Source organism: Lactuca saligna, chromosome 1 (genome assembly GCF_052625555.1).
Source record: "Lactuca saligna cultivar CGN05327 chromosome 1, ASM5262555v1, whole genome shotgun sequence".
Taxonomy (NCBI): domain Eukaryota; kingdom Viridiplantae; phylum Streptophyta; class Magnoliopsida; order Asterales; family Asteraceae; genus Lactuca; species Lactuca saligna.
In genome coordinates, this window is record NC_136417.1 from 32,085,506 (window position 1) to 32,156,567 (window position 71,062).

General features: G+C 35.3%; 7 protein-coding genes across 12 annotated transcripts; 5 read left to right on the plus strand and 2 right to left on the minus strand.

Annotated features, from left to right (window-relative positions):
• Positions 1–6,498: 6,498 nt before the first annotated feature.
• LOC145004532 (uncharacterized) lies at positions 6,499–25,803 on the plus strand. Its single transcript, XM_078963469.1, has 20 exons — positions 6,499–6,510; positions 6,600–6,672; positions 6,741–6,866; positions 6,990–7,083; positions 7,162–7,289; positions 7,373–7,464; positions 7,770–7,966; positions 8,057–8,177; positions 8,251–8,430; positions 8,516–8,584; positions 8,663–8,744; positions 16,188–16,349; positions 16,439–16,684; positions 16,793–17,228; positions 17,380–18,308; positions 18,425–19,232; positions 19,422–19,642; positions 19,770–20,258; positions 20,409–21,101; positions 25,796–25,803. The coding sequence occupies exons 1-20, from the start codon at positions 6,499–6,501 to the stop codon at positions 25,801–25,803; spliced, it is 5,166 nt and encodes a 1,721-aa protein (XP_078819595.1).
• A 464-nt stretch (positions 25,804–26,267) lies between these two features.
• LOC145031610 (squamosa promoter-binding-like protein 1) lies at positions 26,268–30,508 on the plus strand. 3 transcript variants are annotated; one of them, XM_078980206.1, is made up of 10 exons: positions 26,268–26,391; positions 26,473–27,489; positions 27,563–27,711; positions 27,790–28,116; positions 28,226–28,300; positions 28,386–28,493; positions 28,644–28,761; positions 28,895–29,184; positions 29,264–29,821; positions 29,899–30,508. In XM_078980206.1, exons 2-10 carry the CDS (start codon positions 26,727–26,729, stop codon positions 30,346–30,348), a joined length of 2,838 nt encoding a protein of 945 aa, XP_078836332.1. In that variant the 5' UTR covers positions 26,268–26,391; positions 26,473–26,726; the 3' UTR covers positions 30,349–30,508. The 3 variants fall into 3 exon arrangements, with proteins under 3 accessions (XP_078836332.1, XP_078836339.1, XP_078836347.1); XM_078980213.1 differs by having other exon boundaries at positions 26,544–27,489; XM_078980221.1 differs by having other exon boundaries at positions 26,268–27,489; positions 27,793–28,116.
• A 1,095-nt stretch (positions 30,509–31,603) lies between these two features.
• Positions 31,604–33,298, plus strand: LOC145031635 (pentatricopeptide repeat-containing protein At3g06430, chloroplastic-like). The gene is made up of 2 exons (XM_078980233.1): positions 31,604–31,997; positions 32,079–33,298. Exons 1-2 carry the CDS (start codon positions 31,665–31,667, stop codon positions 33,171–33,173), a joined length of 1,428 nt encoding a protein of 475 aa, XP_078836359.1. The 5' UTR covers positions 31,604–31,664; the 3' UTR covers positions 33,174–33,298.
• Positions 33,299–41,435: 8,137 nt separating this feature from the next.
• LOC145031643 (calmodulin-binding transcription activator 2-like) lies at positions 41,436–45,865 on the plus strand. 2 transcript variants are annotated; one of them, XM_078980253.1, is made up of 11 exons: positions 41,436–41,581; positions 41,682–41,760; positions 42,292–42,411; positions 42,503–42,618; positions 42,693–42,781; positions 42,866–42,911; positions 42,990–43,298; positions 43,362–44,356; positions 44,449–45,001; positions 45,084–45,368; positions 45,473–45,865. In XM_078980253.1, the coding sequence occupies exons 2-11, from the start codon at positions 41,721–41,723 to the stop codon at positions 45,503–45,505; spliced, it is 2,586 nt and encodes an 861-aa protein (XP_078836379.1). In that variant the 5' UTR covers positions 41,436–41,581; positions 41,682–41,720; the 3' UTR covers positions 45,506–45,865. The 2 variants fall into 2 exon arrangements, with proteins under 2 accessions (XP_078836379.1, XP_078836371.1); XM_078980245.1 differs by having other exon boundaries at positions 41,436–41,760.
• Positions 45,621–47,274, minus strand: LOC145031659 (wall-associated receptor kinase carboxy-terminal protein). Its single transcript, XM_078980263.1, has 2 exons — positions 46,443–47,274; positions 45,621–45,799 (listed from the first exon to the last, which is right to left on the minus strand). The coding sequence occupies exons 1-2, from the start codon at positions 47,224–47,226 to the stop codon at positions 45,687–45,689; spliced, it is 897 nt and encodes a 298-aa protein (XP_078836389.1). The 5' UTR covers positions 47,227–47,274; the 3' UTR covers positions 45,621–45,686.
• Positions 47,275–48,854: 1,580 nt separating this feature from the next.
• On the minus strand, positions 48,855–50,709 carry LOC145031669 (ADP-ribosylation factor). Of its 2 annotated transcripts, none has more exons than XM_078980271.1 (7): positions 50,576–50,709; positions 49,913–50,068; positions 49,733–49,803; positions 49,538–49,657; positions 49,324–49,442; positions 49,154–49,235; positions 48,855–49,059 (listed from the first exon to the last, which is right to left on the minus strand). In XM_078980271.1, exons 2-7 carry the CDS (start codon positions 50,058–50,060, stop codon positions 49,054–49,056), a joined length of 546 nt encoding a protein of 181 aa, XP_078836397.1. In that variant the 5' UTR covers positions 50,061–50,068; positions 50,576–50,709; the 3' UTR covers positions 48,855–49,053. The 2 variants fall into 2 exon arrangements, with proteins under 2 accessions (XP_078836397.1, XP_078836404.1); XM_078980278.1 differs by having other exon boundaries at positions 50,595–50,704.
• Positions 50,710–63,262: 12,553 nt separating this feature from the next.
• Positions 63,263–67,075, plus strand: DRM3 (S-adenosyl-L-methionine-dependent methyltransferases superfamily protein). Of its 2 annotated transcripts, none has more exons than XM_078980295.1 (12): positions 63,263–63,380; positions 63,838–63,918; positions 64,002–64,127; positions 64,216–64,312; positions 64,406–64,452; positions 64,522–64,617; positions 64,741–64,851; positions 64,932–65,031; positions 65,112–65,209; positions 65,285–65,387; positions 65,482–65,561; positions 65,673–67,075. In XM_078980295.1, exons 2-12 carry the CDS (start codon positions 63,916–63,918, stop codon positions 67,062–67,064), a joined length of 2,253 nt encoding a protein of 750 aa, XP_078836421.1. In that variant the 5' UTR covers positions 63,263–63,380; positions 63,838–63,915; the 3' UTR covers positions 67,065–67,075. The 2 variants fall into 2 exon arrangements, with proteins under 2 accessions (XP_078836421.1, XP_078836414.1); XM_078980288.1 differs by having other exon boundaries at positions 63,853–63,918.
• The last annotated feature ends 3,987 nt before the right edge of the window (positions 67,076–71,062 follow it).

A 71,062-nucleotide genomic window follows, 5' to 3' on the forward strand; every position in this document is an offset into this window, starting at 1 on the left:
ACAAAAGTGAAGACAAGTCTTCGGTACGCTCCGTCTTCTCCAAAAGGGATTGCTGGGTACTTGTCTAACGCGGACCTGAGAATACAAGCAGTTTGAAAATCAACATAAAACTAGTGAGTTCATAAGATGTTTTTTTTTTTTTTTTGAAAATGTTTAAGTTTTCCTTTGGTTTTCCAAAAAAGTTACGAATCCAAGAAAATCTCATATTTTCTTATATGTAAAGTTTAGTTAACTGATTTGTTACACGATTCTGGTTATGTACAATTGTTATCCCAGGAAAATCCTATATTTTCCTAAAAGTAAAGTTTTAGTTAAGAATCACATTGTATAGTTTTGTATATAGAGTTATTTACTGAAAGTCATGGGATTACTATCCCGCACTAGATATACGATAGCCTTAATACATGAAAATTAAAGATAGATATAGATTGAAAGCCATGGGACTATCATCCCGTACTAGATATAAGATAATTTGTTATACGCAAAACTATAGATAGATATAGATTGAAAACCATGGGATTATCATCCCGTACTAGATATAGATTGAAAACCATGGGATTATTATCCCGTACTAGATATAGATTGAAAACCATGGGACTATCATCTCGTACTATATATATAAGACACAAAACCATGGGATTACCATCCCGTACTAGATATAGATTGAAAACCATGGGATTATCATCCCGTACTAGATATAGATTAAAAACCATGGGACTATCATCCCGTACTAGATATATAAGACACAAAACCATGGGATTACCATCCCGTACTAGATATAGATTGAAAACCATGGGATTATCATCTCGTACTAGATATAGATTGAAAACCATGGGATTATCATCCCGTACTAGATATAGATTCAAAACCATGGGATTATTATCCCATACTAGATATAGATTGAAAACCATGGGATTATTATCCCGTACTAGATATAGATTGAAAACCATGGGATTATCATCCCGTACTAGATATATGATACTATAGATAGAAAGTAGATATGAAATTTAATCCGTGAATAAACTTATATCAATACGTATTGTGAGTCAGGTAACCATGATGATACAACAACGAGACCTCCTTGACGTTTGTCAGATGTCGAAACGATATCCAGAATTTGTCACCCCAGGCGTGCCCGCCTAACTGTAGCTAGCAGTTAAGGTGTGAGATTGTCAGTCCCGAATAGATCTATCCACAAATTCCACGCTCTCCCTCCAGGAGACTCTGGTTACACTTCCGTGGAGGATTTACTAATAATGATGATGAACCTCACAAGCTAGTATTATACTATTCACGGTGTTCTTGAACGTTATCAAACATACTAATTGTTTAGAAACATAATACAATACAAACAGTTTAATACAATGAAATGATCTGGCAATATAATCTAAATTAAACAGAGATAAACTGAATTATACATAGTTTATCTATTAACTTTATGTAAGTATATATTCGTAAAACAAGAACTAAAGATCCCAAATTATTCCCATAATAATTTAATTGGTTTGATTGTTTCCTTTACTGAATTTCACGTAGTTATAGTTGAGAAAACATCCCCTATGCTCAACATAATACATAAGGGATAAAGATATCTAAATGTTAGCCAGATATTTATAGAAATATATCAGTTTTAGGTTTTTGAAAACATTTGTAGTTTTGATTGTATTCCCCCCTGAAAACATTGAAAAACACGGAAAAAGGGTAGGGGTATGAACTCACCAATCACGGAATGTGTCGGTTTGGATGCTAAACGTCAGTTCAAGGCTTGAAAACGCACGTGGTTCCTATGTAATGTGAAATGATACACATTTATATCTAATTAGACTTTAATTCACTAATTAGATATGATTATTTACTCCAAGACACGAAAACACTTCAAATCAAGTGTTTGGAGTGACCCGGGTGGCATCTATGGTCATGTATGATTTAGGAATGGAGTTTACTCTTCAAGAGTAAACTCCTTAGAGAGTTTACGGCCCTAAGACTATAACCACATGATTTCACGGTTGTGAACTCATGGTTGGTAGGTTTTATGGTGTCAAATGGTCAAATAATGCTTGGGAAGAGTTGGTATGATTTTATCTAAGGCATGGGAATTAATTAAATCACCAAAAACACCATCTTAAGGATTTTACGACCCTAAACTAGGAGTTTACGGCCGTAAGCTCCAATATCCTTCTTTTTTTTTATTTAATTACCTTAGACCAATCACATGTGATTCAAACAATTTTTACAAGCCTTAGAATGAATTTAGGGTACCATTTGACTAGTTTGTGTGAGTTTACGGCCCTAAAACCCATCCTTGGGGGGTTATGGCCGTGAACTCTCAAATGGAGGGTTTTCATCATGTTTAAGGTCTCCAAATCAATAGTGGTTGGTTCTAGGATTTATTCCAAGGCTAATGGTGTGTTTAAATGGCTTTTAAACACTTGTTTTTGAGTTTACTCTTCATGAATGATGAGTTTACGGACCAAGCATGTTCTTGGGAAATAAACTCATGTTTACTCCTCAAAAATCATGTTTAGGGTGTTCTAAGTCCGAATTGGTAAGCCATAAAGTCATATCTAGGTCCCAAAGTTGGTTTGGAGGGGTTTTAAGGCTCAAAAACCCACTTTTTATGCGTTTACGGCCCAAGCATGCTCCAGGGCCGTAAACTCATGAATGAGGTCCTTTTTCATAGCTTAAACTCGGATTTGAAGGCTAATGATGCTATACTATGAGTTAAGGAAGTTACCTTAATGATTTGAAGCCTTAAATTGATGTTTTTGGACTTAGATCTTTGGTTTGAGGAGAGAGGTTAGAGAGAGAGAGTAGTGAGAGAGAGAAAAAGCTTCAAATGGAAGCTTAATCTCCTTTAAATAGTGTCTATGATTTGGACACAGTGTAATTCTACCCGATACCGACGTTAGACAGAGCTTTTGGTCACACCCGATCAAGTTGTTGTAACCCGACGAGGACGTTTCTAAAAAATTTCAAATAAGCATTTTGGGCCAATTTCATGAGTTCCTAAGGGGTTTGGACACTCATGAGATTAAAATAAACATATAAATTTAAAAAACTTAGCCCAAAAACGGAATCGGAACGAACCGCTATAAACGGGTTTTACGGACGAATTGGGTTTCGGCGATAAACAACTTCGGGTTGTTACGGGGGGGACGTGTTCCAAGTAGTCAACGCCATTGTGAGGCTAAGAAAGAAGAAAAAAATAGAGGAAGGAGGTTGCTCTCTGTGACATCCTTATTTTTACAGTCAGAAAAGACCAATTTGTTTATGCTTATTAAATCAGAGTATTCTTTTAAAAAGATTAACTATGCGGAATTTGTCTAAAAAACATGATAATAACATTATCAAAGCATTTTTGAAGAAACGTGTTTTGCTTATAAAAATCGGGATGTCATCGTCAATACGATAACATAAGCATAAACGGAGACTTAAAATGTCTTAATATACTAACGATTTACATCTCTTTGAATCTCTCATACATCATTATATGGGTATCTTTATTTAATAACATATGATTCAAATAAACTGAGAGGGTCAGGTTGGGAAACCCGGTGAGTAGATAGAGTTTTCAACCCACAATAATGTAGTTAATATGTTTAATTATCAAATAATTAACCTAATTATCCATCCCCATTATCTTCATTATTCTTAAGGATCTACCCTGAGGATCATCTATGCTGACAATATTAGTTCAGAGATTCCTTCGTGATACTTGTCAGTAGGTTTTCTTCTATATTCTTTCCTAAGGGTTTATCCTATGGGTCATCTTCTTTATGGATAATATTCTTTTAGGGAATCCAACCACATTACATATCAATAGGTTTTAGAGTACATTTGGTGAATACATAATTCAAAATCACCTACAGGTTGCGAGTATGCTAGTGTTCCACTGGACTGCCTATAATAATATGTGGTTGTCATCTATACTCTGATAGATTACTACATCGTCTAGTACTGAAGTACTAGTAAGTTAAGGCCTATTATTGTTTTCAACTTTCATCACCTATCTCCATCTCTATTCTATTCAACCCCCATTACCTATTTCTACCCAATACATTATAGGTAAGAAAATACACATATGGTAAATCATATAAAAATCATCTTATAATATTTCATCTAACACATAACATTTTTTTCACATAATTACATATAACGTTTTATTTATTTAGATACTTCATATCTATGTGTAAGATGAAAGTAACTATGCACTCACTTGGAAAAATATCTCGTAATTGGTGAATCGGGCGGAGCTTCGCTTTACACCTTTTTCCAAAAGACCTATATGTACATAACACCAAGTATTAGTCTAATTTCAAATTTCATGGAACTTATTATTCTAAGGACTTAGATTCCTTAACAACCCCAAAGTCTACATCAAGATCTATCAAGCAATGATCAACTAGGTAGGATAGGCGGGAGGCATGACCATTTCGGCGTAAAGCTTTTCAAAAATCTAAGAACCAAGTTGACGTGACCATTCTAGTCACCTCTCTCATAATTAGATCAATCAGTATAATGACTTGGAATCATTGATAAATCTTAATTATAAGTTCCTAGTAACGAATTATAACTATACTCATAGATTATACTGGAGAATAGTAAGTGTAGCTTACTTATAGAGTACTATTGATGAGAAATGGGATCTAAGCGGACAAAATACAGACTCAGGAACTCCTAATTGAAGGCTACTACTCTGATGAGTGCTCAGGGGTGTCGCAGGGCTTCATCGGAGGCTAAAAATGAAGAAAAAGGGTCTATATGAAGGAATATCGAGAAATAGATGCTCTAGGGACTGAATGTGAGAAGCTTATATGGCATGGACTACTATAGGTGATTTTTCCAAGTGTGCATCGTGCATTTGGGGTGCGTGTCGTGCGCTTCAGCGACGTCGTTCCTTCCAAATCATGCCATGTGTCACAATATCAGTGGTCCACATACGCCTCTTCTAGAAGGTGTCATGTGTCACGTTCCTATGGTGACACACGTCACGACCTCATGGAGCCATGTTAACATATATCTCGGAGGAAGATAATTACAAATCTTTAAATCCCCTAAAATTCGAAATTATGGGATGGGATAATTAAAAATCTTTAATTCCCAAATTTAAACACTTAAAAGATAATTACAAGATATGACATTATCCAAATCCCTAGAATTTAGGATCTAATCTTGGGGAAGGAGGCAATTTCGAAATTCAAGGGTTGGATAACCTTAGAATTCAAAATCTTGGAGGCTAAGGAAAAAGGGTTTGGGAAACCCTAACCAAATTTCGAAATTTAAGGCTTATGAACCCTAAATTCGAAAATCATGCCTTCAGGGTTTATTGGCTATAAACCCTAATATGTCAAATTCATACTTTTGTATAGAAACTAATTGAAAACAAAAACCAATGGCTCAGATACCACTGTTAGATTTTATACAAACAATCCTATGTGTGCATGCAACCCTATAGTTGGATCTATGTTATCACTATTAGTTATACAAAATTATGAACGTGTGAAGAACCCTAACAAGCTTCTAAGGATTTTGAAATTCACAAAGAAAGATGAAATACATACCTATTGTTGTTATCCTAATTCTAATAAATAAGTAGAACTCTGCCACGTGTCAATCTATAAGACCTCCAAAATAGAGTTTTCCCGCTCATTTTATTCATCTATATTTATGTAAATGCCATACAATCCAAATTCAATAATTCCGGAAAAATCTGCAAACAAATATGTTAATCAATCTTCAGATTCGAAAAACACGCATTAATTTTGAAAGTTTGTTTATTTTGATTGCAAATTAAATCCCTAAAAATCTGCAATATTATTCTTTTTCAAACGTAATCTTCTTAATTCTTATTCTTATTTATTCAAACGTAAATAGCATTCATACGGTTATTTTCTTTTTACCATTCTGCTCCAGACGAATTCTGCTCCATAGTAATATTTGCAAACGTATTCTTCTTCATTCTTCTTGATTCTGCAACGCTTCAAAAATTATAATATCAGGTTAGTGTATTAAAATATCAGCATTACTAATATTTCTAACCTCTTAATTGTCTGATTTACCAGTTTCTATCATTTTTCATTTTATTAGTGATGTTCTTCTTCTTCCTTTTGCTAATTCTTCTTAATCATGTTCTTCTTCTACCTTTTCAGTTTAAAAAACGTAAATGTTAATGAAAATGATTACAAAATACGAAATTAGTAATAAAAATGAGAACTTTATTTTCTTTAAAAAAAACTGTTCTTCAAAGCTTTAACTATTACAATATGTTTTTTTTGTTTTGCTGTTTCATTTACTTTGATTTGCTGTTAATTTAAAAGGTTGCTAATTTTCCTTACAATTCTTTAATGATTAAATTTATTGCAGAAAATGGAAATAGGAAATAAGGTTTACCTAAATAACATTGATCAGATAGATGAAAAATCGCATATCAAGGTTCGGGTGCTTAAAATTTGAAACTTTGTCAGAAATAATAAAGTTTGTTCCATTGAAATGATCATCATGGATGAGGAGGTTTGTTGTATTTGATATATTTTTTATTCATCATTCAATATTAGACATGTTTCATGAACATAATAATTTTTAATTTTTTTTTTAAACAGGGTACACAATACCAAGCTCGTGTCTTCAATCAGAATTTCTCCAGATTTCGTCATCTTTTAAAGGAAGATGAAAGTTATATAGTTATAAAACCCAATATGGCTGCTGTTACTAATGGTTTTAGTTATACAGGTCATAAACAGACCTTAACTTTGGATTGGAAAAGCATCCTAAAAAATGTGATGATTTCTCGGGTCCGATCAATGGATTTATGTTTGTTGACTTTAATTCTATCATAGAACAAACATGCCCAAAAGACACATTCTTTGGTTAGTCATAAAATATTAATAAAATCATTTTTTATCATTTGTTTTTTTGGTTATACATTTTATTATTTAAATATTACGAATTTAATCCTAAACTTTTATTTTTTTGTGGTATCTGTTGTGTAGATGTTATTGGACATATCGTGTCATTTATGCCTCTTGAAACTTCAAATCCAGTACCATCCAAGCATTATATAAAAGTCACTCTTAGCAACCTAGAGTGAGATTATATTGTATTATTTATTATCTTTAATTAATCACAAATTAATATTAATATACTATTTTATGGTTTATTTAGTTCTGTACATCTGAAGGTTACTATTTTTGGAAGTCAAGCATATCAAATTTCAGAATACCTAAAAAATAACCCGACTGTTAATTTTGTTGTTATCGTGATGCAGTTTTTGAAGCTAAACATTTGGAATGGTTTGTATTCAGTCTTTATATATAGATGTTTATAATTACTGTTTTTATATAAATTTTAATAATTGGATATACATTTTTTACAGGTCTTGGTGAAGCTAAAAGTCATTTTGAAGTAACGAAATTGTTCATAAATTCTGACATTTATGAAATAAATGAGTTTAAAAATAAGTTAGTTTCCAATTGTTTTTTATTTTTTTATAATGTATTTTAACTTAAAAAAAACACAAAACCTAATATTCATGAATCTAAATTAAACATTACAGGTTGAAATGTCATGACAATTTCGGTATAACTGAAAAAAGCATAACTACATTTCAAAGCTACTCTTCTTCATATACAGATGACTTTAAGGGCAATTTTCCATTAAAAACAATCTGTGAGATCACCGAACCAATTAAGGTATATTGCATTATTTTATATGTTTTACATTTTATTTTTGCATAATTTATTTTAATAATTTTTACATTTTATATGATACAGGAAATGAAGTTTTTATTAGTTGCTTCCATTGTTAATATAAGGCAGAATCTACCATGGTATTATGAAGCATGCAAAAAATGTGGAAAAAAAATTATCCCTGTTCCCAAAACCAATCATTCGTATACCAACCCTGAGGGAATTTCAGAAACTATGGTTGTCGAGTGTACAAATGCACAATGCAAAAAATCTGAATTTCAGTCAGTTATAAAGTATAGACATATTTATTTCTATTAATTTTGTCAATCTTAAAACAACACTAACAATGACATAATTATTTTTTGTTTTAGGTATATAATTCCAATTAACGTACAAGATTGTACCGGAACCATTGGATTGACTCTTTTTGATAGGGAAGCAATGAGGTTGTTAAATATAAGTGCCTACGAGTTGAAAAAGATACATGATGCGGTATATTATTCATACCTTTAAAATCAGAAAACATTTACTTAATTTTTTTAATTTATTAAAATATATCTTACAGGCCGGAGACAGTGATGCCCTATTTCCAATGCAACTTAATGTGTTGAAAAACCGCAAATTTGGTTTTGTTGTAGATATTACAGAATACAATGTCAACAACTATAATAACATCTACACAGTTCTCAGAGTTACAGAAGATATGTCCATTGTTTGTGAATTGGAAAGTAAAATAGAACTTATGGTATGTAATTTTTTATTGTTGAAAATTTACAATTCTTTAATGTTAAAGTACATAACGATTAACATATTTCCATTTTATTTTTTAGAGTAATCAATCTGTCTCCTTAAATCAAGTTGCTTTGGAATCCGATGATGTTGTACAGCCTGTTCAAAAGGTTTTTCATTTTATTTTATAAACTTTTAATTATATTAGTTATTTTTTTTAGGAATCAAACATTTTTTTTTTAAATTAGGATGTGATCTCACAAACAGACGAAAGTTTTACACCCTCAACAGTTGATAAGTCAACCGCAACAAGTCCTTGCAAAATATCAGGTGATTTGAAGCGCAACCTCCAAGAAATTTATGATGTTGATTCTGGATATGATTTAAGTTCAACTAAGGCTAAAAAAAAGTCAACCGAAGAGGAAACTCCACTCTTGATTCCAAAAATTGAAAAGTGAGTTTCTATCGGTTATAAGACACATTTAATATATTTTGATCATTTGTTTTGGTTATAAAGATATTTTAATTGCTTGGTATAATTTTTATTTTGGGGTATTTAGGATGTCAAATATTATTGGTTTTGAATATTTTTGGATACTTTTATTGTTTTGGTTATAAAGATATTTTAATTGGTTGGTATGATTTTCATTCACCCTCTTTCTTCGCATGTTCCAGTCATTTTTTTTTTAGTTCATTCGCATTTGAGTTGTTTGTCTCACCAAATACGAAATGAATATTAACCATAATTACCTTCGCATCTTTAACCCCAATCCATACAACCTCATATGCGAAACCCAATTTTGATTTGTATTACCAAATGCGAACATTTTTGCTTTTACACGTGAACAGCATTTGACTCCAATATTGAACAAATCACATTTCACAGTCCTTCTTGACTTCACATTTTTCTTCACGAATCGTCCCTCAATCAATAACCCAATTAACCCAATTGCGAATCCAAAATCAAAACTTATCTGTTTTCATATGCGAACCCAACTGATTGGCTTTTCAAAATCAAATTCGCAACTCCAAATCGTTCGATTATTCGCCCCAATTCCAAAATCAAATAACACATCCTTCGTATGATTCATTTAATAACCAAGGCTTCTTTTACTTCAAAATGACCATATTGCCCCTAACTTGATAAGTATTTCATATATCGCAATTAACAATTAAGACAAATCAATCAATCAATCAATTTGTATAATAAAAATGCGAAATTCTTAGCTTTCTTCCCCAATTCGCATTCTACTGTAAAATTCACATTCTTCATTCACCCTCTTTCTTCGCATGTTCCAGTGATTTTTTTTTTTTAGTTCATTCGCATTTGAGTTGTTTGTCTCACCAAATACGAAATGAATATTAACCATAATCACCTTCGCATCTTTAACCCCAATCCATACAACCTCATATGCGAAACCCAATTTTGATTTGTATTACCAAATGCGAACATTTTTGCTTTTACACGTGAACTGCATTTGACTCCAATATTGAACAAATCACATTTCACAGTCCTTCTTGACTTCGCATTTTTATTCACGAATCGTCCCTCAATCAATAACCCAATTAACCCAATTGCGAATCCAAAATCAAAACTTATCTGTTTTCATATGCGAACCCAACTGATTGGCTTTTCAAAATCAAATTCGCAACTCCAAATCGTTCGATTATTCGCCCCAATTCCAAAATCAAATAACACATCCTTCGTATGATTCATTTAATAACCAAGGCTTCTTTTACTTCAAAATGACCATATTGCCCCTAACTTGATAAGTATTTCATATATCGCAATTAACAATTAAGACAAATCAATCAATCAATCAATTTGTATAATAAAAATGCGAAATTCTTAGTTTTCTTCCCCAATTCGCATTCTACTGTAAAATTCACATTCTTCATTCACCCTCTTTCTTCGCATGTTCCAGTGATTTTTTTTTTAGTTTATTCGCATTTGAGTTGTTTGTCTCACCAAATACGAAATTAATATTAACCATAATCACCTTCGCATCTTTAACCCCAATCCATACAACCTCATATGCGAAACCCAATTTTGATTTGTATTACCAAATGCGAACATTTTTGCTTTTACACGTGAACTGCATTTGACTCCAATATTGAACAAATCACATTTCACAGTCCTTTTTGACTTCGCATTTTTCTTCACGAATCGTCCCTCAATCAATAACCCAATTAACCCAATTGCGAATCCAAAATCAAAACTTATCTGTTTTCATATGCGAACCCAACTGATTGGCTTTTCAAAATCAAATTCGCAACTCCAAATCGTTCGATTATTCGCCCCAATTCCAAAATCAAATAACACATCCTTCGTATGATTCATTTAATAACCAAGGCTTCTTTTACTTCAAAATGACCATATTGCCCCTAACTTGATAAGTATTTCATATATCGCAATTAACAATTAAGACAAATCAATCAATCAATCAATTTGTATAATAAAAATGCGAAATTCTTAGCTTTCTTCCCCAATTCGCATTCTACTGTAAAATTCACATTCTTCATTCACCCTCTTTCTTCGCATGTTCCAGTCATTTTTTTTTTAGTTCATTCGCATTTGAGTTGTTTGTCTCACCAAATACGAAATGAATATTAACCATAATCACCTTCGCATCTTTAACCCCAATCCATACAACCTCATATGCGAAACCCAATTTTGATTTGTATTACCAAATGCGAACATTTTTGCTTTTACACGTGAACTGCATTTGACTCCAATATTGAACAAATCACATTTCACAGTCCTTCTTGACTTCGCATTTTTATTCACGAATCGTCCCTCAATCAATAACCCAATTAACCCAACTGCTAATCCAAAATCAAAACTTATCTGTTTTCATATGCGAACCCAACTAATTGGCTTTTCAAAATCAAATTCGCAACTCCAAATCGTTCGATTATTCGCCCCAATTCCAAAATCAAATAACACATCCTTCGTATGATTCATTTAATAACCAAGGCTTCTTTTACTTCAAAATGACCATATTGCCCCTAACTTGATAAGTATTTCATATATCGCAATTAACAATTAAGACAAATCAATCAATCAATCAATTTGTATAATAAAAATGCGAAATTCTTAGTTTTCTTCCCCAATTCGCATTCTACTGTAAAATTCACATTCTTCATTCACCCTCTTTCTTCGCATGTTCCAGTCATTTTTTTTTTAGTTCATTCGCATTTGAGTTGTTTGTCTCACCAAATACGAAATGAATATTAACCATAATCACCTTCGCATCTTTAACCCCAATCCATACAACCTCATATGCGAAACCCAATTTTGATTTGTATTACCAAATGGGAACATTTTTGCTTTTACACGTGAACTGCATTTGACTCCAATATTGAATAAATCACATTTCACAGTCCTTCTTGACTTCGCATTTTTCTTCACGAATCGTCCCTCAATCAATAACCCAATTAACCCAATTGCGAATCCAAAATCAAAACTTATCTGTTTTCATATGCGAACCCAACTGATTGGCTTTTCAAAATCAAATTCGCAACTCCAAATCGTTCGATTATTCGCCCCAATTCCAAAATCAAATAACACATCCTTCATATGATTCATTTAATAACCAAGGCTTCTTTTACTTCAAAATAACCATATTGCCCCTAACTTGATAAGTATTTCATATATCGCAATTAACAATTAAGACAAATCAATCAATCAATCAATTTGTATAATAAAAATGCGAAATTCTTAGCTTTCTTCCCCAATTCACATTCTACTGTAAAATTCACATTCTTCATTCACCCTCTTTCTTCGCATGTTCCAGTGATTTTTTTTTTAGTTTATTCGCATTTGAGTTGTTTGTCTCACCAAATACGAAATTAATATTAACCATAATCACCTTCGCATCTTTAACCCCAATCCATACAACCTCATATGCGAAACCCAATTTTGATTTGTATTACCAAATGCGAACATTTTTGCTTTTACACGTGAACTGCATTTGACTCCAATATTGAACAAATCACATTTCACAGTCCTTTTTGACTTCGCATTTTTCTTCACGAATCGTCCCTCAATCAATAACCCAATTAACCCAATTGCGAATCCAAAATCAAAACTTATCTGTTTTCATATGCGAACCCAACTGATTGGCTTTTCAAAATCAAATTCGCAACTCCAAATCGTTCGATTATTCGCCCCAATTCCAAAATCAAATAACACATCCTTCGTATGATTCATTTAATAACCAAGGCTTCTTTTACTTCAAAATGACCATATTGCCCCTAACTTGATAAGTATTTCATATATCGCAATTAACAATTAAGACAAATCAATCAATCAATCAATTTGTATAATAAAAATGCGAAATTCTTAGCTTTCTTCCCCAATTCGCATTCTACTGTAAAATTCACATTCTTCATTCACCCTCTTTCTTCGCATGTTCCAGTCATTTTTTTTTTAGTTCATTCGCATTTGAGTTGTTTGTCTCACCAAATACGAAATTAATATTAACCATAATCACCTTCGCATCTTTAACCCCAATCCATACAACCTCATATGCGAAACCCAATTTTGATTTGTATTACCAAATGCGAACATTTTTGCTTTTACACGTGAACTGCATTTGACTCCAATATTGAACAAATCACATTTCACAGTCCTTCTTGACTTCGCATTTTTATTCACGAATCGTCCCTCAATCAATAACCCAATTAACCCAACTGCTAATCCAAAATCAAAACTTATCTGTTTTCATATGCGAACCCAACTAATTGGCTTTTCAAAATCAAATTCGCAACTCCAAATCGTTCGATTATTCGCCCCAATTCCAAAATCAAATAACACATCCTTCGTATGATTCATTTAATAACCAAGGCTTCTTTTACTTCAAAATAACCATATTGCCCCTAACTTGATAAGTATTTCATATATCGCAATTAACAATTAAGACAAATCAATCAATCAATCAATTTGTATAATAAAAATGCGAAATTCTTAGCTTTCTTCCCCAATTCGCATTCTACTGTAAAATTCACATTCTTCATTCACCCTCTTTCTTCGCATGTTCCAGTGATTTTTTTTTTAGTTCATTCGCATTTGAGTTGTTTGTCTCACCAAATACGAAATGAATATTAACCATAATCACCTTCGCATCTTTAACCCCAATCCATACAACCTCATATGCGAAACCCAATTTTGATTTGTATTACCAAATGCGAACATTTTTGCTTTTACACGTGAACTGCATTTGACTCCAATATTGAACAAATCACATTTCACAGTCCTTATTGACTTCGCATTTTTCTTCACGAATCGTCCCTCAATCAATAACCCAATTAACCCAATTGCGAATCCAAAATCAAAACTTATCTGTTTTCATATGCGAACCCAACTGATTGGCTTTTCAAAATCAAATTCGCAACTCCAAATCATTCGATTATTCGCCCCAATTCCAAAATCAAATAACACATCCTTCGTATGATTCATTTAATAACCAAGGCTTCTTTTACTTCAAAATGACCATATTGCCCCTAACTTGATAAGTATTTCATATATCGCAATTAACAATTAAGACAAATCAATCAATCAATCAATTTGTATAATAAAAATGCGAAATTCTTAGCTTTCTTCCCCAATTCGCATTCTACTGTAAAATTCACATTCTTCATTCACCCTCTTTCTTCGCATGTTCCAGTCATTTTTTTTAGTTCATTCGCATTTGAGTTGTTTGTCTCACCAAATGCGAAATTAATATTAACCATAATCACCTTCGCATCTTTAACCCCAATCCATACAACCTCATATGCGAAACCCAATTTTGATTTGTATTACCAAATGCAAACATTTTTGCTTTTACACGTGAACTGCATTTGACTCCAATATTGAACAAATCACATTTCACAGTCCTTCTTGACTTCGCATTTTTATTCACGAATCGTCCCTCAATCAATAACCCAATTAACCCAACTGCTAATCGAAAATCAAAACTTATCTGTTTTCATATGCGAACCCAACTGATTGGCTTTTCAAAATCAAATTCGCAACTCCAAATCGTTCGATTATTCGCCCCAATTCCAAAATCAAATAACACATCCTTCGTATGATTCATTTAATAACCAAGGCTTCTTTTACTTCAAAATGACCATATTGCCCCTAACTTGATAAGTATTTCATATATCGCAATTAACAATTAAGACAAATCAATCAATCAATCAATTTGTATAATAAAAATGCGAAATTCTTAGCTTTCTTCCCCAATTCGCATTCTACTGTAAAATTCACATTCTTCATTCACCCTCTTTCTTCGCATGTTCCAGTCATTTTTTTTTAGTTCATTCGCATTTGAGTTGTTTGTCTCACCAAATACGAAATGAATATTAACTATAATCACCTTCGCATCTTTAACCCCAATCCATACAACCTCATATGCGAAACCCAATTTTGATTTGTATTACCAAATGCGAACATTTTTGCTTTTACACGTGAACTACATTTGACTCCAATAATGAATATTAACCATAATCACCCTCGCATCTTTATGTTGATTATTTTAAACATGGAACATTTATGTCTATTATTTAGAATAACTATTATTTTTGTCACGATAAATATGTTATTTTTAATAAATAATCAATAACCAATTGTAAACAAAATTTATATCTTTGATTCTCTAAAATTAATTCATACATTTTTGTAATGGTTGCAGCATAATTAATTATCTTCTGTAAATAACCTATATTCAACCAACTATTTCCTAATATTCTATACTCCTTTTTTAGATGAACTTTGAATATTAAACTAATTTTTAGTTGTAATCTTTTAAATTCCAAAAAATCAGGAAGAAAATTATATCTAATAAAGATCCAACAACAATAAAATCATATAATCGTAATCTTTTTCCAATATTCAAGCATATAACTTCAACTCAAAACGTGAAATCCAAAATTTTGAAACACCTCATTCGTCTTCTTAATGTTCAATTGTTTCTGCGATTTTTTTTTCATTAAGCTTACATCAAACTGCTTCATTAAAGTTGTAATCCTCATTCCAGTTCTACCTGCAAGATTTCCATATCCATATGTCAGGTTAATATTATCAGTTTAGATCACTTTGTTTTCTCTATGAATTTATGGTTGAAATTTACAACAATAATCAATATGCTGGAATAGATGTTTTTCTAATTGTAAAAAAATAATCTTGAATAGATACATAAGATCAATAAGCAATTTATAATCATCACGATTATCGTGTATCACACAATTTTACCTTCATTGATTCCATGGAGATCTAGGGTTTTAACCCCTGATATCATCCGAACCCACGATTGGTTGAAATTGGGGAAACAGTAGATTTAAATCGAATAAACCCTAGGTTGGAAATGAGGATGATGAGTCATGATGCTAACATTTTAATAAACAAATTAATAAAGGTAACTTTTTAAATACATTTACTTTATTATCATTATTTATTTAATTCTAACTAATTTCAATTGTATTATATAAACATATTATGTACATAATTTCACATTTCATTTCCTAACCTATGTCTTCTTATGCAGAAAACAACAGTAACATGTACCACATGCAGGCCAAAGAGAAAAGAAGACAAAGAAAAATATATTTGGAAAATAAAAGATCGAAGAAAATAAAAACAATACCAAACGTTCCAAGTATATCATTACAGCATCTCTTCAAAAAAACCATTAACTATAACCGTATTAGTATTTTATATTCCATCTTTTACTGTTATATAGTTGAATACATATATTTACAAGTTTTATAAGTTATTTCTATTTGCAGATCAATCAACCAACATTGTTCGTCAAACTCAAAATGTCAATTCATTTACAACACCTGCAAAGCATAACACAACCATACAATATTGTCCTTCCTTTACAGATGTTAGAACTCCATTTTCTAACATTACAAATGTTATAAATCCGTTATCTAACATTACGAATGGTAATTATTTATGGTTTTTAAAATATACTATTATCCATTATGTAAATATTTATTTATTTAGTTAACTATTTTATTTTTATTTTATTCAGATAACATTGGTTTCGATAAATATATTACTTTCAAGTTAGCAAAGAAAAGACAGTACCATGTACTTTCAAATGATATGACATCAAAAAATGCATCTACAGTAACAACTTTTTCATCATCAATCAAGTTAAATCCAGGATGTCATAAATTAAAAACGAAGACAAGACATTTATCCCCTATCCCATTGATTGATTTGACAGAAGATGTAGAAAATATACATCAAGTGAACAATGAAAATCGTATAGTTGGTATCTCAAATGGTAATGAAAAAATAAAATCTATTTTACATTTCAGATACTATGTTCTATATAATTATAAAATTCATTGATATTTTATTCAACGCTTTTATTTTACAGAATATTTGGATCATGGTGATCAAGATGTTGTATGTCAAACATGTCGTGCAAAGTTATGGAGAAATGAATCCATTAGAGGTAAAGAAAATGGGAACACGGATTATTTATTATGTTGTGGTTACGGCAAAGTTCAACTTCCAGACTTAAAGAATGCACCCCCTACTTATGAAAGAATGTCTCGAAATATGGATTCAAAAAGCAAACACTTCATGAAAAACATTCGACGTTACAATTCAATGTTTTCTTTCACGTCGATGGGTGGTAAAATTTACTCTTCAATCAATAGAGGAAACGCTCCTTACATTTTCAGATTGGGTGGTCAAAATTATCATAGTATTGGAAGTCTTTTGCCAGCAAAAGGATCGGAACCAAAATTCTCTCAGTTATACATTTATGACACTGACAACGAAATTACAAATAGACAAAGATGTTTTCGGTATTTTCTCAAACTTCTTATTCATAATCTATTATATATATATATATATATATATATATATATATATATATATATATATATATATATATATATATATATATATATATTATGTATATATTACTAATATTATGTATAAATTTATTTATTTTAGTGGTGAAAAAGATCAATCAACATCAACTGATAGTGATATTGTTAAAGACATTAAGGTGATGTTGGATTCAAATAATGTTTTGGTTAGATCTTATAGAATGATAAGAGATACTTTTCAAAAAAATCCAGAAGTTGATATGGAATTACGACTTATCGGGAGAAGGGAGCAAGATGGAAGAACATATAACCTACCGACTGCTTCTGAGGTTGCTGCTTTAATAATTGGTGACATTTCGGATTCAATCGAAAAGATGGATATCGTCGTTCAAACAAAAAATGGTTGTCTACAACGTATCAGTGAATTGCATCCTTCGTACCTTCCTCTCCAATATCCATTGCTATTTCCATATGGGGATGATGGTTATAGTGTTGACATTCTTCATAGAGGTGTGTCATTTACGACCAACAGCAAGCGTGCGAAATGTACAATGAGAGAATATTTCGCTTATAGGATTCAAGACAGAGATCATTCGTTCTTTCTCATACTTAATTCAAGAAGGTTGTTTCAACAATTTCTGGTAGATGCCTATACTATGATGGAAACAGAGAGAATGTACTACATACGTAGGCAACAACATGTTCTTAGATGTGATTCTTATGAAAATTTATGTAACCAAAAAGCTCAAGGAACGACTGATATCTCGAATGTCGGCCAACGTGTCATATTACCTTCATCCTTTACCGGAGGTGCACGCTATATGCTGCAAAACTATTTGGATGCCATGTCACTATGTAAATGGTTTGGACATCCTGATTTCTTCATAACCTTTACGTGTAATCCCAAATGGCCTGAGATTAAAAGGTTTCTTAAGAATACTTCACTTCAACCAGAAGACAGACCTGATATACTATTTAGGTTGTTTAAGATCAAGCTTGATGCATTCATTAAAGACTTAAGGGAGAATCAAATTTTCGGCAAAGCTCAAGCATGTAATTAAAACTATATTTTTAATTTTTTTATAAAACATTGATCTTATTATTATATTTTAAATATGTTTTGATATCTAATCACATTCTCTTTTATTTTTTGTCAAATTCTTTTACAGATGTTTATACCATTGAATTTCAAAAAAGAGGTTTGCCGCATAGTCATATATGTCTATTCATGCATTCTGACAACAAGCTACCAACTGTTGAACTTATCGATCCAATAATTTCAGCAGAGATACCAGACAGAATTGAAGATTCTGAATTGTATTCACTTGTAAATGAGTTTATGATTCATGGTCCATGTGGAGCTGAAAATATGAATTGTCCATGCATGGTGGATAAAAAGTGCTCTAAAAACTTTCCAAAACAATTCATTAATCATTCGTCTGTTGATCAGAATGGTTTTCCGTTATATAGGCGAAGAAACGATGGTCATTTTGTAGAAAAATCAGGTGTAAGGTTGGATAATAGAAATGTTGTTACATACAACAAATATCTATTGAAAAGATATCAGGCACATATTAATATTGAATGGTGCAATCAGGGATCTTCTATAAAGTATTTGTTTAAATACATAAATAAGGGTCCTGATAGAGCTACAGTTGCTGTTGTACCAACCAACAATGAATGTGAAAATAATGATGCGGTCGATGAAATAGCTGAATATTACGATTGTAGATATTTATCAGCATGTGAAGCATCATGGCGAATTTTTAGATTTGATGTTCATTGCAGATATCCTTCTGTTGTTAGACTACCTTTTCATCTTCCTAATCAACAACAGATTGTATATGGCGAAGATGATGATATTGATGATGTTCTTGACAAACCTTCTGTTGCCGCTTCAAAGTTCACAGCTTGGATGGAGTGTAATGCAATCAACAGTGAAGCACGAAAACTCACATATGTTGAATTCCCTACAAAGTTTGTTTGGATATTAAATGGTCGGTTTTGGAAGCGAAGGAAAGTAGGAAAAGCCATCGGTAGAATTCATTCAGTTTCACCTAAACTAGGTGAAGCATATTTCTTAAGGATTCTTTTAAATAAAGTAAAAGGACCAACATCATTTGATTAAATTCGCACGGTAAATGGAGAAACACATTCTTCTTTTAGAGATGCCTGTTATGCACTCGGGCTATTAGATGATGACAAGGAATACATTGATGCAATTAAAGAAGCAAGTCATTATGGATCTGGTTTTTATCTACGCTTTTTATTTGCTACATTGTTGATGTGTAATAGTATGTCTAAACCAGAGATCGTTTGGGAAAATACATGGGAATATTTGGCAGATGGAATTCTATATAGCCAACGACGAAGATTTAAGTCAGCAGGTATTACATTTTTTCTTATTTTTTAAAATTAATTTATTTTTATTTTTCAACACCCATTAAATAATTAGTAATGAAATTATTAAATATCAACCACTTATTTTATTAATTATTTAATATTTTCGTGCAGAATTGTCTCTCAGAGTAGATGAACTTAAGAACTTAACTTTGTTCGAAATACAACAAATTTTACTTCGAAACAACTCTACTCTCAAAAACTTCAAAAACATGCCATACCCAGATGTTGAATCTGTTTCTTCTTCAAACAATCGACTTATCACCCAGGAACTAGATTACGACATTCCCGTGATAAAGAATGACTATGATCGTATGTTTCTTGCATTAACAAATGAGCAACGGAACATTTTCCTAAACATCAAGAGTGCTATTCAACAAAATAAAGGAGGTGTCTTCTTTGTTTACGGGTATGGTGGAACGGGTAAAACTTTTTTATGGAAAACAATATCTGCAGCAATTAGATCTGAAGGAAATATTGTATTAAATGTTGCTTCAAGTGGTATTGCTTCCTTATTATTGCCCGGTGGTAGAACAGCACACTCTCGATTTATAATTCCATTTGAGCTTACAGAGGATTCTTTTTGTAACATAAATCCAGACGGTGAGTTGGCAAGCTTAATAAGGAAAACCTCTTTGATAATTTGGGATGAAGCACCTATGGTCCATAAGCATGCATTTGAAGCTTTAGATTGAACTTTGAAGGATTTATTAAGGTGCGTAAATTCAACCATCTAAAATATTCCATTTGGAGGGAAAGTTATTGTCTTTGGAGGAGATTTTAGACAAATTCTACCTGTTGTGCCTGGTGGTAGTAGACAGAACATTGTAAATGCTTCTTTGAGTTCTTCATATTTATGGGAACATTGCAAAGTCCATAGATTAACAAAAAACATGAGGCTAACTGTTGGAAGGGATCAATCAGATATAGGAAAAATAAGAGATTTTGCAAATTGGTTGTTGGATATAGGAGAAGGAAAACTTGGTGGTCCGAACGACGGTGAAACGATTATCGATATTCCAGATGATATTCTCATTAATGATTCACATGATCCTATAGGTTCCTTAATTGAGTTTATATATCCTTCAATTTTAGAGTACTATAGCGATATAAATTATTTCCAAGAAAGAGCGATACTTGCTCCAAAAAATGAAGTTGTCCAGGAAATAAACGACCGTTTACTTAAGAAGTTTCCAGGAGATCAAGTTGAATATTTAAGTTCAGACTGCATATGTGAATCCGAATTTCTCCATGATCAATTTGATGCAAATCTATACTCTCCTGATGTATTAAATGGACTCAAAGTATCCGGTTTACCAAATCATAAATTAGTTTTAAAAATTGGTGTTCCAGTAATGTTACTGAGAAATATTGATCAGAAAAACAACTTATGTAATGGCACAAGACTACAGGTGTTATCATTGGGCAAACGTGTTATTGAGGCACGTATAATAACTGGAACTAATATTGGAAATCGGACTTTTATTCCAAGAATGTCTTTAACTCCATCAGAAAAAAAGATTCCCTTCAAATTCACAAGAAGACAGTTTCCTTTGGCTGTATGTTTTGCAATGACTATTAACAAAAGTCAAGGACAATCGTTGTCAAAGGTTGGTCTGTTTCTGAAAAATCCAGTTTTTTCACATGGACAATTGTATGTTGCCTTATCTAGAGTTCAGAGTAGAGAGGGATTAAAATTATTAATTTTAGATAAAGATGGCAAACTCACAAATAAAACTTCCAATGTTGTTTATAAGGAAGTTTTTCGAAATTTGTAGCCAACTTTTTTGTAACGTCGTTTTATTCAATTTTAGGAAATCACACTTAATCCATCATATTACTGTATTTTTTTATAATTACATATTGTTGTATTTTATGTTAATTTCATTACACACATTGGTATTGTATCATCTGCATATGTCCAATTAGAATGATGAATAAAAAAAAATAGTTTTCAAAAATCTTCATTCCTAATTAAATACTTCCCATTTAGTTAGTAATTAAATAATTACCAATAAAAAAATTATTTAAATATTCAATATTACAATTTATAAGTTATCAGAATTATTGATATAATATTTTATTAAATAATTAATTTTTAAATTCAATTCAAAAACAGCACCCGTGGGTTCCACGGATTTTAACCTAGTATTGTAATAATAACTTAAATCTTGAATCTTCTTGTCTTCGAAAGCAAGTACCACAAGTGTAGTACCTCTAATGGTTCACAAACACCAAGACAAAATGGAGAGGCAAGAGAGAAAGATGAGAGATATGGAATTCGGCTCTAGGAACCCTAGATCAAGGCATGTACGAATTTCACATGCCAAGGGGTGTTTATATAGGTGTAGGGATTAGGGTTTCACTCCTTATTCTTATCTGGTGGCTTGCTCACCAAGTAGCCCAAAGGATAACCCTAGAAACCTTATCATGGATGAATTCTAAGGCCTTATCCCCTTGAACTCGTCCACCTTATCCTATAGGGCATCCATTGTCCTACTTTGCAACTATCACATAATTACAGTTCAGCCCCTCTAGTTTAGTTAACTTATTTTAATCACAAAATTAATTCTTGACCAATGGTAACTAAATAAATATGATTTATCCCTTAATATATTATTCATATAATATATTAGTAAACCATAACAACCTCTTTCTCTATTATTTCTCCAATCAAGTAGCTTTGGTGAAGGCAACCCAGAAGGACCATGCACAACCGGGTCAAGTACTTACCAAATATGGTTACAGGCTTAGATACTAATCCAACAAAGATAACAGAAATGAGTAGAGTTCCATATGCTTCTGCCGTTAAATCTATCATGTGTGCTATGCCCTGTACTCACCCTGATGTGGCTTTTGCTTTGAGCATGGTCAATCATTATCAAGGAAATCCAGGTCGAGCTCACTGGATAGCAGTTAAGAATATTCTCAAGTATCTACAAAGAACTTAGGACTGAGTTCTTGTACTTGGTGGCAATGATACGTTGAGAGTAATCGGGTATAGTGATGCTAGTTTTCAAACATATAGAGACAACTTTCGTTCTCAATCTGGTCGGGTGTTACCCTTAATGGAGGAGCAGTAACCTAGAAAAGTTCCAAACAGGAGACGGTGGCTAATTCTACTCGTGAATCAAAGTACATAGCAACAAGTGAAACATCAAAGGATGCGATTTGGTTAAAAAACTTCATTAGAGACCTTGAAATTGTTTCATCCATCAAGGAGTAGAATAAGGTCACTTCATATCGACATAAAATGCCATTTCATCAGACATAGAGTAGAATAAGGTCACTTCATTGTGAAGATGATATCATCAGAAGACAATCCAAAAGATTCCCTCATGAAGAGTCTGAGTAGGGTCAAGCACATTATGCATGCTAAGAGCTTTGGTCTGAAGGATGATATTAGTTTTAGCGGGTAGATAATTATTTAGAAACTTGGAACAAAATAAATATATCTGGTTTTTGGTGATCAAGTAATGGAGATTTGTTTATGAGTTGGGTTACTACCTTTTGTATATTGTTTATTTTGTGTTTCATTTTGCATGTTTTACTTCCAGAGTAATTGGATTATTCAAACATCCATAGTCGATCATACTTTTGGAAGTAAGTAGTGAATTAAGGATGTGATTAATTGGATGGTAGATTGTCTAAGGGTTTAGACATAGCAATGGTTTGCTGCAACATTCATGAGTACTTGAAAAAAAGAATTTTAAGTATTGGATTAACCCACACTCAGAGAATTACTTCATGAAATTTATCACGAATAATTCTGATACGATAATATCTTATAATCTTTAAACGGAGATATATGAGCCGTGGTTTACAAACCAATTGTACATTGATACTATGTAAACACATAACTTAATGTTATAAAACATATTGTTATGCATAATTTGGTGAGTAAAAAGCACAAGCATATAAGTCAAAGTTTATCTATTACTTTTTGCCTTAATAAGGAAAAATGATATATTTAGGCCCCTCGATGATTTAGTGTTGACTTATAGTGTCGGGCCCAACCATGACTAAATTGACATGTTCGATTAGTAGTTTTTTGTCATTACAAATCATAAATCGGGAACACAAATTATTGGAAAATGAGATTGATTTTGTTCCATGTCTTATGTCCACATGATATCTTGCAGAACAGATGATTATATGATCACTTATCTTAAGACACATTACTGACTAGGTTAGAGTCCAACAACGTCTTTTGAGAGCTACAATTTGCTAATCAGTTTTTGAAGTTATACTGACAACTATATTTATTAGACCTATCCAAGTGAGAGACTATTGAATTAGGTGTCTAAGCCCATAACTATAATTTGTATATATGTATATTGATAGTAGCACAATCCTTTAGGTTGTCCTCAAAACTAACTAAAGATGATGATTTTCGAGAAAGAGACTGATTTATTATTTGATTAATAATCTGAAATAAATAATTTGTTAATATATTATAAGAATAATATATAAATTAGAAATAATAATATTTAATTAGAAATTAATTGAAATTAATTTTGGGATTAAATGAATTAATTAAAAGTGCAGGGACTAAAGTGCAATTGTTCAATAGTTGAGCAAGAGACAATCTAGAACCCTTCATTAGGCTTGGATGGTTTCTTCATGCCTAAGGGATTCTAGAATAATCGTTGATGGATAAACATGAAAGTGGATAATTAGTCGATTTAAGATAATATTAGATTAGGGCTTATCTAAGGTTTCCTGACTGCACCATATATACAACTCAACCCTAGAATTTTCGGCCACTTGCTTCTTGGAAGATCTAGCCGAATATTCTAGCCTCTCTCCTCCTTCTCAATCATCTTCATTTTCTAGTGTTGGGTGTGAACCACGACGTGATATTTGTGACGCTTGCTTTAAAGGCTTCAACAACACAAGATTTTTTCATTGTTATTACTAAATAGAAATCAAGGTATGATTCTTCTAACCTTATTTGTATTTTTCGAAAATATGCTAGTGTTCTAGGGTTTCTATTTTGTTGTTCAAGTTTTATGTTCAATTAGAGAAAACATAGATCAATTATTAGGGTTGCATACACACAAGATTTATATGTTTTGCATATGAACCATCAAGAGGTTGTATTGGGTTACAAAAATGTGAACGTTGGGAGGATTTTGTTAATTACCGTTTTTTCAAAAAAAATCAAAAATCAAAAATCATCCATTTTTACCTTATATAAATATCTATCTTTTTCATATTTTATCCCATTTCACTACTTTCAAATTATCACTCAAACAATCTTTTTTTTTTTTTTGAAAAAATAGCTTCTTTCTCCAACCCAGAAGCTAAAAAATACCAAATGAAACACTCAAAACCCAAATGTCTCACTTTCTTCGCCAACTTTCATTCAAAATTAACGTGATCAGCCTATTTATTCTCCACCGAATCTATATTTTGGTGGTGTTTACCACCCATTCCAAGCCAAAATTAACCTCAACACCAAAAACAACCTCAACTTCAAAACCAATCACAATTTCAAAGACAACTCCAATTTCAAAACCAACCATAAATGAACTTCTCATCCCAAATGATGCATGTGTTCAATTCATTTGATGATATTCTTGACTTCCCAATGAACCACCAAATTGAATTCAAATTGAAGCGGAACATGAAGTCGTCCCGGAAACAGAATCTGAGCCGGAAGAGAATCCACTACAAAAAAAAAATGGAAGGGCGCCTCTCGTAAATCTGTCAAAAAAATGATTTGGTTCGTCTAAAAGAACCAAATCATCTGATGTGCATATTGGGATTGATCTCAATGAAGATGAACATTTTAAGGTTCCAACAGCCACTCATCCCATGGGAAAAGACAAGGCCAAACGAACGGGAAAAACGGCGGTAACTATTTCCAAAGATGTCGGCAAACTATCAAGAAAAATGGACGGCTTGAAGTCTTTATTGCACATGAGAAATAAAAAAAACTCATGAAATGTCCATTTTAACGAGACCCACAAACGAGTTATCCGGACGCGAACAAGAAATGATTTTAAAAGCCAAAAAGGAGCTTGCAAAAAATATAACATCTGGTTTAGGTTTTTTTTTTTTTTTTTAATTTTATTGTCTTTTTTTTTATTTTTTTTTAATTTTTTTTACATTTCTATGTTTTTTAAAAATTTTAGGTTTGTAATTTGAATTTCTATGTTCTTTTTCGATGTGTTGTATTTTTATTTTAAGTTTTTTTAAAAAAAATGTTATGCTTAAATTATTTATTTTGTATATTAAAAAAATAACATAACAAGTTTTGATAAGAAATGACAAATATGATTTGGCGCTTACGGGACCATGAATGTAACACCATACCCAAGCCTAAATAACTTAATATTCAATATCTAGACAGTTATATAATTTCATATTCGCACCTTTAACATGAACAAAATCTAGACGATCATAAATACCTTTTAACCGATACAAGAAAGAAAAATAGAATTCATTTTTCAGTCCGTTTCAAAAAAAAAAAAAAAAAAAAAAAAAAAATCGTTTTCAGTTATTATTTATTATTATGAAATGATCGATAACAATCAGGCCCCACCACCCTCCCACACTTTTTCTATTTTGTCTTGTTAATTTCCCTCTGCTTTACTTTTATTCTTTTATTTTTCACATATTTCTCCGCAGACTGCCGTCCCCAAAAGGCCAAAACTCTCACACTACATCTCTCTCTCCTCATTCCTCAATCATCGTCTTCCTTATGTCCCCTTTATTTCCGTAACTCCAGGTAGTTGTTCATGAATTCAAAGCTCCCTATGTTTTCTTTATTATTAGCTATACCATTCATTTTTATATGATTATTCATCAGCGCACTTTGGCTGTTGTTCGGATTCATGGATATATTGTTGGTTGTTTGTTTCATGATTCCGGCAATGTAAGAGATTTCGACGACCTTTAATTTTACCAAAGGAGAGTTTGAAGCTGCAACTTACAGTTGTGGATTTAGGTTTTTTTTGTCAAGGAAACCGGGAATCTATTTACTAGGTGTTTCGGATAAGGATTAATTCACCAGATCATATGCAGCACCTTGGAGTTGGGTTGATTTATTTTAGATTTTGATTAATGGAGGCTAAATTTGGGGAAAAGTCCCATCATTACTATGGGCCAGTCCCAGTCGTGTCCGATTTGAAGGCTGTCGGCAAGAGAACAATGGAATGGGATTTAAATGACTGGAAATGGGACGCTGATCTGTTTACCGCCACTCCATCGGATTACAGTAGCAGACAATTGTTTCCCGTTACTACATCCGAACTTCAGACAAACACAGGTGCGTCTAACAGTTCTTCATCTTGTTCTGTCGAAATCAATCTGCAAAATCAGAAAGGGAAGAGGAGGGTTATGGTCCTTGATGAAGAAGAGGTATGTGGTGAAGCTGGAGCTCTAAACCTCAAACTCGGTGCTGGTGGTCAAGTATACCCCATAACCGAAGACGAGGTTGAGAGATGGGAGGGGAAGACTGGGAAGAAGACCAAAGTTGCTGGAACTACATCCAATCGTGCAGTTTGTCAAGTAGATGATTGTAGAACGGATTTAAGCAATGCTAAGGATTATCATAGAAGGCATAAAGTTTGTGATTTGCATTCTAAAGCCACCAAAGCACTGGTGTTGAATGTTATGCAGAGGTTTTGTCAACAGTGCAGCAGGTTTCATGTTCTTCAGGAGTTTGATGAAGGAAAAAGAAGCTGTCGCAGGCGTCTAGCTGGACATAATAGAAGGAGAAGGAAGACACATCCTGAAAATACAGTTAATGGTGTGTCCTTGAATGATGAACATGGGAGTAGTTACTTGCTCATTAGTCTTTTGAGAATACTCACCAATATCCACTGTAAGTGCTTGAACATAATACTATATATTGGCATATCTCTGTAATTTATATGTTAACTTTTTATTTATTGCAGCCAATACCTCAGATCAAAGGAGTGAGCAAGATTTGGTCACTCATCTACTGAAGAATCTTGGCAACATCAATGCTAGCAACTTATCTCGATTAATAACTGGATCTCAAAATTTCACGAATGCTTCCACATCCATTCCAACCCTTGAGAAGGTAAATACAGACACAGGTGCATAAATTAATTATCTGTAAAACTGAATTCAACATCTAAGAATGAAGATTTGTTTATAGGAGGCTTCACAGCCTTTAGAATATGAAACAATGGAAAATGGAGGAGCTTTACAAATAACTGACCCCTCAAACAACAACATCTCATTCCAACCTAAATCCAGTCCTATGGAAGCTACTGTTGGAGTTGGAAGGATGAAATTTAACACCATTGACCTTAACAATGCTTATGATGATTCTCAAGATTGCATGGAAACCTTTGATACCTTTGAAAATACAGACAATGTCCCCATGTGGTTACGTGGGGGGGACCCACACAAATCAAGTCCACCTCAGACATCAGGCTCCACAGCAACACAGTCACCATCTAGCTCCAGTGGCGAGGCACAGGTATTAAGTTTTATGTATACGTCTAAAATAGTATAGTACAATCCTTTTTTTTTTTTTTTTTTAAATGAAAAATATCTTTAAAGAGATTTTTTTTTCTTCAAAATTTCAGAGTCGTACAGACAGGATTGTATTCAAGCTATTTGGAAAAGATCCAAACGAGTTGCCTGTTCTCCTCAGAAACCAGGTCTTTTTTTTTACTTCTTGTAGACTATATGGTGTTCTGATAATTTTATTTTTGTGCTGAATTTGGTAAACTGTTTAAAATACAGATTCTTGATTGGTTGTCACAAAGTCCAAGTGATATTGAAGGTTATATCAAGCCCGGATGCATCATATTATCTATTTATCTTCGAATGGATAATTCCTCTTGGGATGAGGTACATTTCCTTGTCACTCCATCCCCAATAATATTATATACAGTTAATTACATTTTTGGTCCCTGAGTATAACTGATATTTTCAATTTTGCTCCCAAAGGTGGTTTGAGGTTTTTGTAACGTTTGTAAAATGAGTATATGTTTGTTGCAGCTTTGCTATGATTTAAGCAGTAATTTGAGGAAGCTTCTGGAAGCATCTAGCGATTCTTTTTGGAGAACAGGATGGATTTACACTAGGGTGTTGGATCATGTTGCATTTGCATGCGATGGTTAGTTCTTGTAATCTTTTTATACACACATAATATGTTTTCAAGAACAAAAAAAAAAAAGTTACTTTATTATTATTATTATTATTTTTTAATTCTTAATCTCACCAAGATTCTTGATTTCTTGCGTATACAGGCCAGATTGTTCTGAACACATCTTTACCTCATAATAAAAACTCAACCATTTTGAGTGTTAAACCCATAGCAGTTTCTTTCTCTGAAACTGCTCAATTTTCAGTCAAAGGCTTTAGCTTTTCATGGTCAACATCAAGGTTGACTTGTGCCCTAGAAGGCAGTTACCTTATCCAAACAAATTGCTCAGATGTAATGGACGGTGGAGATTCGTCGATCAGGCACGACCACCACCTCCAGTCTCTAACCTTCTCCTGCTCTATACCTAACATCCATGGTAGAGGCTTCATTGAGGTGATCTTTATTTTCTGAATCCTCCTTAATTTTTTCAAAGATTTTGAGGAATCTTCTTATGTTTTAATTTTTTGATTAGATCGAGGATGACAGTCTGAGCAGCAGTTTCTTTCCATTTATAGTTGCGGAAGAAGACGTGTGTTCAGAAATCCGTACACTAGAAACCGATATAGATGATTCAAAATTAGAAGCAAGAAATCAAGCACTAGATTTTATAAATGAAATGGGTTGGCTTCTACATCGAAGCCAATTAAAATCAAGATTATCATCATCCATGGATCCAAATTCAGATCCTTTTTCGTTTGACCGATTCAGATGGCTCATAGAGTTTTCAGTTGACCATGACTGGTGTCATGTGGTCAACAAACTATTGACCCTAATCTTCAAGGGTATAACAGTAATAAACCACACTTCAGTTGAAACCGCCTTGATGGACATCGGTTTACTCCATCGAGCTGTGAGAAGAAATTCAAGACCCATGGTTGACTTTCTGTTGAACTTCCGTGGGCCCGGGCCCGGGGCCGTTTTCTTTAAACCTGACGCGGTGGGGCCCGCTGGTTTGACACCTCTTCATATTGCAGCTGGTAAAGATGGGTCTGAGGATGTGCTCGATGCATTAACAAATGATCCTCAAATGGTAATTGTTTTCAAATTTCAGTTTAATTTAAGTAAGCTGTAGAAAATTGTCTGATTTTTTGTGAATTGATTTAAAAGGTGGGGGTTGAAGCATGGAGAAAAAGTCATGACAGTAGTGGCTTAACACCTTATGATTACGCGTCCCTTAGAGGCCATTACCCTTACATTCATTTGGTTCAAAGAAAGATGAATAAAAACAAGGGACATGTGGTGGTTGATATTCCTTTAAAAACAAAGGTGAAGGAGGGGGCAGAATTGTCATTGTCATTTAAGGGATTTGAAATGGAAAAGGAAAAGGAAAAGGAAAAGGCATTGGTGTTTAAGGGAAGGTGTAATGCGTGTGAAGGGAAGTTGGGGTATTATGGTGGGGTGAGATCCTCGCTGGCGATATATAAGCCAGCGATGCTGTCCATGGTGGCGATTGCTGCGGTTTGTGTGTGTGTGGCGTTGCTTTTTAAGAGTTCGCCCCAAGTTATGTTTGTGTTCCAGCCTTTTATTTGGGAAAGGCTCAAGTATGGGGCAAGTTAAATTAAAAGCTTATATATTATATACAGGTAATTTTTCAAGACTTTGTTTTCAATGTATTAATATTATATATAGAAAAGGGCTGGATTTGTATGGATGGATATGAACTTCAAGTTGGGTGTTTGCATATTTATATGTATATTTTGGTGCTTGTATTTTCTCATGATTTCCATACTTTATTTTTTATATGATTTGTAGGGTAATTTGTTTCTTCATTTTGCTTTGTTGAAGTTGATTTTTTGTTCATAAATCACATCAATAACCATATAGTTAAGTCAACAACTTGCTACATAAATCACATCAATAAACATACCAATAATAGTATAGTCAACAAAAGCATTGTATTTTATTCGTTTTTAAATTAAAAGACGTTGATGTTTTAGTTAGCAAACATAGAACATTCGGTTTTCAAATGAATTGATGTATCCAAATTAATTGACTCAAATCTTCGGTCTCTAAGTTAGTAGACACAACCCTTTGTGATACAATTTCCATCAAGGTTAGCAGACACCGAAGCTTCTTTCTTCAAATTAGGAGACACCAAACCATTTGTTATATAATTTCATCAAAATTAGCAAACAAGGAACCTTCAACTTCCAAATTAACAAACACATATACAATTGAACATTTTATATTCTTCCACCAAAACACTATAAACAACAACAGGAATAAGAACAAATGGATTATGATCTAAAACTAAAAAAATGGATCCAAACGATTTTTTTAAACCAAAATTAAGGGGTTTTTTTGAAAAAAAAAAAGTTAGGCTTTTTAGTTTTTGGAAAAAACATCAATTCCCGAGCTTGCTAAAATTGTCAGAAATAGGGTTTTTTTTTTTTTTTTTTTTTTTTTTTTTTTTTTTTTTAAATAAAAAATAGTTAGATTTAAACAGAAAAATATAAAATATAATTTTTTTATAACATCTGACAATTCTTTATCACATTTTTAACATTGTTATAAATTAACTATTAAATTTGGGAAATTGCTTTATGAACGACCTTCATTACAAAAACATTTAAACTTTTTTATGGATTATTGTCCCAAAACATTTTAGATATTACATATCCAAAATATAAAAAATGATATTTTATGATAGGTCGTTTTAGTAATTACCCCTATAGTTTAGATATAAAAGGTAACTTTAGGTCATAATTTCTTAAATATGTTTTTTTTTTTTTTTTTTTTTTAGAAAAAAATTGGTTGCAATTTGGAGATTTTTTAAATACTATATATTATTCCATTCCATTATTTTTTGTTTACAAAACGATGGAAAGACCTGATTTATGTAGCAAAATTTTGCGACTTTCTCGATCCAAATCATGTTATCGTCGGCGGCGCCTTCAATTTCTTTCCCATTCCACAACCACAACTGCAACGGCAACGGCAACCACCATCACAATTACTGCATTGCTCCTCCTCGATTCGTAATTCGATGTGCAATTGCGTCAGCTTCTTCCCCAAAGAAGAACAAGTTGTGGAAGCAAGGTGAGCACCCGGGACGTGTATCGGAAAACTCATCCAACAGAAGAACGCCGATTAAGAACATTAAGAAGAAGCTCGACCGTAAAGCTAACCTTAATCCTTGGGTAAATACGGTTACTGAAGCCTTATCTGAATCCGTCGACGTAAAACAGTGGTCAAGAGCTCTACAGGTAATCATATCCTTCAAACTAATGGATTTTATTTCGCGAATTAGGACCGACTACTGAAAATGCTGGATCTAAATTCTCCAGATATTTGAGATGCTGAAAGAACAAGCATTTTATCAACCCAAGGAAGGAACTTACATGAAGCTCATCGTTCTACTCGGAAGATGTGGGCAACCAAAACATGCCCGCCATCTGTTCGACGAAATGATCCAAGAGGGACTAGAGCCAACATCACAACTCTACACAGCTTTGCTCGCTGCTTATTGTCGAAGTAATCTAATAGACGAAGCATTCAAAATCCTCAACCAAATGAAGACCCTTCCTTTATGCCAACCAGATGTTTACACCTTCAGCATCCTAATGAAAGCTTGTGTCGATGCTGCAAGATTTGAACTTGTCGAATCCATTTACCACCAAATGGATGAAAGATCCATCACTCCCAACACTGTAACACAAAACACAGTCTTAGCTGGATATGGGAAAGCAGGGAAATTTCAAGAAATGGAAAAGGTGCTTTTGAATATGCTTGATAGCGATACATATACACCAGATGTCTGGACAATGAACACGATTCTGAGCTTATTTGGCAACATGGGTGACATCGAATCAATGGAAAGATGGTATGAAAAGTTGAGAAACTTTGGAATCGAACCAGAAACACGCACTTTCAACATTCTAATAGGTGTATACGGGAAGAACAAGATGTATGACAAAATGTCATCTGTAATGGAGTACATGAGGAAGCTTTCATTTCCATGGACAACATCCACCTACAACAATGTAATTGAGGCATTTTCAGATGTGGGTGATGCCAAGAACATGGAATACACCTTTAAGCAAATGCAAGGAGAGGGAATGAGAGCAGACACCAAGACTTTTTGCTGTTTGATTAGAGGGTATGCAAATGCAGGGGTGTTTCATAAGGTGGCAAGTGTTGTGGAGTTAGCTAATGAAATGGAGATTCATGAGAATACAAGTTTTTATAATGCAGTGTTATATGGTTGTGTAAAGGCTGGTGATTTGATGAAGATGGAGGAAGTGTTTAGGAAGATGAAACAGGAAGAATGTAGGCCTGATGCAGTGACTTATTCTATAATGGTGGAAGCTTATAAAAAGGAAGCCATGGATGATAAGGTGCATGATTTAGAACAGGAAAGACTGAAGATTGGTGTTTGTTAATTGAAGGAAAGGTTTTGTATAAATGTAGATGGTTTTGTTTAGGATAATCATATGTGTTGTCTTCTGTATTACAACAAATGAATTGTTATTTTGTTTTTTGGACTATAGATAAAATTTGACATCAATGTTTTGGCTTTGTCACCATTTAGTCCTTTAAGTTCAAATCATGCGAAATTAGACCATAAAGTTTTGGTTTTGTCACAATTTAGTATTCGGTTAAATCTTTTTCATCTTGACAGATAGTTTTTTCAAAAACATAAATAAATAATAACCTATATGATACATTATTATGTAACGTTTTACTTGTATGGAAATAAATTAGAAAACCTCCAACAATATATAACTCACTTTTCATATAACATACAATTCCAATCTCCACACTAAAGATGTAATTTGAAAAGTGGAATAGATAACATAAATTATTAAATATTCGATATTGATTCGTTTTTACTAAATTATGTAAGTTTGAATCGGCATCATTGATATGATCTTCGTTAGGACTGTGAGAATACTACCTTCAACATCATTTTTTTTCCCATGTTTATCAAGTGCGTCTTCAAAGTGATTATTGATCTTTAAATATTGTGCTAAAACGAGGTAATCTTTTCCCTTAGTTGCCACCAATCGATAATATTAAATTGGGAATATTGTTCTTGGATACTAGCTAGGTCTCATTTTTTTTTTCTTTGTTAACATTTTTTTTGCTTAATTGGGTTTTGTTTTTTTGGATGCTAGCTGTGACATGCCAATTTCAAATTCAATGCGAATTTCAAGCACTTGTGGGGTTCGGTTCATTGAACCTTTCTCTGATGTCTGGTATCTGGCTTTTCAGAAAAAGAAAAAGAAAAACAGTTATAAGAATAAAGCAGTGGATCGATGTGGATGTGGATGAAACTTGAATGCAACGTGTATTCGGAGGCAAATCAAGTATTGGTTTTACATTAATAAAGCTACTATTTTAGTCGTGTTTGGATTGGTTCTGGAATCACTAAATCGATGCATTTTCAAGTTCTTTTCTGGTCGTTGACGTTGACTTCAAGTCATGAACATAAATATACATATTTGACGTGAATAAAAGGTTTATTTTTAATCATTGTTGGTCCACCACTGACTACTTCACTAGGTTCTAAATTTTGGTTTATTTAAATAAAAAGATTATCAGAAAAATAATTGCACAAGTCTTTTTCTTATAATAAAACTATTATATATTCATTGACTAATACATGATTGGTAATGTATTTAAAAGAGTTCATAAAATCCACCTCATTGTCTTTCATTTTATCATTTTATGCTACATGATCTAAGTTTATATATTTATTTTTATGCAAGATATACAATATAAGTATATAACTATTAAAAACACGAAAATTGCATAACGAAACAAAGGTTTTTAATGATAAGCAAATTCATCTTTCATTTCATTAACATGAGTAGACACAATATTTTTTAGTCAAGACAATTTAAATGTGTCAGCACATTTTATGTTACTTATTTAAGGATGATCTAAGTTTATATATTTATTTCATGTGGTTTGTTGTTCTGTTTAAATTAAGTTCAAAAATTTTATATATGTGAAGTTGCTCCGATTTGGTTTGTTCTTTTTCATCAACATTGCAATGGTAGTGAGATGTGGTGGGTCAACGATGGAACTAAATCAAGCTTTTAAATGTTCAAATTATCAGATTAACACTCTTGAGTCATAGATTCATTTGTAATTAAGTTTTCGAAAGATTAATAACATGTTTAGGATGTTATTGATGACTATTAGGAGAAGTATAATAAATCTAGGTGACTCTATGATGTCAATAGAAATTTATAACTTAGATTGAAAGTTTGATGTCTTCATGAGTGCTTAATAAGCAACCTTGAGACCTTAAATTGTTAAGTCATAAATAAAATTAGATGTAATAGCACAATAAAATATGTTGTTAGGACTTATTACATCTATTGAAGTCACTATGAAGGTATATTAAAGGTTTGGAAGCAAATACACCAAAGTATATTACCTAAAACTCTAATAAAACATGTTTTGGGCACCTACTAGGCATTACACAGGCCATGTATATGCGTGGGCATCTACATGGTCCGTATACCCTTTTGGATGGGATGGAAATTTAGACTAATAAAATTTTGGCCCAAATTGTCTCCATAGCTTCCTTAGTACTTCATTAATGGTATGTAATGGTTGATGTGAATTATTTATGGTTAAAAATTATGTATATTTTTTAATTTGTATAATTAATCCTTGGTAAATGTTTCACTTATTAACCATATGTAACACTTGTGCCTTGGTACATACCACTTGGTACGCTTAGCGTAGTGGTTGGTAAATCCTTGTGACCCTTCTATTTTGAAATTATGCATTTGGTCCCTGAAGTAGTATGCGGGGCATACCACTTGGTACGCTTAGCGTACTGGTTGAAAAGCCAGTACATAGGGCATACCTCTTGGTACGTTGAGCGTACTGAGTCAATGGCGAGTCGGGACCCAAGTCACGTACGCTAGGCGTACATAGACTTTAGTGAAACCCTAACAGAGGGTCTTACACACTATATAAGCCACCTTATTCTCTAGGGTTGGCCTCATTACCAACCTCTAAAGCCTCCAAAACCCTAAATCGTGTTCTAACCTCCATTGTTAAGCATTTGGGCCTTTGAATAAAGTTTGGTGTTCATTTTGTGCATTTTGAAAGGAGTTAGAAGATCTTGAAGTTGCTAAGCTTGGAGAGAAGTGATAGTTTTTTAGCATAACAACAATCATATGTGTGCATGCAACCCTAATGCTTTGGATCTAGGTTTTCTCTAAATGAACATGCAAACTTGAACACAAAAGGAGAAACCATCGGAAGCAACTACAATTTTCGAGATCTATATAAAACTAGGGTTTGGTTACATATCTTGATTTTTATATTGTAATAACAATAATTCACTTGTAGATCTTGAAGCTTGGAAACTTAGTGTCATAAGTGCAACACCTCTAATGGCTCACAAACACACAATGCAAGAAAATGATATGAAAGAGGAGGAAGATCGATTTTTCGGTTTCTACTTCTTCTAAAGAGTGGTCGAAAATCAAAGAGTTTATAACCATTTATATAGTGCACCAAATATTCTATAGATAACCCTAATTTGAATAAAATATCATTACCTCAAATATGAGAATTATCCACCTCCTTTAATTATCCATATACTCTAGAATAATCTTATACATACACATCAATTTCGTCCACCACCTTCCCTAGGAAGGTTCTAGACCCTTTTGCTCAACTATTGAACAATTGCACTTTTAATCCCTACACTTTTAATTAATTCCATTAATCCCAAAATTAATTCCAAATTAATTTATGATTAAATATTAATCAATAATATGATTACAAATTAATATATTATTTCCATAACATATTAATAAATCATTTATTTCAGTTTATTAACCAAATTAATAAATTCTTACTCTTCCTCAATTAATCATCTTGTCTAGTAGCAAGTATGAAGGAAACCCAAAAGGATCATGTCACTATCAATTCAAGTACATACCAATTATAGTCATGGGCTTAGACACATAATCCAACAGTCTCCCACTTGGATAAGTCTAATAACTATACTTGCAAGTATGACTTAAAAAACGGACAAGTAATCGTAGCTCTCAAAGCTTTTTTCGAACTCTGACCTAGTCAGTTGCGTGTCCTAAGATAAGTGATCAAATATTCTCCGTTTTACAAGATATCGTATGGACATGAGACATGGATTATAATCACTCTCTCTGTCCAAGATTTGTTTTTCCCGATTTTTGATTTATGACGAATGATATCAAACTACTATTGAACACATCAATTCAGTCCAGGCTTGGCCAAACGCTTTAGATGTCATCATCAAATCATCGAGTGGCCCACAAAGATCGCTTTTCCGGTTAGGACAAAAGGAACGGATAAACTTCGACTTATATGATTGCATTACTCACTCATTAAATCACACAAAACAATACGTTTTTATAACATGAAGTTACTAATGCATTTACGTATTATCAATGCACAACTGACTCCTAAACAACAACTCATATATCTACGCTTCAAGAATATAAGATATTATCGTCTCAAAATTACTCGTGATAAAATCCATGAAGTAATTCTCTGAGCGTGGGTTAATCCAATACTTAAATCCCCATTTCAAAAGTACTCATGAATACTGCAACAAACCATTGTTATGTCTAACCCCTTAGACAATCTACAGTCTGATTCAAGACAATCTTAATTCACTACTTACTTTCAAAAGTATGATCGACTATAAATGTTTGAATAATCCAATTATTCGAAAAGTAAAACATGCGAAGTGAAACACAATAATAACCTAATTAACTATGGTCACAAAACTATTGAATATAAATAAAACACTTATTGTTTAATCACCACATTAATTAGACTTTATTAATTGTATAATGTTTTGATTAATCAACTAAACACTTGAATTAAACACCAGTCATGCCATGTTATAAACATGCATACTATGTCACTTTATGGTCCTTCCTTTGTGAACAAATCAATTGGACATACTTCCAACGATGCTTATATCACAATCCCAAATCATTATTACATGTGTAATAATTCCAAATTATTGTCATCACTAAACATGTTAGAGTCTAACCTTACATGCAATATCCTTTTGTGATGACGTGGCATCAAAGTCACCGAGACTTAATCAACGATGTCACAAAATGCTTTATTGAAACTTTGTTACTAAAACAAATTCAAGGTAACTCCTTGAACACCTTCCTTGCGTTAAGGTTTCTAAGTCACATGTAGATTTCAATAACCAACTCTTATTATGGAAACATTTCCATATTCCCATATGACAATCAATTCTAAACAAGAGTCACCTTATTCCAAAACATGCCAGTATGGTCCGTCCAAATTAATATTATACTTCCAACTGTCCACAAGCAACAAATCTTTTGGAAAACCTCATACTATTCTTGACAGTTGTTTGACAACTTTAGGCACATCTTGTGATATCCCCAATTTCACGGCCAGAAAAGACCGATTTGTTTATGATTTGTTTTATAAATCAGAGTAATCGTTTAAAGAAAACGGTTGTGGATTTTGTTCCCAAAACAATATATGATAATAACTTATCAAAACATTTTTCACAGAGAATGTATATTATTTAATAATAAAACCCCGAGATATCATGTTTTGATACAGACCAAAAGCATAAACAATATAAAATAGACCTTACAGCAGTTATTTATAACTACAGATCTATAATCCAAAATCTCTCGTCAAGTCCATCAACTTATACCCTTGTGTCATTACCTGTAATGCAAAGAAATCTGAGTGGGTCAGGCTTGGGAGCCTGGTGAGCATATAGGGTTTTCAACCCACAATTATACATAATATATTATATTCAATCATCAAACAATCAACCCAAATACCCATCCCCATTATCTCCTTTATTTCTTAAGGTTTATCCTAAGAACCAATTATCATTCATTCATTCATTCCTAAGGATTTTCCTAAGGAATTGGCACGAAGTCCGTTGCTGCCAAAGTTTATCGATCGGATACTAATTCCATAGCTAACAGGCGCTAACTCCATAGTCACCAACGTTTACTCAACATGTGCTAACTCCATAGTCGCCAAGGTTTACTTAACACGCGCTAACTCCATAGTCGCCAAGGTTTACTTTAACAGGCACTAACTCCATAGTCACCAAGATTTATACAATAGGCGCTAACTCCATAGTCACCAAGGTTTATACAATAGGCACTACGTCTCATAGTTGACACTATTTCATCTACCCATGTTCTACCCAACATATTTTGTAGATATAAAATACATATATAGTTTGAATCATTTAACACCCGTATAAAAACATCAATTCCAAGCCCATCTCAAATAGAAAAATAATATATAACACACAACACGTATTTCATAGCTAATACTTTATATTTATGTGTTAGAAGAAAGTAACCACACACTCACTTGATTAGACGATGCTCGGATAGCACTACGGCTTGTAAAAGTAGTATTCTTCGGTAGATCTGGAAGACCTTTGCAAAAACCGGGCTTCTCGCGGGCAGAGCGTCGGTTCGGGAATTTCACTTCTCGAATCCTTCGGGCTTCGAGACTCGCTTCGGGTCTCGGGATTAATAGCAGGGATTCGGGGGGGGGGGGGGGGGGGGTAAAACTTGCTAAATGGAAGAAAATAAAGGGGTGGAAGATGGAAAATTAGCAAAGAAACCTGGAGGCCTTGCATCGTATTTATAGAGGCTGAACCCCGGGTTACGCTGGGCGTAACTCCAATTTACGCTGGGCGTAATCCTCCGTCGACATGTACGTTGGGCGTACCGGGTGGATAGGACCGACGCATCAATGCCCCCGATATTATCCGATTTTATATTTAAATTAATATATTTTAATTATTTTAAAAACTTCAGAAATTCACATCTTCTTCATACGAATTCCGTTTTCGATGTTCTTTATATCCACGCGTAGGTGAGACTACGATATACAACTTTTGTTTAGACTCCGTCAGATATTTTGACTTTATTTTTATTATATTATGTTAGTAGGCCGGGACAGGAAAACTCTGTTATAAATTCATAACTTCTTCATACGAACTCCGTTTTCGTTTGTCTTTTTACCGTTGCACTACTATTAACAAGATCTTCGATTCTTGTTAAGATTGTTTCGTCTAAAAACCACTCGATCTCAAATCGAGTATTCTGGCTGCATACCGCTAAGTCGAAACTTAGAAAAATTATAACTTCCTCATACAAAGTCAGATTCGGACGTTCTTTTTATGCACGCTCATGGTTTAACAAACTATACGACTTTCATTTAGATCGCTAATGCTAAATATCACTCTAGCTTAAATTCACTTTTTACGTCAGTGTCGTGCAGGTTCTGTCGCGAAACTTCGACAGGTCGTAACTTCTTCGTTATAACTCGAATTTCGGCGTTCTTTATATGTACGAAATCCTTGTAACATATATTACAGCTTAGTTAAGATTATTCATTCAAAATAATCTTCCATAAAAAAGTCATTTTTGATGCTTATTGTCCTTAAATTGACTAGCCATAATCTACGGGAGTTACACATCTTGTTCTAGTCGTTTTCCCTCTCAATGCCCTAGGTATTTTGGAAATGTGCCCAAACCTCTGGATCTTCTTGCTTTTTCTTGATATCTCAAGCTTCCTTCTCTTCCTCAAACTTCAAGCACACAAAAATGGCACCACAAAGCTCAAGAACACTCGATAAATGGCTAAGGTTTCGAGTTAGGGTCTTCGGGAAGTGGGAGGGACGATAGAGGCTGGTTTGGGACGAGATAAGTTGTTTAAATAGGATGCAAACCCTAAATATTAGGGTTTCATCCAGACAACTTCTACTCGTCGAGTCAGTCCCCCCGACTCGTCGCGTAGGTCACTAAAACCCCCGCATAATGTCGAGTCTACTCGACGAGTTGGGCCTCAAACTCGTCGAGTTCCTGAGTAAAATACAAAATTACTTGAATTTAAATACGTACCAGGAACCGGGTGTTACAATATAATATTCATATCATTATATTAGTTGATTATTTCAATAATTAAACATTGGATATGTTATAAATAAGTCCCTCCAATTTTATTTTCTAATTAATCCATTAATTTTTTATGTTAACAATTTACTCTTAGTATCATATCAAAAAATATGGACAAAACATATTATATCCAATCACAATGTATACTTTAAAACTAATAATTGCAATGGTCATATTTCGTCTCTCTGTCTATATCTCTACGATAGCACACATCAACGTTTCTCTTTCAACCTTTTCAATTTTTCAATCATCCACAACTATGAGAATGATCAGTCTTTATATCCTAAAACAAAACACAATAAATACATATGGTATGAACCTATACAGGTAAAACATACCTCGACTTAGAGATGCGGCCTGAAATTGCCTTTACCGACTACATGGGATGGTATCACCGGGTACTGGGGGCCCACATCGACCAATACCGAGATCATTAACATTGCCCTAATGTTTTTTTAGAAATTTTTTCCTAAAATTGATTAAATAACTAAAGCTAACAAAATAATCAAAGTACTCTATACGTGGCCAATGCCAAGTGAAATTGTTTTGAGTTGTACAAATGTTCCAGTGAAAACTTTTTGGCCCTTGACACGTCATTCCACGTCTACACAAACCCACGTAGCCAATGCCAAGTCAGGTCATAGATACCAAATCCTCTTTATTCTGGTGTGGACACAACTTTTGACTTCCCTCTCTATCTCTAGTATATTTTTCTCTTTATACTTGAAAACCTTCCTCTCGCAAGAGTCGAGACTGACACACTTTGGCTCTAGGGTTTTTTTTTTTCTTCTTCAAGAATCTTTGGTTTCTGTTTTATGAATATTTTTTTCATCTGGGTAATTGACTTTTAGGCGAAACATCAAATCTTGTTATTTTTTTATTCTAATCTTCTCTTATCAGATGACCCTTCTCGTTTTGTGAATGTTCTTCACTCAGATTACACCAAGAAGACTACCGTTCATGAGAGTTTGATTGATGGCTGACACAAAATGTTACATTCCCAATCAATTGTTAGGTTAGTTCTCTCTCTCTCTTTATACATAATCTGTTATATTCAATTCGAAGTGTTGTGGACTCTGTTTCTCTCATATGATCGTTTCGTCGTTGTATTGGCAATTTAGCACATAAACCAGCTCGATTTAAAGAAAACGAAAGAACACGATCGTACAAAAAACCCCAATCAATAATCGGTGCAGATTTCCCCCCTTTTTTGCTCAAAATCGAGGAGCCATGGTGCAACAGTACCGTACCGTTCTTGGTACACCGGCGTCTTCGCCTGCCGTTCTGCAGTCGTGTTCAGAATATCGGAAACGAAATGGTTCCCATTCGTTGTACGATGATAACTAAGATATATTAACTTATTATAATTATTAAGATAAATGGAATTTTAGTTCCCAATTGAAGAACACGAAAGCGTTGATCAAATTTGAAGTTATCTCTCTTGATTTCTTTAATCTGTTTTCTCGGTGTTGGTTGCATGTGAAATTTTGGATTCAATATCAGGTTTATATGTTTTTATACACTTGTTTTCATGTAATTGTGGCAGATTTGGATCAAATACAGCAAGAAGCACAGCATCGGTGGTTGCGACCTGCTGAAATTTGTGAAATTCTAACCAACTATCATAAGTTTGAACTGAGACCTAGTCCACCTGTCATGCCACCAGGTATCCACCTTTGCCACTTTAACATATACACATATACATAAGATTACTCATCTTATAACTACTAAACATTTTCACTCTAATTTCATGATAGCTGGTTCGTTATTTCTCTTTGATCGAAAAGTGATTCGATACTTTCGAAAAGATGGTCATCGTTGGAGGAAGAAGAAAGATGGCAAGATTGTTAAAGAAGCTCATGAAAAATTAAAGGTGTTCATGTTTATATAACTTTAACTAATACTTTGAGTCTTTATATAATACTTGCTGTTATTTTCATTTTATAGGCAGGCAGTGTGGATGTTCTTCACTGTTACTATGCACATGGAGAAGACAATGAGAACTTTCAGAGAAGAAGCTACTGGATGCTTGATAAGTTAGTCTTTTTTTTTTCTACAACTTTCCAACTTCATTTCTTACTTTCTATATATATTCTTACTTGATCTTTATAATGTTTTAGGCAGTATGAGAATATTGTTCTTGTGCACTATAGGGAGGTTAAAGAGGTAAATTTCCAAAAACCTTTGGTAGATGATCGTGTTTTTGTGGGGACTAAAGTGTCATATTTGATTCATCATACACAGGGATACAAGTCAAGTTTCTCCCGTGGGTTAAATCCAGATTCAAGAACACTGCTTCAAAACTCTGAAAGCAGTGAACAAACACCACATACTTCCTATGGTTATGATATGGATTCAGTTGATAAAAACGAGCAATCAGTGTCTTCAATATCAAATAACGGGAACTCTTCACAAGATTTTGGGATCGATTCATTTACAACTGATTTGCTATCTTACAAACTAACAGATGCTAGGTTAGATTCTGACACACATTCTCAAGATCTGTTGACCTCTGGGAATGGCTTTTTTTCTGATCATGAAGTTGCATCACAGGTAAGTTTTCAGATTGTTTCTTTCTTGAATCTTGGTTGCATATTAATGGCAGTTTGAATTCAGGTCAATGTAAATACTGAAGTGATAAACGTACAAGATAATGATGCTGGAGGATTGAAAAAGATGGACAGCTTTGGAAGGTGGATGTGTAAAGAATTGGGTGGAGAGTTTGATGATTCCTTGATGGCATCTGATTCCGGGGTTTACTGGAATGCAATTGAAACCGAAACTGGAAACGATAAAACCGAAGTCTCGAGCTTATCACACCATATGCAGTTGAATACAAGCCCTGTGGGTCCCTCTTTAGCCCAAGAACAGCTCTTTACTATAACCGATTTTGCACCAGATTGGGCGTATTTAGGAACAGAAACAAAGATTTTAATAACAGGGAATTTCTTGGGTGACAAGAAACGTATGAATGACATAAAATGGTGTTGCATGTTTGGTGAAATTGAAGTGGCAGCTGAACTTTTGACAGAAAATGCCATTAGATGTCAGGTTCCTTTACATTCTGCAGGGCGTATTCCATTTTACATCACCTGTAGCAATCGATTAGCTTGTAGTGAAGTGCGTGAGTTTGAGTATATTGATAAGTCAACAAGATTAACAACAGATGATCATCATCATCATGATGATGATGATAAAACTTGGGATGAAGAGGAATTCGGTTTAGTAATTCGTCTTTCAAAGTTGCTATCTTTGGGGGTTGAAGTGAACAAATGGTTAGACTGCAAGGTGGTAGATTGTGAAAAATGTAAGATGAAGGATGTGTTTGATTCGATTATAAGAAACAAAGAATGGTGTTCAAATAGAATCACAAAGGAGTTGCTAATACAGAATTTGCTGAAAGATAAACTTTATGAGAGATTAGTTTATGAAGTCCATGAAGCGTGTGAAGGATTGCGTGTGTTGGATGAAAAAGGACAAGGTGTTATTCATTTGGCCGGAGCTCTGGGTTATGAGTGGGTGGTTGCTCCGATCACCGCCACCGGTGTCAGCCCTAATTTCAGAGACTCACGTGGCCGGACTGCCCTCCATTGGGCTGCACTTTATGGCAGGTTTTGACTTTTGATCCATTTTTAAGTCGATGATCAAACAGAGCATCATTTGCTTGAATCTTTGTGATATGAGAAAGTGTGTTTTTTTGCAGAGAGGAAACAGTGGTGGCACTGGTGAAATTTGGTGCGTATGCAGGTGCGGTTGATGACCCAACACCTATGAATCCAGGTGGACAAACGGCTGCTGACCTGGCATCGAGTAAAGGGCATAAAGGGATTGCTGGATATTTGGCAGAAACTGATCTCACCACTCATCTTTCAGCATTGTCTGTGAAGGACAAGGACAAGGACAATAATGGTGTCAAAAGTGAAGTGTTAGTGGATGATGCTACACATTCACATTCTTTAAAAGGTTCACTTGCAGCAGTGAGAAGATCAGCACATGCAGCTGCTTTAATTCAAGATGCTTTCAGAACTCGTTCTTTCAATCAAAGGCAACAACAAGCAACAAAGGCAGAAACTGAAGAACTTGCCGCTATTGCTTCTTCTTCTTGTTCTTCTTCTTTACAGAAGTTCAAGAAAACACGTGATTATGAAGACTATTTGCATCTGAACATTGCAGCATCAAAGATCCAGCAAAAGTACAGGGGGTGGAAAGGAAGAAACGAGTTCTTAAAGATCCGTGAGCGTGTTGTCAAGATTCAGGTAAACTGGTGTTGGTTTTTTTTGATGATGGTAATTTAAGTGGGATTCTTATTTATTTATTTAATTATTTATAATGTTTTAGGCACATTTTCGTGGGCATAAAGTTCGAAAGCATTATAAGAAGGTGGTGTGGTCTGTTGGGATAGTGGAGAAAGCGATACTCAGATGGAGACGAAAGAGCCGTGGGTTGCGAGGATTCCGGCCGGAATTGAGAGCTCCGGAATCGGAATCGGAATATGATTTCCTGAGAATAGGTCGGAGACAGAAATATGTTGGGGTGGAAAAGGCGTTGGCTAGGGTGCATTCCATGGCTCGGAATCCTGAAGGCCAGGAACAGTACATGAGGCTCGTGGGGAAGTTTGAAAAGGTACTGACACTGTTACTGATACTGATACTGTTACTGATACTGATACTCTGATAATGTGGTGGTGGTGATTGTGATGTTTTTTCTGATATGATTGTGTTTGACAGTTGAGGCATGAACATGAAGATAGCAGCAAATGACATTGAGTTGAGAGTTTGTAAGTCTAACCCTTAGGGACTAGGGTGTAGGTAGTCTAATTCTAGTATGCATATATAAATAGAAATATGAATATGAATATGAATATATAAAGTGAAATTGGCGAATAGGTGAGAGATGTTTTTAGATTGGATTGGTGTTACAAGTAGAGTACATTGATATTGATTACAAAAAGAAGAAAGTAGAAAAAGCAAAAAGAATGGTGGAAAGAGATAGAAGTGACGGAAGCACTGATCCTGTGTGTGCCTCCCCTATACCTCCTTCAACTGTACCTGCAGCTGCAAATGCAATTTTTATCGATTAATCCATCCATAAGTAATACTAATAGAATTAGCCTTCATCTCTATCTGTTTCTTTAAATCTGCAAATTTTATGATACCACCATGCACTTTTTTTAACTTGTGGCTTTAATTTGTCCATTTGTGAGTCCAAACTCCAAAGGCTCCTAATGTTCTAGCATTAACGTATAATTTGTCCATTAAGCTTTATTCAACTTTTAACATGTTTTGAAAAAAGCTTTTAATACACACCAAAATGAATCACATTAATATAAGCAATATGGTTAATGTATCATTGTTAAAATTAAAAAATTCCCAAATTGAAATCTAAATCAAATTCCCACAATGAAAGAATTTGAGGTTTTGACAAGGAAAGAATTAATCTAAACACTTTTTTTAAAACTTATCAGATAAACTAACATTTTTTTTTCCAAAGACAAAATGTTTTAAATAACCAACTACTTTATAAAGATACAAGTTATATGATGACTAATTATTAAAATCAGCATCCAGAAATATATTTTTATTTTTTATTAAAGTAATAATAAATGGGAATAAATCATTCTATAAAAGTGGCTTTTGAGAAAAATATAATTCGCTAAATTATGATGTGACAACTAAAAAACATATTTTGGAAACTCACCACATTCTCTTGAGGAGTTAACGGCGGCAGAGCAAATGCACAGCGTTCCTTCGGTTTCAACGTCAAACCCGCAAGTCCCACCGGATTTCCGGCACCGATCACACCCAGTATCCGGCAAACCATACGACAGCTTCATCCCGTACGACCAATCCAATGGCTTCTCCCCCTTCAACTTATCAGCATCATAGAACGTCGTATAATGCGTGCAATCCAGTATATTCATACTCATAAACTTCACAGTATTGTATGACGTAAAGCAACACGCCGGAGGAGTGTCGTTGGAGAGCATCTGAAAAATCTTGAACGACGTACAGGAACCATATAGCTCATCACATGAGTGGTCGTCGGAGAAGTTGAAACAAAGGGATTTGTAGTGGTTGAGGACCGGAGAGTCGATGGAGCAGTTCATGAGAGCGAAGACGGTGTCCGGAGAAGGAGGAATGAGGGCGGACTGGACGTCGGACAAGACAAAGTCGTGGTGGGGTTGAAGGATGGTGCAGGTGGACATGGAAGGGTCGTAGATGGTGAGAGATTTGGAGGCGTAATCGATGGACTCTACTTTGTAGCTGCCGGAAGGGGTCTCGAAAAAGAGATCCGTGGTGGAGATGGTGGTGTTGGTGGCAAATGTGGTGGAGCAGTTAAGCATATTCCGGTAGAGAGGAGCACCGCAGCCGTCGTCGACGGCGAAAGGGTAGTCTATTTCGATATTGCCGCATGAATTCCGACAAAGGGGGAGAGAGTGACATAAGAAAGGTAAAAGAAAGAGGAGAAACAGTGAAGACATATTTTGTGTGGGAGAGAATGAAATGTGAATGCTTTGGGTGGAAATAGGAAGAAAAAAATGATTTCCGCAAATTGCTCTTTAAAGCTGCTTCTTTTTATTTCCTTTTGACTTTTTGGCCCCCCAGCAGGAGCTGTCGAGCTGATAACTTGATCGTTGTACGTCTCAAAAAGGAAAAAAGGTTCAAATAAATTTGAATGAATGCTCGTATCCAATTTTCATAAAAAAATGGGTTCATCATTAAACCAATTGTTATCAATTTGCTTTCTAAATCATTAAAGTTTTAAAGGTAATGTGATAAACACTAAACAACAATTTTCGGTTATTTAAGAATTCCATCACTGTAGCAACTGAGAAATATCTATATACCAATTAGAATTTAGAAGACGAATGTCTAGGCAAGCTTCCAAATTCAAAGCACAAACAAAGAAATCAATTATTTTTGTAGATGCTTGTGTGATATTTAGGCTAGATTTTCAGTTTCTTAGACCAATAAAATTTCATGTAGTGGTTTATTTGGTTGCCCATATTTTATGAATAAGGATGAAGATTGTAGTTGATAAATGAAGAAGTTGTTAGGGAAATACGAAATAGGTATAGAGAAAATCTAGATAATAAACAGGAATCGTGCAAAACACTTTCCTTGTTTGATATTTCGATCCTATATGCCTTGGCTATCACGAAATCCAAACCGAGATAATTCCTGTTGTAGCAATTCAGATTTTAGGCATGAAATCTGAATCAATTTTTAGAAGATGAAGAGAACGTTTTTCTGTATTTCAAAAGGAGTCGTTTTTCCCTGATTTATCCAACAACGGATAAATTAAAACAGTTGTCATCTTTCAAAAATTGCAAATTCAATTTGACATAGTAGATTAGGGTTCAGTACTAACAATGTTTAGTAACTACAAGTGTGTATTCCCGCACCTCCTAATTTGTATTATAACTAAAACATTATTTTTGAAACACTTATTAAGTTCATTACACTAAAATAACAATTTGTTGATTAAATCACCAACAAAAGCAATTGAATTATTTTTGAAACACTTATTAAGTTCATTACACTAAAATATATTTGATTTGTTGATTAAATCATCTACAGAAGCAATTGAATGAGACACTTGAGAGTTGAGCATCATCCTCCTGAACCCAATGTTTAAAAACCGATTGAAGCAAACAAGTGTAGTCTCGTGTATCTTATTAGGCTTCTGATTTTTTTCTGTGACTTTTATCGATTTCAGTATTTTGGTTATATTGATATTGAATACCAATCATGAGGAGTTCAAAATGAAAAGTTTGTTTTTATATGATAAAACACATATTAGTGTTTGCATGAAAAGGATAAATTTTTTACTCTGGCTTCACAATAAACATGATGTTTAATTAGTGTCTTACAAAAAACACTCCAATCCAATTTCTTGTTAAGAATCGTTTTCTCCTCATAATGGTTCTGTAATCTTGTTGATTATGCATAAAGTTATGTAATTTGAACAAAACAATATTTGAATACATGAAGACGATGAACACAGGACCATTCATTTTAACTTTTATTTAAAAACTAAAAATAAGCATGCTTGTATTAATTTATTGCAACTAAATCCACAGAAGATGGATTTTAATCATAAACCAACTAAAAAAACAAAACACTACTCATCCATAAGAGTAAGACATCTCAATCTTGAAAATATGTAAAAAGTGACACAAATTTTAGGTTTACATATAACACCCACAACTCAGAAAGATTTAGAAACAAACACTCTAATAGTAGCTGCAGTAACCCAACCCAGTAAAAAGACCATGATGAAGATGATCTCTCTCTCTCTCTCTCTTTTAAGCCTGAAAATTCAACAAACAAATAATTATTAATTCATTATCATCATGACTAAAAAAATAAAGAAGTGGAATTTTATTTGTTAAATAATTTGTTTACCTTGTTAGCAATGTTGTTGGAAAGCCAATCCAGACCTTCATATAGACCCTCTCCAGAGGTGGCACATGTGCTCTGAATATACCTGTAACATTATTGTTTTATGATGAATAAACATTATTTATATAATGATAATTGAAATAATCCAAAATATTTTTATAAGATGATTGTACCAGTGTCTCTGTCTGAGAGAATGCAAGCCAAGTTTATCAGTAATCTCAGCAGCATTCATGGCATTTGGAAGATCTTGTTTGTTGGCAAACACAAGCAAAACTGCATCTCTTAACTCATCCTATGAATCTCACACAAAAATTAAAATAATAAAAAAAACTGTTTGCAGAAATTAAAACAAAAAAAAAAACTATATAAAATGCATGAGAAAAATACCTCATTAAGCATCCTGTGTAGTTCATCTCTAGCTTCCACCACACGATCACGATCGTTACTATCAACCACAAAGATAAGCCCTTGTGTGTTTTGGAAGTAGTGCCTCCACAAAGGGCGAATCTGTAAATTGTAAATTGTACGTTTAAATAATCAAACAGTAAAGTTTTAAGAATGTAATAAAATAAAGAATAATACCTTGTCCTGACCACCAACATCCCATACAGTAAAGCTGATGTTCTTGTACTCAACAGTTTCGACATTAAATCCTGCTCAAATACAACTCATTTAAGATGAAATGAATAGAAGTTTAAAATCCAAAAAAGAATCATGTGATGACATACAGTAGACTTGAGAAGAAGAGATGTAGAAATGTACCGATGGTGGGAATAGTAGTTACAATCTCCCCCAATTTGAGCTTGTATAAAATGGTGGTTTTACCAGCTGCATCGAGACCAACCATCAAAATACGCATCTCCTTCTTAGCAAAAAGGCGACTGAAAAGCTTGGTGAAAGACAACCCCATCTTTGTATCTACCAAATAAAAAAAAGAACACAGTGAATCTTTAATGTACGTATCAGATCATAAGTAGTTTATAAGTTGTCTTGGGAAGAAAAACTGAAATAATTCACAAAAACGGATCACGTTTAAAATTTCGATATCTCTCAGAAACAAAAGGGGATCGAGACGCGACCTAATTTCAGGAAATGCAAAAGAAAGCTTAAAATTTCAAGTTCGCTCACAAAATGTGGCTGGTGCAAAAACAAAAACATCAATTACCCTAACAAATCAAAATTAACGGCGAACTAAGATGTGCAAAACACTAATCATCGGTCTGAAATCAGGTAATTAGCACATGAGATCTCGTTTGTACAAACAAATCGGATCATTTGTATAGAAAACAATAAAGAATTAGGAAATCTTCACAAGACGGAAATTAGTAGATCGGATCTGACATGTACATGCAGGTAAGCTTAGGTATTCATGATTCAATAACGTATTCATACATGTAGACAGAGAGAGAGAGATCCAAGACTTACGATGGGATGGAGATCTTACGGAGTGGGAAGCCGGCGATCACCGATTAAATTTGCGATGAATAGAAGAGAAGGGATCGGAGAGAGTTGAGAGAGTAGGCGTAGTATTTATTAGTTGAAGGGGTTTGAGAGAAGAAAAGTGGACGTTTGAGAACCGTCAGTTTTTAACCAAATCAAATGGTCCCAGTCACGTCTCTCGGTTTTATATATTGTGCAGTTAAGCCCTTCTACTATGTCTTTATTTCATCAAAGTGTAAGTGCTCAAACATGTAATTAAAGCATCTTACATGGAGAAGAAGGGAAAATGAATTACGAGTCCAAGGAAGTTTTCAAACCGATCAAAAAATCTAATTATGTTTTGTGTGTTCAAGAAAACCAACGAACTTACACTTGCGTTCACTTCCCATTTAGGGTCAACCGGCTGATGAAAGGTAACGAATGACATGGCTTATGACGTGTAATTAAATATCGAAAAATGACTTGTAAGACCAACAGAGTTTCAAAACCGCTCAAAAAACTCCAATCATGTTTTGTTTGTTGAAAAAAACCCAACGAACTTACGCTTTTGTTTAATTCTCATTAGAGGCAGCCAGATTCATTATGTATACTACTAGTTGGCAAATGACATGACATTATACTTAATAACATGGAATAAATAGATTAGAATTGCCCTTTATATATCGATTTAGGGCGTGGAGAAGAGAAAAATGAACGACTTATGTGTTCAATCTCTTGTAATAGCTACTTCTTACTATTCCTGTCAATCGTTGATGTCCAATTCAAAATCTACAAAGAATATATATGATGATGAAAGCACTTGTCGATATGGATGCCCTTCTTGGATTTGGACATCTATAACAAAGGATCATCCAGAGAAAAAAGTTCAGGGCTTGTTCGAACAGATGGGTAAGTGTAATTGAAAGCTTTATCATGTCCATCTATTTATTTGTTTGGTTTCTTTCAAAAACAAAAACTTATTAAAATGGACACGTAAACATTGCATGAATACGTAAAGCTTCCACCTTTCACTCCATGCATGACCTTTTCGAGCTTAAAAGGCCAAAATGGCATCCTATGGCTTGCATGGGGGCTTCAATGGTCATAAAGTTTGCACCTTTATGCCATGAAAGCCCTTCATGATTCCAAATCTGATGGTTCACTCACTTGGGATGTCTATATCCCAAAGGTCAAGCTTCTTGGACCAAAAAACCCAATAAGATGATGATTGGTGGAGACTTGCGACTGGGACTTATATTGATGATCAGAGAGCTGCTGTTACTTGGGAGCAGTTCATGGATATGTTCCGCGCTCGTTACATTCCGAGGGTTGAGCGGGAATTTTTGGCACATGAGTTTCTGAGTCTGAGACAGGATGGAGAGTCGGTGATGGAGATCACCCGTATGTTCACCTAGAGGGCAATGTTCTGCCCAGAGTTTGCCTCCGAGCAGTCTCAGTTGACCCGTTATCTGAGTATGCTCAAGACTGATATCCGATAGTTCGTTTCCACCCAGCGATGTGATACTCTTCTAGAGTTACAGGAGGCCGCCAGGCGGCGGGAGTTAGAGATTGAGCTGCAGCTGAGGGAGCAGCGGACGGCCCCGATACTGTTACAGCCGGCGCCGAAGCGACATAAGACCACAGATGCTAGGATCGGGGGTCAACAGGGCCGCACTTGTGGGAAGTGTGGCAAGGGTCATTCTGGGGTTTGTCGGGTGGTAATGGGTGCCACAAATGTGGCAAGGAGGGACATTACGCAAAGGACTGTCGCCAGGCTGTCGTAGTTCTTGGTATGAGGTTATGTTACCACTGCAACCAGGTCGGCCACATGAGGGCCAACTGTCCACTACTTGCCGCCAAGTCGATGCAGGCTGCAGCACCGACTACTTTGAGGATCACAGATGGGAGATCAGACAGGTCAGAGCCTCCGAAGGCTCAGGGTCGTGCTTTCCAGCTTATGGCGGAGGAGGCCAGAGCAGCACCAGATGTGGTTACTGGTATGTTTCTATCCCCACCTTGTTTTATTTATCTGTTATATGCTTATCTGTTGTACCTGTAATTAGGTACGTTTTTGGCGAATTCGTTGCCTGGTTTGGTCTTATTTGACTCGGGGGTGAGACGGTCTTTCGTATCTCAGTCTTTTAGTGGGGAGTTCAGTACGCCTATGGGCGAGTTAGAGTGACCGTTGCGATTGTCCATTGCTAACGAACACGGGGTTTCTGCTTCTTCAGTTTATAAAGGATGTGACTTGGAGATCTTTGGGGTGTCTTTTCCGATAGACTTGATTCGGATTCCCATGGGGGAGGTGTGCGTGATTGTGGCCATGGATTGGCTCATTAGGTTTGGTGCTATGATTGATTGCGAGGGTCAGCGAGTGGTGGTTCGAACCCCAAGTGGGGGAGAACTGATTATATACGGTGAGGGCACCAGAGTAGGCTCAGGTTTTTGCTCAGTTGCCAGGGCTCGGCAGTACATTCAGCACGGGTGTATGAGTTATCTAGCGTACGTGGTAGATACGCGAGTTCGGGACCAGATTTCGGTCTTCGATGTACCAGTGGTCAGGGAGTTCATAGATGTGTTTCCGGAGGAGTTTCCAGGGATACCTCCGGAGAGGCAGGTTGAGTTCAGAATCGACCTGGTGCCAGGTGCAGCCCCTATCGCTAAGGCGCCGTACCGACTGGCATTGCCTGAGATGCAGGAACTGTCATCGCAGCTACATGAAATGTTGGGCAAGCAATTCATTCGACCTAGCAGTTCTCCGTTGGGAGCGTCGATTCTTTTTGTCCGGAAGAAGGACGAATCACACCGGATGTGCATTGATTACCAAGAGTTAAACAAGCTAACGGTAAAGAACCATTATCCACTCCCGAGGATAGACGACCTCTTTGATCAACTTCAGGGTGCATCTTAGTTTTCCAAGATCGATTTGAGGTCCGGGTACCACCAGGTCAGGGTCAGGGAGGAGGACGCGGAGAAGACCGTATTCCGAACTCGTTATGGATATTACGAGTTAGTGGTGATGCCGTTTGGGCTCACCAACACGCCAGCGGTATTTATAGACCTGATGAATCGGGTCTGCAGACCGATGCTCGACCGCTCGGTCATACTGTTTATAGATGATATCTTGGTGTATTCCAAGACCCGAGAGCAACATGAGGAACATTTGCGAAAGCTGTTGGGGGTCCTGAGGCGGGAACGGCTGTACGCCAAGTTCTCAAAGTGTGAATTTTGGTTACGAGAGGTCCAGTTCCTTGGACATATCGTTAACTAAGAAGGGATCTTGGTCGATCCGGCCAAGATCGAGGCGGTTATGCAGTGGGAGGTTTTGAAATCCCCCTCAGATATTAGGAGCTTTTTGGGATTGGCAGGATACTATCGGAGATTTATACGGGATTTCTCTAAGATTGTAGTACCCCTCACTCGTCTCACAAGAAAATGGGTGGATTTTCGGTGGGGTCCCGAACAGCAAGGAGTGTTCGAGACCCTCCGTCAGCGTTTGTGTGAAGCGCTAGTCCTGACACTCCCGGAGGGGGTTGAGGATTTTGTGGTGTTCTGTGATGCCTCCATCACAGGGTTAGGGGCGGTTCTCATGCAAAGAGGATGAGTGGTAGCCTATGCATAGCGGCAACTAAAACCGCATGAGACTCGATACCCTACGCACGATTTGGAGTTGGGGACAGTGGTGTTTGCCCTCAAGATATGGAGACATTACCTTTACGGGGTCTGCTATACCATTTACACGGATCACAAGAGCTTGAGACACATCATGGATCAGCCGAGCCTAAATATGAGGCAACGCAGGTGACTTGATGTAGTCAAGGAATACGATTGCGAGATCCTTTACCACCCTGGTAAAGCGAATGTGGTTGTGGATGCTTTGAGCCGCAAGTCAGCGGGGTCTTCTACTCCTGCAATATGTATGAAAATAGTTGTGGACTCTCCGCTTGTGAGCTTAATTAGGGATGCCCAGATGGAGGGCATGCGACCGTAGAATTTGAAGAGAGAAAGGATCAAGGGTGAAAACACCAGGTTCGTGCAGGATAGTTGGGGATTATTGACCATATATAATCGGGTTTGGGTTCTGATGACTGGCAGGATTAGACAGATGGTTATGGAAAAGGCTCATAAGTCTCACTTCTCCATCCACCCGGGAGCCACCAAGATGTACCAGGATTTGAGCTTGAGCTATTGGTGGCCGGGTATGAAACGCGAGATCGCTTGGTACGTCGAGAGGTGCTTGACCTGCAGGATGGTCAAGGCCGAACACCAAAGGCCGCATGGCAAGCTGCAGCCCCTGGAGGTTCCTATATGGAAGTGGGAGCAGGTCACGATGGACTTTATCACCAAGCTGCCAAGGCCGGCAAAGGGGTTCGACGCCATTTGGGTCATCATGGACCGATTGACCAAGAGTATCGATTTCTTGGCCATACGGGAGAGTTCCTCGGCCGAAAAGTTGGCCGAGGTGTATGTTCGTGAGATCGTGTCTCACCATGGGATTCCCGTTTCCATTGTCTCAGATCGGGATGTTAGGTTTACCTCCCGTTTCTGGTAGAAGTTTTCACGAGGAGCTGGGCATGCGGTTGCACTTCAGCATAACATTCCACCCTCAGACAGACGGCCAGAGTGAGCGGACTATTCAGACCCTCGAGGACATGCTGAGGGCGTGTGCCATTGACTTTGGTGGGAGCTGGGATTCTCACTTACCGCTTGTAGAGTTCGCCTACAACAACAACTATCATTCTAGCCTTGGCTCCCCGCCATTCGAACTGTTGTATGGGCGGAGATGTCACACCCCGATTTGTTGGGGCAAGGTGGGCCACAGTGGTTTCGCAGACGACCAAGAAGATTCAGCAGATCAGACAGAGGTTTCGCAGACGACCAAGAGATTCAACAGATCAGACAGAGGTGGGCCACAGTGGTTTCGCAGACGACCAAGAAGATTCAGCATATCAGACAGAGGTTGCAGACAGCTCAGAGTCGGCAGAAAAGTTACGCCGACAGGCGCCGATCCAAATTGGAATTTCAGATAGGCGACATGGTACTTCTGAAGGTCTCGCCCTGGAAGGGTGTGATCCGCTTCAGGAAAAAGGGAAAATTGGGCCCTCGATACATTGGGCCATTCAAGATCATTGCAAGGGTTGGCAAGGTGACTTATAGACTAGAGCTTTTGGAAGAGCTCAGTCGGATCCACAATACTTTTCACGTATCGCAATTGCGAAAGTGCATTACGGATCCGGAGGTTGTGGTATCATTGGATGATGTTCAGATCGACGAGTGCCTAAACTATGTGGAAAGGCATGTGGCTATTTTGGAAAGAAAGACGATGATTCTGCGGAACAAAGGGATACCTTTGGTAAAGGTACAGTGGAAACATCGTAAGGGATCCGAGTGGATATGGGAGCCGGAGGCGGAGATGCGTGAGCACTACCCGACATTGTTCATCCCAGCGGACTTCGAGGACGAAGTCTAGTTCAAGTGAGGGAGAGTTGTAACGCCCCGATTCTCAGGTATTGTCCGATTGTAGTTTCTTGGTTTGGCCCTACTCGACGAGTTGGTTGCCCTACTCGTCGAGTATCAGCGAGATTGAATTGCAACTTAAGTGACTGACTCGGCGAGTAGGAGCTGGCAAAAGAAACCCTAAGTCCCAGGTTTTGCACTCTATTTAAGGAGGCTTAAGCCCCATTTGGCCTCCTTACAGTCAGATAGAACTCAAAGGAAAACCTTAACCGAGTATTTGTGCCATTAGTGCCTTGAAAGCTTAAAAGGAGAACTTGTGGAAGGAAGAACTTGGAGAAGCAAAGGACTAGAAGCAAGGAAGGAGTGGAACCCGAAATCTACCTCATCTAGCACTCATAGAAGGTACCAAGTCGACACTTTTATCCGTTTTCCCTTCTAGATCTCATAAAGTGGGAATCTAGGGTTTTTGAGGTGTAAGTAAGCTGATATTGCAAAACATAAGCTAGATCTGAAGTTGTAACTTCAGATCTGGACCATTCCCGAGTTCTAGATCCATAAAGTTCCTATCTTGGACGTGAATGAGGCTTTCCTTGTGCATGAAACCCATTAAGAGCTTAGTTTTGGACATTAAGGACCTTTTTAGCCATGCATACACGTAAAGTGTGCAACTTTACGTGAAAGGCATGCCCATGAAGCTTGGATATGAGGTTTGGAGTCGTTGCATGGCTTAAAATGGGTTTGTATGGCTTACATACTAAAGGAACTCGGCGAGTCGCAAGAACGACTTGGCGAGTCGGATGAATATAGTCGTGAACTCAACGAGTTAGTAGAACAACTCGGCGAGTCTGATGAAGGTTTCCTTAGACTCGACGAGTTGAATGAGCAACTCGACGATTCAGATGAGTTTCCTCCAAGTTAGGAATGTGTGTGTATCAACGTATTACTAGAAGAGAAACACGACGAGTGGCTCTAGGGCCTCAATCGAGGATCGTGGGAACTCAGCGAGTCACGCCGGTGACTTGACGAGTAGGTAAAAGTTTCGAGGAACTCGGCGAGCAGCCGGGGGTACTCGACGAGTTAAGGTCAACATGGACTGTTGACCTTGACTAAGGACTTTGACCTTGATCAGGGTTAACTAGTTGGGTTATGGAGTACTCTATGAGGACCGAGACTTATGAGCATAATCGAATTATGGTAATAGGTGGTGGAGTCTTTGACAAGTGATCGGAGAGCTGTGATTACTTACCGAGCTGACATCTACAAGGTGAGTTATCCTCACTATACTAAGGGGTCTAAGGCACCAAGGCTGACCCATTGGATTTGATATCCTAGTAGTCATTGATATGTTGAGCTGAGTTAGTAATGTATGCCAGTTGGTACGCTAGTCGGGTAGATCTGTAGGACTGCCTGTGATACTGATTGATTACTTGTATGTGTATTTATCTGTTACATGTCGATATGTTATGTGGGGTGGGTTGAGTTTGTACTGCTCCATGCGGTAGCGAACAAACCCGAGAGTATTTCAGATATGAGCTGAGGGCCCGGTAGGCATTCCAGACTCATACTGAGGACTCGAGAGCATTCCAGATACGAGCTGAGGGCTCGTTAGGCATTCTAAACTCACACTGAGGGCTCGATGGCATTCCAGATACGAGCTGAGGGCCCGGTAGGCATTCCAGACTCATACTGAGGGCCCAGGGGTAGTCCAGCTTCTAAAGTCGTGGACCCAGTGCATGCTGTTTTGTTTTGATTCGTATGATATGCTAATGTTGATATTGTTATGGGAACTGTATGTGTATCGGTATTTTGGGGTAACTCACTAAGCTTTCATGCTTACAGTTTCAGTTTATTATTTCAGGTATATCAGGGGATCGCGACAAGGCCAAGGCGTGATCGTACAGCTCCTCCTATTATGTTATTTTTTGGGACAAGACTCTGATAAACAATGTTTTGAAAACAAAGTTGTAATATTTGATGAACTTGATATGTTTTTAAAAGTTTAAATTTGTTTAAAATTTTGGATGTTACACATATACCAATAAGAAACATGCACTGGGTCTACAACTAACAGATTGGATTACCCGTGAACCCACACTATGAATTTGGCTTGCCTATCAAGCCCACAACTTATATTTGGCTTATTCTTAAGCCCACAAAATAAGTTTGGCTTGCCCCCAGGGCCCATAACTTATGTCTGGCTTGCCCCTGGGGCCCACAACTTATGCCTGACTTGCTCTCTGACCCAATCAGTCATTAGACTGAAATACTTTCAACCCCTCAGTACGAGTCTGACATACCACTCGGTCCTCAACTTGTATATGGAATGTGCCTGAGCCCTCAGTACGAGTCTATCATGCCCTACCCGACCCTCACCTCATAACTGGAATGCTCTAAGGTTTGTTGGACACAACACGAAGCAGTACAACCTCAACCCAACACCATATGTCAACATATAACAGATAACAGTATATAATAGATAATCATGTAGACAGAATCATAGGTAGTCCTACAAATCTACCAGACTAGCACATCGACAACCAGCATCATCATGCGTATCTATTCCACACTCAACATATCAGTGAATAACAAGATATCAAACCAACGGGCCGGCCTTGGTGCTGTCGACCCATAAGTACAGTGAGGAAAACTCACCTCACACTGTCGGATCTCATAGAAAGAATCTTTGACTGTTGGCCCGCAAGAATCCCTATGCTATTAATCACAAGATATTCATCCATAAATAATCTAATCCAACCCACACTAAGTGTCCAACTAGGGTAAAAGACCTTTTCCCCCTCTTAAACTTGGCCCAACGCCAAGGCTCAAACCATATATCCAAATGCCTAAATTCTTATTAATTACCTAAAGCCCAATTATGCCCAATTTTCCAAATTGGGCTCAAACCCTATCATGGGCCTTAAACCAAGATCCAAAACATTCCTAGACCAAAAACACTTGAATTTTGATGGACCAACAAGGCCCAAAGCATGAAAGTCAAAAAATGGCCCAAAACGAAGATCCATAATCCGAGGCACGACATGCTAAGTACACGGGGCGTACTCAGCTTGTACATGCAATGTACTCGCCTTAGGGCTTGTACGCTAAGCATACTTTCTTGTACGCCCAACGTACCATTGCATATAGCCAACTTCCCTTTTAAGATCTTAATCCATAAAGACTTTACACCACAACCTAGATCTGACTTCCTTAAACTGATTAATCACGTAAAGTTACCAACTTGACGTTCATGCATGGCTAAATGAAGCTCTTAAGCTTCAAAAGGACTTAATATATATCTTAATGCATACATGAGACCCAATACCCCATAAAGTTGGCACCTTTATGCATAAGGAACTCCCAATAAGCTCAGATCTGATAGAATAAGTCCTTTAAATGCCTTATCTCCACAATCAACCCAAAAGGGACCAAAGACACCACAAATTAAGCCATAAAGAGATATAAACATCTACAAGACAAGGTATAAACTTGATACCTCAAAGAGATTGCAACAAGTGAGATGGTTCAGGATCTATGACCTTCCTTCCAAGCAAAGCACCTTTAATCTTCAAAGCTTCCTTCACAAAGAGAAGAACAACCACTAAAATCCTCTCAATGGCTTAAGAACACCACCAAGGAAGCTTAAGGGATGATTTAGGGTTTTAAGAGGTTTGGGGGCTGGTAAAGAGGCTAACCCTAAAGACTTAAGGTGCTTAAATAGGGTACACCACCCTTAAATTAGGGTTCATAGAATCCCTCGTACGCCCGACGTACTCCTCGTACGCCCGACGTACTCCTCGTACGCCCAATGTACGAGGCCGAAGCTTCACGACCAACTACTGAATACACTCAGCGTACTCCAAGGTACGCCTCGTTTAAGGGCCCTCGCACGTGTACGCCCTGCGTACTCCCCATATACACCTCGCATACTAGGGTTTTTCCTAAAAACCTTAAATTCCTTCGAAGGCCATAACTTCTTCATTCTAAATCCAATTTCGACGATCCTTATATCCATGAAAAGGTAACGAGAATATCTACGCTTTAATCATCTCATGATCGCCTTAAAACTTCTCGAATAAAAATCTAACTTCCATGAAAGCTCGAACCGACACTTTACCGAAATACCCATTGGCTCTAAAACACAAACCAAACACCCAAATCATCTAAATTACGTCACCTACACCCAAATGGGAACGATTCTGGATAGGGTGTTACATATTTATTTTTGAAATTTGCATGTATGCACAATCAGGAGCCGTATGAATTACTGATAAGCACAATCATCAGTCATATAGATTGCATATGTGCACAATCAGCAATCCATATGACTGTTGATCGTGCTCATCAACAGTCATACAAAAAAAAACTGTCAAATCTTTTTTTTGAGCCTAGATATGGCTTATATGCACCATTTGGAGAAAATTAGTATTTTTGGCGTTGAAAAATATTGAGCTGATTATGAGTTTGTAAGTTCTCACAAATCATTTGGTTCTCAAAGGAATTTGGCTCCCTCCCTCATCCTCTCTCTCCCTCTATATATATATATATATATATATATATATATATATATATATATATATATATATATATATATAAACGTCAAATCTTAGTTTACTTCTAAACTACTTCTTAATTTCACATATATCCACAACGAGACTTGAACCATCAACCTCAATAAAGAATGTCAACATTTGATATTGTGGGTTTAGAAGCCTTTGATACACCCTCATATACTAAAATTGTATACTTGGATTGTTTTTGCTTATCTTTGGGACCTAATTTTTGCAATTAATATTTTAAATGATTAAATGCTATCAACATATAACTTAATTAATTGTAGCACATACAATCAGCGTTTCAACATATGTGAATATTTCATTAATACAAATATTCATTTAAAGAAAATTCATACACAAAATTAACTACTCATCCTTATGAAACTTAACTTTCTTATTGTTCAGCGAATATATTCAGGAATATATCACTTTACTTAATAGATGATTGTACCGATTTTTGATTTCTCAAAATCAACTCATGCTTTCACCATTCATATCCCCATGATAAAAAAATCTAACTCTTTAATCTCAACCTTCCATTCGATGTTTCTTATTCATCATTTAACACCATGGATTAACTGTGCCAATTTTTATATAGTGACTAGTGACGAGTTAGGTGGATCCATTAATAACATGTAAGAGTTGATGTATTAATAACAATGTCAGGTGAGAGTTATGTTTTTTTTCAAACCAATGTAGTCTACAAAGTCATAAAAATGGAAATGACGTTTTGTTAATGGTAATTCTCAAATTTGGATAAAATTCATAAATGTTTTGTATGAGAATAATGGTGGTTTTGATTTGGATTCAAACAAACTTCGTGGGAATGCTACTTGGGTTCGGATTCTCAAAGCTATAAACTAGTTGCATGAGAAAAACATTATCACTCGGTCGATTTTGAAAAGTAAACTTGGCAATGGCTCTCGAACTATGTTTTAAAATGATCTTTGGTAGGGAAATCAAACGTTGAGAGAGTGTTCCATCGTTTGTTTGAACTTGAAACACAACAAGATTATTTTAGTTTGGATAAAAGGCGTGAGTATTAATGGATTTTGCAATGGCGTCGTTTAATAAGGGGCGGAGAGGAAGATTTGCAATATCAAAGGTTAATGGAGGTTCTTGAAAGTGTTCCTTTTCCCAATTCTAATGATAAATGATGGTGGGATATAAATGATGTAGGGATTTTACAACTGCGAAAAATAGAAAATGGATTGATAACAATATACTTCTATCTAGTGGTACACCTACTTGATGGAATCGATTTGTGCCTTGTAAGGTTAACATATTTGTTTTGTGTCTGTGTTTGTATAGACTTCATATTAGATTTAATCTAGATAATCGGGGTATTGAGATTCCTTCCATTCTTTGTCCTGTGTGTGAGTTGGAGGTAGAACAACCGGACCACTTGTTCTTGAAGTGTGAGGTAGCTGCCAGAACTTGGGACACAATCTTCAGTTAGATAGATGTTTCCCTTATATGCCGAGAATCTCCTTTATCTTTATTCGATTCGATTGATGATATCCCTATTCCTGGAAAGAAGAGAAGTATCATTGAGGTGGTCGTCACCACCACGTTTTGGTTTCTTTGGAGATATAGAAATGATCAGGTGTTTTGAAGCAAGAAGATAAAGAAAGACATTATTGTTTATTCAATCAAGGAGTTTTTTTTTTGTTTTGTTTTGTTGTGGTTTACTAATAGAAATTCTAAATGCTCTAGTAATTGGATTTGTTGGTCACAAGTTGCAATTTGTTTTTTTTTTCTCTACCTCTTTGCTAGAATGTTTTTTTATAATATTTGGCGGTTTCTAAAAAAATGTAGTTTACAAAGATTTCAAATGATCGTTGTATAAGGAATTAAATATCATTTTATCTTTTGTTCTTATATTTCTTTTTATTTATTTAAGATAATAACAAGTTTACAAATTTAACTTCCCAATCAAATTTAAATTAAATTCAATGACATTTGTCAACATCTTAAATAGGTAAAAAGATAGTATGAATAAAAATACGAGGATATTTATTTTCTCTAGTTTTATTTGCATAATCATATTTAAAAATGAGAAATTAAATAAATATATATTTATGTAACACAAACACGATACGGTGTTATGTTTTTTTTTAACTAATACGAAAACAAACCGATTAAAAACTGGAAAACATGACGCAACACGACATAGATAACAAAAAATAACAATTAGTTTATTTAATTAATATTTAATCATATATAACGCGACAAATACGAAAACATGACAAATAAATGTTAAATCATGTCAATTTTGTGTAGAATTTTGAAAACGAACACGATACGACACAACATCGTATTTTTTACATTTGATACAAACACAAATTCAAATTTCAATTTCATCCGAATTTCGTTTCATGCCGTGTCATCAATTGTCATTCCTATTTTCTAGCGATATTTTCGGAGTATCCAAAAAAAAATTATACATTTTGCACATAAGATGACAAAAATGTAAATTATGTTCTCTCGCATTCACCTTTTTTTTAATTTTTTTTTTTGCAAAAGTTTGATTATGTTGGACAAAAAGTTAAATTTTATAGGGTTTAAAATTTGTTCTTCGAAACACAAAAAACAGTTTATGGAAGTTAAAGGGTTAGTTTTGGAAGTCTAAGAGTAGTGCAGGTGTTTATCTAAATTAAAAACATAATATAGGGTTCTAGGATTTTCCCCAAACTCCACAACACAAGTACTTGTGTTTTCCATCTCCTCACGTGTTCAACACCCCCAACCTCAAATTTCTCCGTTACGACAAATATTCTCCGGTCATAGCTCCGATCAAGGTACACTCTGATCGCCCCAACTTTCCTTACCAACGAATTTTCATCGACCCAATTCTTAACATATGCTCAATTTTAGTTCAATGTCGATTTAATAATTTTTTGAGTTGGCGTTCTTTCGATTTTTTTTTTTTTTTTTTTTTTTTTTTTTTTTTTTTAAATTAATTTCTTAGCCTTCGTGCTCACTTTTGATTTCTTGACGTCTTGTAAACTCACTCATGACGAAGCATTGTTTCCATGGTTTCGAGTTTGCGAATTTCATGTAATGCTAAAGTTTTTATTTTTTTATTTCTTTATTAATGTATTTCGTTTGTACATTTTGTTTATTTGCTGACTTCGTCTTTTCTCTTACTTTGCAAATGCTTATGTTAGAAATTAGGGTTTTATAGTCCCAATTTCTTACAGATCTTTTCAGACTAATGATTTGCATGTTGCTCTTTAAGCTCATAAGTTATACCAGTTGCTGCTTTTGCAGAGATTGATAGAAAGCTACATTTTAACTAGCCAGTTTCCCGTTTCAGCTTCTTTTCATGTGAAAATGGTATGCAAAATAATTAGTCAGAGCCATTTTATCATGCAGTAATTTTGTTTTATAACGAATTTTTGTTTGTTTTAATTTTGCAGTATGAAATAACTAATTTATCAGACAGTGAAGATGAATTCAAGCCTGATCCTGAAACCATCACAAAAACAGAGGCAATAAATTACAACGGTTTCCCATGCGATAACATGTACTCAAGACATGTTGGGGTATATTAATAATATTATGCCTGTAATTTTTTATATTACAGTTATTATTTCTCTTATAAAATTCTATCTTTTTCATGTTTTTATGCAGGACAATGGTGCCAGCTCATCTGGAAGCAATGTAAGATCATCTCTTCTAGGAATGGGATTTCCACCAGATCTCATTGACAAAGCTATCAGACAAAATGGTAAATACATTATGATCAAACTGGAATTCTGTAGTTAGATATAGTTGAACTTTTTGTCTGAGATTTGAATTTAATTTAACTCCTGTAATGTAGGAGAAGATAACATGGATTTATTATTGGAGACACTCATTGCATACACTGTAAGTAGTCTTTTAAATTGTTACGGGTTTAACGACATGATTTTGATGATCATTTTCTTAATGAAACAGGCTCTTCAAAAATCAAATCCCAAATCATTGCATACTGCTAACAGCTCAGTGATGGATAAAAACAATGAGTCAGCGCCAGGTGGCGGGAAAAGGAAGGTAAACATCATCACCTGACCTTGTAAAAACTAAAAAGACTGATTCTTTACAGAGCATATTTCGTTTGCCATTTTTTTTTTTATCTTGAAATGACGAAACTGACCTTGTATGTGAATCCAACAGGCTATTCTTATATCACATTCAGAATCATCTGGCTCCCTGGATTGTTTATTTGGTGATGAACAGGATGTAAGTAGTCGGAGCACAAACCCTAGAAATATTTCTGTAAAAGAGGTAAAATGATTCCATTATAGTTGATAGTTTTATCTTCATCAGATTTTGTAATAAATCTGCTAAAAGTATTGACTATGCAGGATCTTGATGAAGGAAGCAATGGCATTGATGACAAAAAGGCTTCATTACTAATGATGAACTTCACTATTGAGGAAGTCGAGTTTGCAATGAACAAACTTGGTATTGTGATTTGTATTTATTTTAAATCATATAAAAACATATTTACCGATTTATTCTTTTTCTCATGATTCTTAATATAGGAGAAGATGCCCCTGTTAACGAACTTGTAGATTTCATCTTTGCTGCTCAGTTAGCTAATGCAGATGATTCAATCAAGATCCATGAAACAAAAAATGAGGTTCTTCTACTTCCATTTCACAATAGCTTTTGATTTTTCTCACAATTTTACATTAATTCAACTTAAAATTAACAGGAAGCCACTACAGAGACCTTGTTTGGAACAATGGACAAGACATTAAGATTGCTTCAAATTGGCTTCTCTGAACAAGAAATCTCTGCAGCCATTGAGAAGTATGGTGAGTATATACTTTCAGAGTATTTCACATAATAATATCAAATCTCTCTGTAGAAAATATCACCATTTGATTAATCTTTTTTTTTTTTAATCAGGTGCTGAAGTTTCCATACAAGAGCTTGCTGAATCCATTGTTTGTGATCGAATGGAAGGCCCTAGCATCAAGAACGAAGAGGTTATTAGTTATTATTATTTTTTACTACTTCAATCTCCATGGATGAGTTTTGAGTTTTGCGTTATGTTATTTAACCATGGTTTGACTTTGAGTCTTTGACCACAATCACAGGATCCGTTTTTATCATTTGGAGACAACTCATGGATGTATGGAAATAGATTCAAGTCTTCATCTATAGGAGCAGAAAAGGTTCTAGATGCTAACTTTTATACTAATCTAGCATTAAGAACAGAAGAACGTAGTAAGGCTGCAGCTTCCAAGATTAAAGAAACTGAGATTATCAACAGCTTCAGCTCAAAACAACCGAAAGAGGAAAACATTGATGAACAAATTAGTTTATTACAAAAACCAAAACCCGAATTTGAAGACCTGAATAGTTATTCTACACCAGCACGCAGTGCATCAAAACCCATGAGTTCCAAGGTTTTACAGAGACAACTCAAGTATAAACAAAAACGCATGGCAGCAGTTGGAGTGGCTAAATTAATTCAACCCGCTTCATGCACCAGTGTTGACCAAATGGTAGCAAAAGCTCCGTTGTTTTTCTATGGAAATGTCATGAACTTATCCCATGATTCATGGGTCAAAATCTCCCAGTTTTTATACGCAATCGAGCCTGAATTTGTCAACACTCAGTTTTTTTCGGCTTTGAGTAGAAAAGAAGGGTATCTACATAATCTCCCAACTGAAAACCGGTTTCACATCTTCCCAAAACCACCGATGACAATAGAAGACGCGATTCCAGAAACAAAAAAGTATTGGCCTTCATGGGATACAAGAAAACAGTTGACATGTATCAATTCTGAAACCATTGGAATCACACAGCTCTGTGATAGGCTCAAAAACATATTAGTCAATTCAAAAGGTGTTCTTTCAGTCGAACAACAAAAGGACCTTCTTCACCAGTGTAAAACCTTGAACCTTATGTGGGTGGGTCGTAACCGGGTCGCCCCAATTGAACCGGAATCCGTGGAGAAAATTCTCGGGTACCCGAGGTATCACACTCGGGCAGATGGGTTGTGTTTAGGAGAAAGGCTACAGTCTCTGAAACATTCTTTCCAGATAGATGCTTTAGGGTATCATTTATCTGTTTTGAAGTCGATGTTTCCAGAAGGTTTGACTGTGCTTTCGATTTACAGTGGAGTTGGAGGGGCGGAGATTGCTTTGAATCGGCTTGGGATTCGGTTGAAGGCGGTTGTTTCGATCGAGCCATCCGAGATAAAACGGAAGATTTTGAAGCAGTGGTGGGAGAATTCGGATCAGATTGGGGAATTGGTGCAGATTGAAAATATTCAGAAGCTATCGAGCACAAAGCTTGAAAGTTTGATAAAGAAGTTTGGCGTTTTTGATTTTATAATATGTCAAAACCCTTATACTTATGCTCCAAAAAGTGTTACCATGGCTGCTGCTGAAAGTGAAAGCTTTGCAGGGTTGGATTTCTCGCTGTTTTATGAGTTTGTGCGTGTGCTACAACGGGTTCGGAGTTTTATAAAGAATAGGTGATTGTTTTTGTACCTTTTATTATTATGAAAATGTTAATTTGGTAACTTATAATATATATATATATATATATATATATATATATATATATATATATATATATATATATATATATATATATATATATATATATATATATATGAGAACCTTGGTGGTAATTGGTATGGAATATAAAATCTCTTCAAATCGTTGATGCGATATTTGCTTTGAAAACTGTTGAAGCTCATGTTGGTATTTTAGATAATTTATTTAATTAAAACTTAATCAAATAAAAAGGCCAAAAATTCTCAACTATTCATGTCGACAAAATGCCAAAATTGGGCCACCTATGTCCAAAATCAAATAGGTTCGACAATAAAATCCATTCAGTGTGAAAACAAAAAACATCAGTTTTTGTTTTTTTTGTGCCCTTATACATATCAACAAAGCAGTGATGTCACATGTAGTCTTCTTTTCAAATCCCAATTTCCTCCTATTTCTTTTGGATCGATGCTTTAGTCATGACAAACCACCTCCAAAACATATTTCCCTCATCTTTGATAAATGTTTCCCTCATCTTTGATAAATAACGACACACCATTCTTCCATTTTTTCAAAAACACCCAACATATAAACCAGGTAGTAAATAACGTTCGACGTTAGCTAGTCGGGTGGGTTGAAGTTAAGAGATTAATCGGCTAGGTAGAGATTAATCGGAGACCATTAATTATTACGAAAATTCTTCAAAAATTAATAAATCTAACTTCAATCCTAAAAATATAAGTAAATTATCAAAATTTATCAACTTCGTCTCAATTCGTATCAAATAAGAAACATTCGGACTTTTGTTGAAAAAAAGTATAAATTTAAAGGGTATGAGTCAGATGAGTTGGATGAAGAGGATGACGAGTTCTTAGCAGATGGTAAAGGGTATGAATCGGATGAGTTGGATGAAGAGGATGACAAGGATTCTGAAGTTTCAAAGACAATGGAACATGAACATGAATGGGATGATGAAGAGGAACATACTTTTGATAAAACTGTTGGAGACCCATTCTTAGACAAACTTTCAGGGCATATTAGTGATGATGATGAAGAGGAAGCAAACAATGGGAAGCTTAAGGATGTTGTGTTCCTTGTCCATAATGAGAATCAAGAATAGGAGCAAATGGTGCCAGTTTTGGGTATGAAGTTTTCTAATCCATTGGAATTGAAGTTGTGTATCACCAACTATGCAGTAAAAAATGGATATGATTTATGGTATGAGAAAAGTGATCATGAAAGGTTATTGGTAAAATATTGTAAAGGTAAGACAAATAAACAGGGTAAAGGTTGTCCCTTTAGGTCGTGGGCAACCTGGATGAGCAGTGAAAAATCATTCCAGATTAAATCTCTGAATGATATGCATAATTGTGCAAGAGTGTTCAAATCTGGGTCCATTATTACCTATAAATGGAAAGCAAAACATTTCATGAATCATATACTTCAGAAACCAAAGATGAGTATAAGGAAGTTGAAAGCTAAAGTCAACAAGAAATTTAATTTGATTGCAAGTGTTGGTCAATGCATAAATGCAAGGAAGTATGCTTTTCAGGAGATAGAGGGTACTTTGAAAGAGCATTATGCAAAAACATGGAGCTATGGAGAAGAGATAAGAAGGATTAACCCTGGATCAACAATGAAGATGGATGTAGATGTCATGCCTGATGGAACCACATATTTCTCAAAGTTTTATGTATGTTTCAAGGGATTGAAGGATTGATGGATTGAAGGTTGTAGGAGGGTGATTGGACTAGATGGTTGCTTCCTAAAGGTAGGGCTGTCAAATCGGGCAGTCGTGTCGTGTTTTTGTCTGACACGACACGACACGACAATGTTTTGTATAACACGAACACGACACGATACGATGTCGTGTTTTTTTTCATTAACACGAAAACGAACCAATTAAAACACGACAACACGACACGACACGACAAATATAATATTACATAACTATTAGTGTATTTCATTCATACTTATAGATATATAACACGACAAAAACGACAAACACGAAAAACACGACAACCACATGCTTAATCGTGTCAATTCCGTGTCGATTTATGAACACGAACACGACACGACATGACATCGTGCTTTTTAATCTTGACACGAAAACGACACGAACACGAATTCGAATTTTGATTTCGTCCCGATTTCATTTCGTTTCGTGTATTTTTGTCGTGTCGTGTTATAAATTGACACCCCTACCTAAAGGGCATATGCAGAGGTCAGTTGCTCTCTGCTATAGGTAGAGATGCAAATAACCATATATATCCCATTGCTTGGGCTGTTGTATCAGTGGAAAGTAAAGAAACATGGAAGTGGTTTATTGACCTTCTAATTGAGGACCTTCGAATGGGAGTTGGGCATGGACTAACCTTGATATCAGACCAACACAAAGTAATCAATTTCTATTATTTCCATCTTTATTTTAGCTTATGTTATGTTTTTGTTGTTTAAGTTTTGTGTCTATTGCTAACAGGGATTACTTGAGGCTATGAAGGAAAGGGTCCCAACAACAAAGCATAGGCAATGTGCTAAGCACATATGTGTTAACTTCGTGATAAGGTTTAACGGTATGCTGCTGCAGCTACTACCCCTGCAAAATTTGAACAATACATGAATGAAATCAAGAAATTAGAGCCACTAGCTTATGACCATTTGATGGAAAAGGACCCTAAAACTTGGAGTAAAACATTTTTTTAGACTGATAGGCTTCTGATGCATATGAAAATGGTATATCTGAGAGTTTCAACTATGTGATTGAAGTTTCCAAGAAGAGACCACTAATCACCATGTTAGAAGAAATTCGAATTTATGTGATGGAGAGGCTTTTTACACAGGTTTTGGAAAGTAATACCATCTGGTTATCAACAATATGAAGTCAGAATTGGGTATGATGCATATGTTGTGGATATTGGTAGCAGGACATGTGCCTGCAGAACTTGGCAGTTAACAGGTTAGCCTTGTGTGCATGGGTATGCTTGCCTTTCAAGCCTCAACAGGGATGTAGAGGAGTATGTGTCACCATGGTTTACCACATCAATGTACCTAAACTGTTACATGTATACCATTAACCCACTAAATGGTAGTGACATGTGGCCTCATGTAGACTACATCAACCCATTTCCCTCCAAAAGGAAAAGGCTACCAGGAAGACCATCAACAGAAAGGAAAAGGGATCAGATTGAGAGGGAAAACCAAGGAAAAAATCATTCAATCACAAAAAGAGGCAGTGTGATGAAATGCAGCATATGTAGGGAAAGTGGGCATAATAGAACAACTTGTCCTCAGAAACCAATTGGGGAATCATCAAATGCAAGTTCAAAGAAAAAGAAATCTAAGAAAGCTGGTATGCTTGATATATTCATTTATATATAACTTGTATAACTTAACATATTTGGCATAACTTAACTTTTCAAGTAATGCAAAACAGGTAAAGTGAAGGTTGCATTGGCACATGAAGTTGATATTAACAGTGATAGTGAAGTTGAAATAGAACCTGAAAGTGATGTTGACTATTTTGATCTTGAATTTGAAGATGATGTGTAACCTGAAGTTGAAGATGGAGTAGAACCTGAAGTCCAAGATGGAGTGCAACATGAAGTTCAAGATGAAGTGCAAGCTGAAGTTGAACCTGAAATTCATCATGAAGTTCATGATGCTAACCAAGTTGAAGCTCACCCTGCAGTTCAAGCTGAAGTTGAACCTGAAGTGCAAGTTCAAGTTGAAGATGCTAACCAAATTGTAGTTCAAGATCAAGTGGAAATACCAGCTTTTCAAGTTGTAGTAGGAAAGAGGGCAAGGAAACCTTCAGAAAGAATTACAAAACTAAAGATAAGAAAGATGTGGGAGGGAAAACAGGGAAGCAGTGATGACAATTCGTATGAGTTGGATTAACTTTTGGCTTATTGTACTATTGTTAATGTTTTTGGCATCTTTGACTGACATCTTTTAACTTTGAAATCTTTTGGCACATCTTT

What these genes read in the sequence shown, in the direction of transcription:
- DRM3 (XM_078980295.1), top strand. An exon ending in TGTACTCAAGACATGTTGGG is followed by an intron (nt 64,128 to 64,215) that starts GTATATTAATAA and finishes GTTTTTATGCAG; the next exon opens with GACAATGGTGCCAGCTCATC. An exon ending in GTTTGCAATGAACAAACTTG is followed by an intron (nt 65,032 to 65,111) that starts GTATTGTGATTT and finishes TTCTTAATATAG; the next exon opens with GAGAAGATGCCCCTGTTAAC.
- LOC145031643 (XM_078980245.1), top strand. Translation starts at nt 41,721, where the DNA reads ATGGCTGACACAAAATGTTACATTCCCAATCAATTGTTAG. An exon ending in TCCACCTGTCATGCCACCAG is followed by an intron (nt 42,412 to 42,502) that starts GTATCCACCTTT and finishes ATTTCATGATAG; the next exon opens with CTGGTTCGTTATTTCTCTTT. An exon ending in ATCATGAAGTTGCATCACAG is followed by an intron (nt 43,299 to 43,361) that starts GTAAGTTTTCAG and finishes GTTTGAATTCAG; the next exon opens with GTCAATGTAAATACTGAAGT.
- LOC145031635 (XM_078980233.1), top strand. Translation starts at nt 31,665, where the DNA reads ATGTTATCGTCGGCGGCGCCTTCAATTTCTTTCCCATTCCACAACCAC. An exon ending in AGTGGTCAAGAGCTCTACAG is followed by an intron (nt 31,998 to 32,078) that starts GTAATCATATCC and finishes TAAATTCTCCAG; the next exon opens with ATATTTGAGATGCTGAAAGA.
- LOC145031659 (XM_078980263.1), bottom strand. Translation starts at nt 47,226, where the DNA reads ATGTCTTCACTGTTTCTCCTCTTTCTTTTACCTTTCTTATGTCACTCT. An exon ending in TAACTCCTCAAGAGAATGTG is followed by an intron (nt 45,800 to 46,442) that starts GTGAGTTTCCAA and finishes TTGCATTTGCAG; the next exon opens with CTGCAGGTACAGTTGAAGGA.
- LOC145031610 (XM_078980206.1), top strand. Translation starts at nt 26,727, where the DNA reads ATGGAGGCTAAATTTGGGGAAAAGTCCCATCATTACTATGGGCCAGTC. An exon ending in AATACTCACCAATATCCACT is followed by an intron (nt 27,490 to 27,562) that starts GTAAGTGCTTGA and finishes TATTTATTGCAG; the next exon opens with CCAATACCTCAGATCAAAGG. An exon ending in ATGGTAGAGGCTTCATTGAG is followed by an intron (nt 29,185 to 29,263) that starts GTGATCTTTATT and finishes TTTTTTGATTAG; the next exon opens with ATCGAGGATGACAGTCTGAG.
- LOC145031669 (XM_078980271.1), bottom strand. Translation starts at nt 50,060, where the DNA reads ATGGGGTTGTCTTTCACCAAGCTTTTCAGTCGCCTTTTTGCTAAGAAG. An exon ending in ATGTTGGTGGTCAGGACAAG is followed by an intron (nt 49,658 to 49,732) that starts GTATTATTCTTT and finishes TACAATTTACAG; the next exon opens with ATTCGCCCTTTGTGGAGGCA. An exon ending in TACACAGGATGCTTAATGAG is followed by an intron (nt 49,443 to 49,537) that starts GTATTTTTCTCA and finishes TGAGATTCATAG; the next exon opens with GATGAGTTAAGAGATGCAGT.
- LOC145004532 (XM_078963469.1), top strand. An exon ending in GTCACTCTTAGCAACCTAGA is followed by an intron (nt 7,084 to 7,161) that starts GTGAGATTATAT and finishes TGGTTTATTTAG; the next exon opens with TTCTGTACATCTGAAGGTTA. An exon ending in GTTATCTAACATTACGAATG is followed by an intron (nt 16,350 to 16,438) that starts GTAATTATTTAT and finishes TATTTTATTCAG; the next exon opens with ATAACATTGGTTTCGATAAA.